Below are 72,089 nucleotides of genomic sequence, written 5' to 3'. Positions count from 1 at the left end.
GTCCATGGAGCTTTAACCCATGGATCCTAGGAAATGAAAGGTCATGGGTATTAGGGTTTAACCCTAATCCTCCACACTATATAAAGGGTCTTATGGTTCATGAAATTATGCTAGTGGCTAGTGTGGATACACTAAAGAGGGTAATAACCGATTTCATAGTGTGAGCCAAGTATCCATATTCTCTAAAGGTTTTCCAAGGTGTTTTGGTGATTTGTTATTCCACTTGAGGCTTCCACACTATTGGGGCTAAGCTCTTAAAGCTTGAAGACATCAAGCTACATCAAAAGGTATGTCATCTAACTAGAACTTTGTAGTATAGGTGCTTCATAATATGCTAGTTAGGATGAAACCTTGGAATATTTAATATTTGCATGTATAATAGAGAAAACATAGATCCAAGGTTTATAGGGTTGCATGTACACCATAGGAGTGTTAGAATGCTCAAAACCAAACAGGACCATCGTCTTAATATGTTCAAAACGGACATGTTAAGCTGTCTTAACACTATAAAGTCCTAACAATTATGTATGGGGTGCATTTTATGATAGCGTATTAGTATAGTTTGTTCATAAAATCCTACGGATTATAAGAAGAAGGGATTGATTTAGAAATCCTCTAGATTTCCAAATGATAAGGAGAAGGCGATTTGTTTAGAAATCCTCTAGATTTCCAAATGATAAGGAGAACGTGGTTGGTTTAGAAATCCTCTAGATTTCCAAATGATGGAAAGGGGACCTTAATTTCTAATTAAGTGTTTTAAAATGTATATATGGATTCTAAGGTACTAGGTTGCTGTAGCGAATCTGGAGAACATCCTTCAATCTCTAAAACTTTCAACCGTTGTAGTCTGTTAAACTCCTTGCTCAAGGTTGGTAGTGCACCGGCCCGACCATAAACAACATAGGTGCGCATTCCAGATTTATTTATGGTATGACTTATGTACGGTACTAACCTTAGTTGAGGCTTTTGACCTAAAGGGTTGAGTTGGTAGTTCTAGTTGAAGGGATGTTAAAATTTTATTAAGTGTTCTCATCGCGGGTCAGAGTATATATAAACTCTTATATATTATGGTTGGTGGGGTTTGTAGTATTATTAAAATTTGTTTTGTTCTTCCCGACTACCGAGCACAGATGACGGCCAGACATCGTAAGTAGTCGAGAAGTAGTGTCATTACTAATAATACTTTTATTAGATGCTAGTTGCTATAGTTGTATTCCTCTTTCGAGGATACGAGTTCTCTATAGCCAATTTAGCTCTGATACCATTCTGTTACACCCCCGGCCAAGGCGGAACATGCCGAGAGCAGGACTAAGTTCATGGATCACAGATAAACTGAATATATAGCACAAGTACAACGATAAACAAAATTGCATTTGTATTCCATCATTAAGTTTGAATACAGGGTTCTTACAGATAATAATAGTACAGTAGTTGCCTTAAACAGGTAAGCAGATAACAAAAACAAGCTAGTTGGGTCGTCTACAATCCACGGCTAACCTTCTGTCTGAACGCCTGTCTGATGATCCCCTAAGAATACATGTAAGTTTGAAAGTCAACACAAATGTTGGTGAGTGTCACAGGTTTTCTGCTAACGCAGTAATACTTTTAATAAGTCTAAAACGTATTATCTTTGTATGTATAATAACAGTTAAAACAGTGTTTGCAATGAGTCTTTAAAAGCCAAAATGTATAGTTTGTATAAGTAAACCCATACGTAAAACTGTGTTTGTAATGAATCTTTGAAAGCCAAAACGTTATGTTCCATAAGTAATTACATACTTAAAACTGTGTTTGAAAGCAACCAAATCCATGGTTGTACGGGTAACGAATAAAGTTTTCTGCCAAGGTTGTACTTAACAACCGCAGATACGGATAAACAAACATACGGATATACGGATACAGTTATCTGCCAAGGTTGAACTTAACAACCGCAGATACGGATAAACAACAAGTATATTTGATAAGCATACACGTAAAGTGTACGATACTTGTTTAAACAGTTGACAAAACTTAGTATAGTGTACACAAGCACATGTATGAGCCTAAGATACAAGTTCTATAACTTGTATAAATGTATAAACCTATATATTTATGTCATAAACAGATATACGGATATACGGATAAAGTTATCTGCCAAGGTTGAACTTAACAACCGCAGATACGGATAAACAGGTAATTGACAAGTATATTTGATAAGCGTACACATTGAAGAGTACGATACTTGTTTAAACAATTGATAAAACTTTGACTACAAGCACATAAATGAGCCTAAGATACGAGCTCTATAACATGTAAAAATATATAAACTTATATATTTTTATGTATGTATGAGATATAATGAAACTACCAAGTTGATAACTGGCTATACAGTCATAGCACAATTTTAGTTGGAACGTATATTTTATTTTTATTAGTTGTATTATCTTTAACAACATAACATATGTATCTATTGAGGTTTAAAACAATTTTGTTTACTTAACATGTAAGCGTTTAAACAATTATTTCTAAAACTGGTAAAGTATTTACACAAAACAATGATATTTTTTTGTGTATTTCATATGATAAATATTACTTAGTACACGTACTATCATGTACAGACGAGGGCCAGACATGAAACACCGAGGGCAGGACCATTTTGGCATTATAGCACTTCTGAAATCCAGCAACCCATTCGGCCCTTCAAACCAGATTCCCCGTACCGTAAATAGTAGCGTAATAAATACTATTTCTGTGTGATTTATATTGTATAGAAACGGTGGTGTTGTTTGTTTAAACAAAGTATTTATAAAATAGATATATAGTAGATATACAAGTACTACATGTATTCCCCCCCCCCCCTCGAAAATATGTAAAAGTGGGGCCGTAACACTCACCTTAATGTGTTGTCGATTGGTTTCGAAAATTGAAGCGAGAAACCGAAACGTATTGTCGTGAACACGAATCTTTGAGATTAAATTAATTGCCTATGAAATATTAACATAAATTAATATGTGGAGAGTTGTTTGGTAACTTAACCAACACATAAGGTCCATTTATAAATTTAAATAAATTAATTGGGACCAAGTTTGTTAACTATTTTCAAGTGAGGGGTTATTTTAAATAATTTAAAATAGGGATTTATATGTTTAGGACTTATTTTGTTAAGAAGTTCCATGGAAGGGTGTAAACTAAATAAAAGAAATGGTAGTTTAAGGATTAGGATTTTATTTGCAAAGAAATTTCAAAGGAGGGTGGGTTTTAATTAATTTGAAATGAAGTTTGGTAAATATTTTGATCACCTCCTGTGATCTTATGTGCTTACGAACAAAATGAAAAATAAAACAATTAAGGAAGGACCTAATTTGGACGATTTCGAAAAATAGGGACCATATTTATTTATTTTATATATAAGTTTGATCAATTTAAAGGAATCAGGAGGTTATCCTCCTGATGTCGATGCCTGAAGACGAGGGAAGAACAAGAAAAAAAAAAAAATATATATATATATATATATATATATATATATATATATATATATATATATATAACATCGATGGTTCCTGTGATTTTTGATGATGCATGATCGAAATAAGGGAGGTGGAGTGCACTTACGGTGGAGGGAGCAACAGCAGGAGGTGGTGACAACGGTGTCTTGAAGCTGTAACAGAGGTGGTGGGTGGTGGCTGTGAATCGGTGGTGACAGCAGATGGTTCCAGGGGTTGTTCTACCTCAGGTTCTTCCTCCTTTTGAGATGACTTTCGTCAGAGAGATGCCTCGGGTGATGTAGGTGTTTAATGGAGTTATAAGGGTGGCATAATGGTGGGCTTAGGTGGTCAAATGGTGTTGTGGGGTGAAGTTTGAAACCGGGAATGAAAGATAGAGAGAGTTTAGAGAGGAAGAGATCAAGAACTAGAGAGGGAAGAAGTGGCTGGAGTTGTGAGGAAAATAAACAACTAACCCCTTCTATTTATAGTATAACACATACACACATACATGTATTGCAACCATACCTCCACCCATGTACCTTTGGAAAAACTTGCACTCAAGAAGAAGAGAAGAAGGGAGAAGAAAACCCACGTGGGCTAGAAGGACTATTGGCTGGCTTCTAAGACATGTGGGTCCCACATATGGTCTCCCATTTATTAAATGTCTAAAAGTTGACTTATTTTTGGTGTATCGGGACTCGGGTATCGAGAAATTTTTCCGAATGTACCGTTAGATAGAGTTTAATTCAAGGATTCCAGAGCATTAAACGGATTAATTTTTGGAGTTACGGAACTCCGGGAAATCGCATTTAAAGTTTTGCGTTTAAACGGCTCGCGGTGTCCGTTTTCGCGACTTTTGTGAATATTTTTGTAAAAATTATTTCGAGTGTGAAATTAAATAATAGAATATAACATGAGTCCAAAAACGTTATCGGAAATCCCGTCAGCAAAGCGTAAGTGCCTCAACGGATCGATTCGGTTTTACGCGATTAAAGAAAAACAATATTTTACTCTCTATTTTCTTAAAACAGTCGTATCTTTTGCATACGAACTCCGTTTTGGATGTTCTTTATATTTTCGGAAACAGGTAAACACGTACTATGAGAATAGAATAATTGCTTCGCAAAAAATGACTTTTTATTGAATTTTCAGTTTTTCAGACGTATTCCTAAGGTTACAGTTTATGCGGTTTGATTCGTCTGAGACTTTATACATTTGGAAGTATGATATCATCAGGTATCATATAATAGTTAAAATGAACTTATTTATTTTAAGATACACTAAAACTCAGTAATTCGGATAAACAAGAGATTCACGGATAGATTAGCGGTTATAATAATAGCCCTAAATTCCGGGTTGTCACAGTATGTTTCAGAATGGTGATGACGAGACGCTTTGTGACTAGATCCGGTTCGGGATCAGGATCAGGGGACAAAGGCCAGGAGGGGCCAACAACACCTGAGTCGGTTGTGCAGATGGGTACAGAGGAGTTGGATGCCAGGATTCGAGAGATCCTACATGATGAGGTTGCTGCTGCGTTCCGGGCGCAGTTGCCGGAGATGTTCGGGTCGATTAAGACCGCCATGGTGGAGTACTTTGATGAGCGCTACGCAGCCCTTGCAGAGACAGCTGCCGCAGCAGCTGCATCAGCTGTATCCGCGGCAGGGGGAGGAGTTGGTATGGGCTTTCAGTACAGGGACTTCGATAACACGAAGCCCCCTACTTTTGATGGGACGCAGGATCCCATCAAGGCTATGAGGTGGATTTCAGATGTGGTGGGGTGTTTCTTCACCTGCTCGTGTCCTACTGACCAGAAGGTTAGGTGTGCTCTGAACCTGCTAAGGTCCGGGGCCAAGAACTGGTGGAGGCTTGCGACTGGGTCGTACAATGATGATCAGAGAGCTGTTGTTACTTGGGAGCAGTTCAGGGACATGTTCCGCGCCCGTTACATTCTGCGGGTTGAGCGGGAACGTTTGGCACAAGAGTTTCTGAGTTTGAGACAGGATGGAGAGTCGGTGACGGAGATCACCCGTATGTTCACTGAGAGGGCGATGTTTTGCCCAGAGTTTGCTTCCGAGCAGGCTCAGATGACCCGTTATCTGAGCATGCTCAAGACGGATATCCGTCAGTTTGCGTCTACCCAACGATGTGATACTCTTCTAGAGTTGCAGGAGGCCGCCAGACGGCGTGAGTTGGAGATTGAGCTGCAGTTGAGAGAGCAGCGGCAGGCCCCGGCACAGTCTTAGCCGGCGCCGAAGCGGTCTAAGACCGCTGATGCTAGGACCGGGGTTCAGCAGAGCCGCACTTGTGGGAAGTGTGGCAAGGGTCATTCTGGTGTGTGTCGAGCTGGTAGTGGGTGCCACATGTGTGGCAAGGAGGGGCATTACGCGAAGGACTGTCGCCAGGCAGTCCCAATTCAGGGTATGAGTTTATGTTATCACTCCGATCAGGTTGGCCACGTTAAGGCCAACTTTCCGTTGGTAGCCGCCAAGCCGTCGCAGGCTCCAGCGCCGACTACTTTGAGGATCACGGATGGGAGACCAGTCAGGGCAGAGCCTCTGAAGGCTCAGGGTCGTGCTTTCCAGCTTACATCGGAGGATGCCAGGGCAGCAACAGATGTGGTTGCTGGTACGTTTCTAGTGAACTCCTTACCTGCATTGGTTTTATTTAACTCGGGGCGAGTCGGTCATTCGTATCGCAGACGTTTATTAGGGAGTTCAGTATGCCAGTAGGCGAGCTAGAGTGTCCGTTACGAATCTCTATCGCCAACGAACACGGGGTTGCTGCTTCTTCGGTTTACCGAGGGTGTGAGTTAGAGATCTTCGGGGTGTCCTTCCCGGTAGACTTGATTCTGATTCCCATGAGGGATGTATGCGTAATTGTGGGGTTGGACTGGCTTAGTCGATTCGGTGCCCTGGTTGATTGCGAGGGTCAGCGGGTAGTAGTTCGAACCCCAAGTGGGGGAGAGCTGATTGTTTATGGCGAGGGCACCAGAGTGGGAGCGGGGTTTTGTTTAGCTGCCAGAGCTCGACGGTGTATTCAACACGGGTGTGTAGGTTATTTAGCGTATGTGGTGGATACGCGAGTCGGGGATCAGACTCCAGTTTCGGAAGTTCCAGTGGTTAGAGAGTTTGCTGATGTGTTCCTGGAGGAGTTGTCGGGGATACCTCCGGAGAGGCAGGTCGAGTTTCGGATCGACCTGGTGCCAAGTGCGGCCCCTATCGCCAAGGCGACGTACCGATTGGCGCCACCACAGATGCAGGAGCTGTCATCACAGTTGCAGGAGCTGCTGGGAAAACAGTTCATTCGACCTAGCAGTTCTCCATGGGGAGCACCGATCCTCTTCTTCCGGAAGAAGGACGGTTCGCACCGGATGTGCATTGATTATAGGTAGCTGAACAAGTTAACGGTGAAGAACCGTTATCCACTCCCCGGGATAGATGATCTCTTTGATCAGTTACATGGCGCATCTTGATTTTCCAAGATCGATTTGAGATTCGGGTATCATCAGGTCAGGGTCAGAGAGGAGGACGTGGAGAAGACCGCGTTTCAAACCCGTTATGGACATTACGAGTTCGTGGTGATGCCGTTTGGGCTCACCAACGCGCCAGCAGTATTCATGGACCTGATGAATCGGGTCTGCAGACCGATGCTCGATCACTCAGTTATAGTGTTTATCGACGATATCTTGGTGTATTCCAAGACCCAAGAGCAGCATGAGAAGCATCCGCGGGAGTTATTGGGAATTCTGAGGCGAGAACGGTTGTACGCCAAGTTCTCGAAGTGTGAGTTTTGGCTACGAGAGGTCCAGTTCCTCGGACATCTCGTTAACCAGGAGGGGATTTTGGTCGACCCGGCCAAAATCGAGGCAGTTATGCAGTGGGAGGTTCCGAAATCTCCCTCAGACGTCAGGAGCTTTTTGGGATTAGCAGGGTATTATCAGAGATTTATACAGGATTTCTCCAAGATTTCAGTACCCGTCACTCGTCTGACGAGGAAGGGGGTGGATTTCCAGTGGGGCCCTGAGCAGCAGGGGGCGTTTGAGACCCTCCGACAGCGGTTGTGCGAGGCCCCAGTCTTGACACTCCCGGAGGGAGTTGAGGATTTTGTGGTGTTCTGTGATGCATCCATCACAGGTTTAGGGGCGGTCCTCATGCAGAGAGGACGAGTGATAGCCTACGCATCGCGGCAGCTGAAGCCGCATGAGACGCGATACCCTACGCATGATTTGGAGCTCGGAGCGGTAGTGTTCGCCCTCAAGGTATGGAGACATTACCTTTATGGGGTCCGTTGTACCATTTACACGGATCACAAGAGCTTGAGACATATCATGGATCAGCCGAACCTAAACATGAGGCAGCGCAGGTGGCTGGATGTAGTCAAGGACTACGACTGCGAGATCCTTTACCATCCTGGTAAAGCGAATGTGGTTGCGGATGCTTTGAGCCGCAAGTCAGCTGGGTCTTCCACCCCCACGGTATGTATGAGGATAGTGGTGGATTCTCCGCTTGTGAGTTTGATCAAGGATGCCCAGGTTGAGGGCATGCGACCGGAGAATTGGAAGCTGGAGAGGATCAAGGGTGAGAATACCCGGTTTGTGCAGGATAGTCGGGGATTATTGACTCGATGCGGTCGGGTCTGGGTTCCGATGTCTGGTGGGGTCAGGCAGACGGTCATGGAGGAGGCTCATAAGTCTCATTTTTCTATTCACCCGGGGGCCACCAAGATGTATCGAGACCTGAGTTTGAGTTACTGGTGGCCATGTATGAAGCGAGAAATTGCTTGGTATGTCGAGAGGTGCTTGACCTACAGGATGGTCAAGGCCGAACACTAGAGGCCGCATGGTAAGCTGCAGCCTCTAGAGATTCCCATGTGGAAATGGGAACATATCACGATGGATTTCATTACCAAGTTGCCAAGGACGGCAAAGGGATTTGATGATATATGGGTCATCGTAGATCGATTGACCAAGAGTGCCCATTTCTTGGCGATTCGGGAAAGTTCGTCGGCCGAGAAGTTGGCCGACATGTACGTTCGTGAGATCGTGTCTCGTCATGGGGTTCTCGTTTCCATTGTCTCCAATCGGGATGTCAGGTTTACCTCCCATTTCTGGCAGAAGTTCCACGAGGAGCTGGGCACGCGGTTGCACTTCATCACAGCATTACATCCGCAGACTGACGGTCAGAGCGAGCGGACCATTCAGACCCTCGAGGACATGTTGAGGGCGTGTGTCATTGACTTCGGTGGGAGCTGGGATTCCCACCTACCGCTTGCATAGTTCGCCTACAACAACAGCTATCATTCCAGCATTGGTGCCCCGCCTTTCGAGCTGTTGTATGGACGGAGATGTCGCACCCCGGTCTGTTGGGGTGAGGTGGGACACAGGGTAATGGGACGGACGGAGGTAGTCTTGCAGACTACTGAGAAGATTCAGCAGATAAGGCAGCGATTGCAGACCGCTTAGAGTCGGCAGAAGAGTTACGCCGACAAGCGTCGATCTGAGTTAGAATTTCAGGTGGGTGATATGGTTCTCCTGAAGGTCTCACCCTGGAAGGGTGTGATCCGCTTCAGGAAGAGGGGGAAATTGGGTCCCCGTTACATTGGGCCGTTCAGGATCATTGTCAGGGTTGGCAAGGTGTCTTACAGGCTAGAGCTACCGGAGGAGCTTGGTCGGATCCACAGCACCTTCCACGTTTCGCAGTTGCGAAAGTGCATTATGTATCAGGAGGAAGTGGTGTCGCTGGACGATATTCAGGTCGATGAACGCCTGAATTATGTGGAGAGGCCCGTGGCCATCCTGGAGAGGAAGACGAAAGTTCTGAGGAACAAGTAGATATCTTTGGTAAGGGTACAGTGGGAGCATCGTAAGGGGTCCGAGTGGACGTGGGAGCCAGAGGCAGAGATGCGGGTCCACTATCCGGAACTATTCTCCGCAGCAGACTTCGAGGACGAAGTCTAGTTCAAGTGGGGGAGAATTGTAACGCCCCGATTCTCAGGTATCGATTTTATACAAGGATTTTCTTGATTTCAAGGTCTACTCGACGAGCTGGTTGCCCTACTCGTCGAGTAGCAGCGGGTTGGTCCGCGTGTTTTAGTGACCTACTCGCCGAGTCCAAGAAGGGACTCGACGAGTAGGATCTGGCAGATGAAACCCTAAATCCCGGGGTATTGTACCCTATTTAAAGGATCATTGGCCTTCCCCAGCCTCCCCTTACAGCTCCTTGGCACCCTTAAACCCTAAATCGTGTGTGTGTGTTTCTTTGGTGTGGTAGAGCTTGGAAGAGAAATCTTAGTGAGGAACACTTGGAGGGAACAAGTAAAATCGAAGCTAGGAACTCGTGGGAAGCAAAGATATACATCAGTTGACACTCTCTGGAAGGTATTAAGCTGTCTTTTTGGCTCATCTCATCTTTAACCTCTTTTGGGTGGGTTTTAGGAAAGGCTTTTGTGTTTGAGCCAAGATCTGAAGTTGCAACTTTAGATCTGGACTCCCTTTGGTCTTTAGATCCATAAAGGTAGCAGCTTTGGCAAGTATGAGCCTTCCCTCAAGTGTTGGACTTCATTTCAAGCTTAGTTTTGGCATTTTAGGGCCTAAAGCTTTGCATGCACGTAAAGTATGCAACTTTACGTGATAAGCAGGCCTTGGAAGGATGGATCTGTAATTTAGAGCCCTTGCATGGCTTAAAAAGCATCTGTATGGTTGAAGGATTGAAGGGACTCGGCGAGTCGCAAGGTCGACTCGGCGAGTCATATGAAGATAGTCATGTACTCGACGAGTTGGATGAACAACTCGGCGAGTCAGATTGTCTTGGACTCGGCGAGTCTGTCAAATGACTCGGCGAGTCGGCTAGGGTTTCTCCTGAACCTTTGGTCACGCATGAACTCGGCAAGTTATAAGGGAAATCGACGAGTCAACCAAGGATTTCACGACTTCTCGAGTTTAGGAAGGACTCGACGAGTCGGTGAACTGTACTAGACGAGTCGAGTCAACATGGACTGTTGAATTTGACTGAGGACCTTGACTTTGACCAAGAGTTGACCAGTTGACTTCTGAGGGTATTTTGGTAATTTGGAAATTTATGAAAAAGGGTTTATGGTAACTATAGGTGGTAGAGTTTGTGTTGGTGATCCGGGAGTTGAGCTTTCTAGTTTCAGACGACAGTTGCGAGATGAGTTATCCTCACTATACTAGGGGTCTAAGGCACCAAGGCCGGCCCATTGGATATGTTATCCTAGCAGTGTTAGATGTTGAGTATGAGTTAGTGTTGCATGCTAGTGGTTATGCCAGTTAGGTAGACCTGTAGGACTACATGTTATGTTATATGGTTATTGCATGCTCAGTGGTGATGTTGTATGTTATATGTTATGTGGGATGGGTTGAGGTTGTACCGCTCCGTGCGGTAGCCAACAAACCCTAGGAGCATTCCAGTTACGAGCTAAGGGAGACTCGTACTGTGAGCTCGGGAGCATTCTAGTTACGGGCTAAGGGAGACTCGTACGGTGGGCTCGATGGCAAGCCAGATGTGAGCTGTGGGCCCGTAAGGCAATCCAGACTCACACTGTGGGCCCAGGGGGTAATCCAGTCTGTAAAGCTGTGGACCCAGTACATGATGTTGTTTATTTATGTGTTATGTGCAGTGTATCGGTATTTTGGGGGAACTCACTAAGCTATCGGGCTTACAGTTTCAGCTTATTGTTTCAGGTACATCAGGGGATCGTGACAAGGTGAAGGCGTGATCGTACAGCTCCTCATGTTTTGTTTATGTTTCTGGGAAAACTCTGATATTATACATTTTGAAAACAAAGTTGTAATGATTTTATTGGTTTGAAATGTTTTTAAAAGTTTTAAATCGGCTTAAATTTTTGGGTGTTACAAATCCCTTCGAACTTCCTTATCAATTGATATTTATGTTGTATTTTTCAGTTCAGGACGGTGATGATTACGTGAGGAGGTTTGGGATCAGGTTCAGGCTCCGGCGAGGAGCCCATTGATGAGAGGCTGCATGATCTTATCGCGGCTAAGGTTACTCGTGGCATCTTTGATGCTACCCCGATGATCTTTGGTACCGTCAAGGAAGGGAGCATGGAGATTACGGAGGAGCAGCTCAGGTCTTTTCTGATGGGTTTTGCGCATTCTAACACTCCTAAGTGTACATGCAACCCTATATATCTTGGATCTATGTTTTCTCTATTATACATGCAATTATGAACTTTCCAAGGTATTACCCTATCTAGCATACAATACTTGATACTTGGGTAATCAAATGGATAGAATACATACCTTTGTTTGATGTAGCTTGTCTCCATGAAGCTTGAGTGCCTAGTGCCCCAAGTGTGACACCTCAAATGGTTCACACAACACCAAATGCACATGGAATGACTTGAGAGAAATGGAACACTCCTTGAAATCGTCTAGCCCTCATATTCACACATTAGTGCACGATTTCTTGAGCCATGGGATTCTTTTATATGGTGGCTATTAGGGTTACATCATGTAACTCATAACTTTACCCATTCCTTATGCTCCATGGATTTTAACCTCCATGGAGTATCCATGGGTCACCCCATGGACTTAGTCCAACATAAGAAATCTTGGATCACAAGCCCACATATATAAGAATGAATGATTTACACAATCAACCCATATATTTAATTAGTCTCCTTTTGATCACTTAATTAATTCTTGATCAATACTAATTACATAACCTTATTAATATATTAGAACTTATAATATATTAACCAACCTTAAGTGTTATTTCTCTCATTATATTAACCAACCTTAAGTGTTATTTCTCTCATTCTCTCATTATAGTCTATCCTTAGAAGACCAATTGTGATGTGGTTCTTTAATCATTAAGATGATCACAAAACATGATACTAAAGTACTCTCCCATCTTTTCAGATTTGAGAAACTTTTATCTGTCTGCCTAATTTGATTCTTCCCATTCGTTCTGCCATACATTGAGACTTTTCCAATGTTTCAGAATTATACTTAAACTTGTAAGTATAACCATATTTACTAAAATTTAGTAAATCATGACGAATAGTCTTAACGAGCTTTGTGGTGGACTTGACCAGTGCACAAGAATGTGTACTCGATCCCTTTAGTCCTTAACTTGACTCACACATCCATGTGAACAAGTCTTAATTTTCCAATGCTTGAAAGTTCTCATTCATCATACTATTCAACTTGCATGATTCCAAGTTTCTATCCAACTGAAGCCTTGGGAATGAGAATCTTTCCTTATTTGGTAAATTATGACACTACCACAAACGAAAGAATCAAGTCCATTTTTTTTCAAATATTGCTATCAATGGAATCATATAAACAACCATTTTTCACAAATGCCACTTGTAAGGATATTTAAAATAAATATAAAATTAAAAACTTTTATTTTATTTCAAAACTTTGCGGAAAAAACTTATCCTTATAGTGCAAATGCATACGGAAAAACTTGTTGTTATCTATTCCTAAGCAATATATCATAACTCCTAAGTAACAGCTTCAAAATTCTGATGCGATCGAAATCCACCTACGCGATCAGAATCAGCATATACTTCCTTTAAGCTTTCTCTCTATTCTTTTATTCTTAAAACATCAACATGTGACCCAGTCACATCATGTAATGAGGATCTTAGAATAGAAACTTAACAGAGTTAGATAATGGGCTCTACCTGAAGTAGAGTCAAACTTATTGACTTTAACATCCTTAGGTAAACTTGGCAGCTTTGCAATCAACGCCCCTTCCTTTGGCAAAATAAACATATGGACCCTTTGGTAATGGGACTATCTCAGACTTAGCCTTTCTCCTTACCATTTGGTCAACCGGGTTGACTATGGCCAATCCCTTTCCATTGGGAAGAGAATGCTTTTTCTGGATTTCCAGTGTCACCATTGTCACTGTCCATAAAGTTTTTGGGAAGTTGATCTTCTAATCAAATTTGTTTTACTATCGTTCCAAATCATTGCTGATTCAGCAGCACCAAGCAAATAGATATGATCATTAAGGTTCATGTCATAGTCTGTTTCATAGTAGTCCCAAAGGAACTCACTATGTGACTTAGAAAGTGATTGAACATCCAACTTTCTCAAGATTTTGACACCCAACTCTCCCAGCTTGTCAATATGTGACTTCATCTCTAAGATGTGATCACACATAGACCTTGCTTGCCATTAGGGCTTGAGTGACCTTGAACTTGTGGGTTAGGGAGAATAATTGGAGGAGGTGGAGGAAGTAAAGTTCCAAGAGATTTGGGAAGATCATAGATGTCTGAACTAGACATCTTTTGGGAGATATTCAAGATAGTTAATCTAAAGTCCTTAATATAACACCCAATATGAAATATTAAGGCTAGGATCCAACAACCTATTTATAACTGGAAGAGGGATGCCGTAATCCGAGTTATAAAATAGTTGAAGGTAGGTAAATGACGATTTACCAATTTCCACCATGAAAAACGAAATAATGTAATTAGGTTTTTAATTGGATTTGAAACTCCTAGATCTTTTGAGATTCATTGAACTTTTCAATGGCATGTTTCAATCTCGAGTGTGCCCTTCAGGTTTTGTGACTGGGATGCCGAGGATCACAAAACAAGGTGTGAAGTAACCATGCAAATATACTTGGTACCTTTAATATTTACCCCTCAATCGATGTGCCGGTTAACCACACGAGCTCCACCGATACTATGATAAATATTAAGTTACCCTTTGCCTACTTTGTTAAATCCAGGTTAGTGTGCCGGTTAACCACGCACGCTCCACTGACGGTTTAAACAAAGTGCAAAGTGTAATTTCATGGATTAGCACCTTATTCACATTTTCCTAAGTAACTAAGATTAGGAATTTATAAAAAGTTTAGTTACTTAGTATTTATCATTAATACTTTTAATGAAGGGAGAATTATAGTCCTTGTCCTACCCGTTCGGCTAACGACCCTCCACCAGTCAAGGAAGCGGTGGGTGAGAGTGGACACCCATTAAACTGCCATTTTATAGGCAGTAACCTTATACCCCCCTTATAGACCGGCTTCGTGAATGAGGCCTACTAACGGTAAGACTGACTTGCTCTTATACATATATTTATTATTAACTTATAATACTATAAAGTATAAGGGTTGAATTTTAACTTTTAAAATTCTAAGGGCTAACTTGGAATTAAAGTATTCATGGGGAAAACTTTACAAATTCCAAAACTTGAGGGCAAGTTTTGAAAATATTCAAAACTAATTAATTCCATAACTTATGTGTTTAAAGTAGTTTTAATTAAAAAAAAAACTCTTCAAGTTTCATAACTTGAGGACAAGTTATGGAAGACTTTAAACTAATAAAAGAATGTAACTTTTCTTTATTTTTGTAACTTATGAAACTAATTAAGGTTACACATTTTATCATTTAATGAAGTGACTCTTGAACCTCCATAACTTGAGGACAAGTTATGGAGTCATAAAACCATTTAATGAGGACAAGACTCTTCATTTTTGTAACCATTGCCAACTTTTTATGAGTTTTATGAAACTTAAATGTGACTTTTCAGATAACTTGAGGACAAGTTACAAAAACACATTTTAGAATCAACTCTTAGATTAAAATGGATTGAAAACACATAATCAATTAACTTTTCTATTAATCTAATAAACTCATATGAACAAAGATAATTCACATCAATTTTTTTTCCAAGTAATTAGCATAACTTTTAAACTAATACAATTCGATTTTTCAGCTAATTTTGCAAGTATAACAAGAAAACAAGTCTTGGCTCTGATACCACTGATGGGTTTTGCGCATTCTAACACTCCTAAGTGTACATGCAACCCTATATATCTTGGATCTATGTTTTCTCTATTATACATGCAATTATGAACTTTCCAAGGTATTACCCTATCTAGCATACAATACTTGATACTTGGGTAATCAAATGGATAGAATACATACCTTTGTTTGATGTAGCTTGTCTCCATGAAGCTTGAGTGCCTAGTGCCCCAAGTATGACACCTCAAATGGTTCACACAACACCAAATGCACATGGAATGACTTGAGAGAAACGGAACACTCCTTGAAATCGTCTAGCCCTCATATTCACACATTAGTGCACGATTTCTTGAGCCATGGGATTCTTTTATATGGTGGCTATTAGGGTTACACCATGTAACTCATAACTTTACCCATTCCTTATGCTCCATGGATTTTAACCTCCATGGAGTATCCATGGGTCACCCCATGGACTTAGTCCAACATAAGAAATCTTGGATCACAAGCCCACATATATAAGAATGAATGATTTACACAATCAACCCATATATTTAATTAGTCTCCTTTTGATCACTTAATTAATTCCAAATTAATTCTTGATCAATACTAATTAAATAACCTTATTAATATATTAGAACTTATAATATATTAACCAACCTTAAGTGTTATTTCTCTCATTATAGTCTATCCAAATGCATGATGTCATGCAACCCAAATGGACCATGTCGGGTCGGGTCAAGTCTTACCAATTATAGTTATGGACTTAGACATTAATCCAACATTTTCAAGCCGAGATTGTTGCGGGTCAGATTGGGACTCGAACTCCCTCATTTAGGGAGTTCAAGGAGTGTGGTGCGCCTGAGTTCTTTGGGGTTAGGGACCCCATCACTAGCCGCCGCTGGGTTGTAGACATGGAGAATGCCCAACGCACGATGTTTTTTCCCGAAGCGGAAAAGGTGGGATTCGCGTCCTGTATGCTGAGGGATCGGGCGCGATATCGGTGGGAGGAGGTTACCCGCAAGGCGGGATCAGTGGGTGTGGTTGAGATGCCTTGGGAGGAGTTTGTGCTGAGGTTTGATTTAGAGTTTGCACCGGCCGTTGAGGTGCAGCGTCTGGTGAGGGAGTTTTAGGATCTTCAGCAGATGACAGAGATTGTGGTGGAGATCACCGCCAAGTTTAGAGAGAGGGCACTATTGGTTCCACAGTACGCTGTGGATGAGGAGATGAAGAAGACGAGGTATCACTCCATGCTGAGGGATGATATATGTGAGTTTGTGAACTTTTCGGGGTGCAAAACCCTGAAGGACATGGTGGAGAAGACCCGGGAACGGGAAATTGAGTTGGAGCTCCGGACGAAGCGGAAGCCGGAACAGGTTCAGACAGTAGTGGGTCAAGCCAAGAAGCCTAAGACCTCCGATCCTCCCATTAGGGGCTACCAGGGACGAGGTTGTTATGCCAAGTGCGGCAAGCCGCACAGTGGAGCCTGTCGGGCAGCAGGCTCGGCATGTTATGCTTGTGGCCATCCGGGCCACATGAGCATGGATTTCCCCAAGAAGGGCTTGATTTGTTTCCACTGCAACCAGACCTGTCATAAAAAGGACGATTGTCCGAGGTTGATTGGAGGAGAAGTGGCGGCGCCTGCGCCCACCACAATGAGGATTACTGATGGCCACCCAATCAAGGAGGAGGCTCATGCGGTGAAGAGTCGCGCATTTCAACTAACTACGGAGGAGGCCCGAGTAGCACCGGACGTCGTGACTGGTATGTAATCTATTTCTGTCTCATTTATTTTATTGTTATGCTCATGTTGTTATGATCTTGTATAGGGACCTTTTTGGTCAATGGATTGCCGGCTCATGTTCTTTTTTATTCGGGGGCTACCTGATCATTTGTATCTCTTACACTCAACAAGAAGTTTTGAGATGCTCCGGGGACTTTGGATTCCCCACACAAGGTGGAGATTGCGGATGACCATACTGTGAGCGCTGCGAGGATATTTTGGAGGAATGTTCTGAATATGTTCAGCGAGAGGTTTCTTATTGATTTGGTAGCTTTCCTTTGAGAGGATTGAAAGTAATCATCGAAGTGGATTGGTTGGGGCCCAATAGGTCCATGATTGATTGCGAGCGATAGCTAGTGAGAGTTTGAACCCTAAGTGGGGGAGAATTGGTTATCCATGGAGAGAGAGCCTCGCATGGGCCAACCCTCTGTTCGGCTGCGAGGGCTAGGAGACTTCTTCAGCAGGGTTGTTCTGGGTTTCTGGCTTATGTCTCAGATTCAAAAAGCTCATCCCAAATATCTTGAGCAGACTCAGAATATGCATGACCAGAAAGTTGAATCAGATAAGGATCCAAGGATCCAAGAACAGACAACAACATTAGCACATTCCCACTTTAAGGATTTAAGTTCATCACTTGAGTCCTTTTTTACAATACCATCAACAAACCCTAATTTATTCCTAGCCTTAAGGCTTCTAGTCATAGAACTACGCCAAACATGGAAATTTTCAGTCCCAGAAATTCACAATTGTAGTAATAGTATTATCTGATGGATGTATGTATAAAGGATCATCATAATTCACAGGGTCAATCTTAGAACCACTACTAGATTCAATACCAGGAGTAGGTCCAGGAGTAGTGCACACACAAAACCAACCAAATAGCAAGTATAGAAATCAATGAAGATAATCAAAGTAAACACAAAAAGAAAACACAGACAACTGTGATCCTTTTGCGTCTAGATGGTCACTATGGTATGTTCGGGCCGAAGACAAGAATCACAGAGTCAAGAAAAAACAATCACATAAATCAAATAATAACAAAAGTAAGTGGTGTACTCAAGATAACCAGGATCTCCCACAACTACATCTAGAATAAGAGTAGAAAGGAACAAGAAACTCTCAAAGAGCAATAAGTCGAAGAAACAACACAGATCGACTCCTGTTACTTCGTTCCCTACAAGAGTTAACGGTGATGAAATCTGTTCTTAAGAGAGTTATTTCAGAGAACAGGATAAGTCGATCGAAGAATTAACCAGATGAGGTTCATCAATCAAGGATCTCCACTTGAAGACGAATCGTCAATCAATGATCTCCACTCGAAGACAAATCTGTAAGAATACATAAGAACTCGTTGTACCATGATCTTAAGAAATAACAAAGTAAACAATTAACGTTTTCGATTTAGAAGGAAATCCAAAGGAAAACCCTAGATCGGATATCGCAGAACCCTATATTTTCACAGACAGGTTCAACGGAAACCTCTAGGTTAACCAAACTATGAAGATCTATAAGGATCTAAACACAAAAAAAAAAGTTCGTGAAAGTACATTTCGAATCAGATGAGAGTCAGAACACAGATGATCGTCAGAAAACAAAATCGGAGCCCTAGATACCATGTGAAAAAACGTAGAAACAGATATTCCCAACATCATCATCTATTATATCATTTGAGGACAAATTGACAGATGGTTTTCAAGTACTTACAAAAGAAAACCTCACTACAATAGCCCTAATCTACTCTCAGTATATACACTCAACCCTATTCTAGAACGATTATCAAGAACATCGAAGAAACTGAAACTCTAACTCTATACAGGATCAAAGGAAGAAGAACGAAAGAGGGAGGGAGAGAGAGAGAGAGAGAGAGAGAGAGTGAGTGTGTGTGTGAGCTCTGAGATATTTTTGTGTGTGTTAGAATAAATCAAATGAGCTGCATGAGACATTAAGTACTCCGGGTAAACGGATCCTTCAACCCACATGTTAACCTGAACAATAGATAGAAATGTGAGCCGCAACCCACAACAATCTGATAATGACACAAACTACCCACAACACAAAATAATTAACAATTATGATCAATAAATATTTTACCTTTATACCCTACAAAACTAAGAATGTTAAGTTTGTGACTAAACCTCATATTTTTAACAAAAATTATAATCTAAAACCAATTATAGAGTTACCAAGTTTACCAAATGAACAACTTTATTTAAAACTTAGTTTTAATGTTTTTATTTTGTTTTTAAAAACAATATTAAAACAACCATACAATCACATCACATATATTTAATCATAAAAATATAGTGCATTGCATGGGGCTGAATCCTAAAATCAAGTTTGAGCAATCAAAACTTGATTGATAAAAAAATCTAGACATGAGGAAAATATCGATCACATCCCGAAAGTCACTACCATTGTTAAATGACTGATTGCCATTGGTGGTGGTGTTGCCTTCCACTTGTGGTCATTGCTGGCATTGTTGTGGGTTGTATCTTGATGGTCTAGGTGATTTTAGGTCGATGTAATAACTAGGCCAAGACCTAATAGGTGGGTTGATGATCCAGTTGGGCTGCCAGCCAACAGGTCGAGACCCAAGTGGGCTTGCTATATTATTTGGGCTTATTTAGTTAAGGTTGTTATTTGCATTTTTTTTCTTCTAATCTTCATTTTACATTTATGATTAACCGAAAATACATAAGTAAAAGATTAATCTATTACCATAAACAACCCCAACAACAAACAATCCAAACCCGGCAAGACAATACACAATAAAAATATAGTTAATTTCATAAAAGACCTTATATTTTGTGTTTTTTCCGGATTAAAACTTAATTTTGTTTTTGCCGGAAAAAACCTCAAGTTGTTTTCATTTTTTTAGAAAAAACTCTCAACTTTATCTGACTGCTTCCAAATAAACTCTCAAATATTTTTATTTTTTCTCAAAAAAAAACTTACATTTTACAATTGGAAACTAATAAATATTGCAGCCGAGTCTTGAGGCATAGTTTTCATTACGTAATTTTTATATTAAACACAAATCATGATTATTATGGGACCATTTTTGTAACTTCACCTTGTGACTGTTAATTTTACTGTTATTTTGTCGATCATTTTTATAACTTTTCCAAACATATAACAAAAACCAAACGGTGCAAAGACCAACAAACAGCTATTGCAGCCCGAGTCTTAAGACATGGTTTTCAAGAAACTCGAAAAATGACTTTGGCATTTCAGCTCGTCGACTTTGACAATCCATTAACCCAAACAAAACACACTAAAATCTCAACAATAGAATGGATTCTTGCATCATCTAGTCTCCAAAGTGAACCCTTAAAACATTTTTTTTTTCACAAATACAACACACCTTTAATCTGTTTAAGCATTAAAATCGGCTTCATGCACATCAGTTAAACTTCTCACATTTCCCCTTTATTGACTAAATTTGCTCTTCTACTTCGAATATTCTTCGATCTTGCATAGCATAGTTTTGGATAATAATGGCTACCTATTAACCTAGTTCAAAAAAATTTAAGAAAACTTTTGAATTTTGATAAATTTACTTTTATCGACAGACAAAATAATCTAAAACAATAACCACAATAATTTTGACCAATTTGTTATTTTTTATTAAATGTGATTTCAAAGAAGCAAAGAGCCTAAAAGGCTAAACACAACCCATAAACCACAAAGAACTGTTCATACATCAACCAACAGCATCAATCCATAAACATAAAAAGAAAACCAACATCATCATCATCACAAGACTGCCATACCCAACAAAAGAACCCTAAAAAACCCCACCACGAAGTCGGAGAACCAAATGCAAAGTCGACTCCTTCTGAATATTATAATCAGCAAGCGTACGACCATCCTCCAACTGCTTCCCTGCAAAGATCAACCGCTGCTGATCCGGTGGGATTCCTTCCTTATCCTGAATCTTCGCTTTCACATTATCAATCGTGTCAGAGCTCTCAACCTCCAATGTAATCGTCTTTCCAGTCAACGTCTTCACAAATATCTGCATCCCACCACGGAGCCGGAGAACCAGATGAAGTGTCGACTCCTTCTGGATGTTGTAGTCCGCCAACGTCCGCCCGTCCTCCAACTGTTTTCCGGCGAAGATAAGCCTCTGCTGGTCTGGTGGGATCCCTTCCTTATCTTGAATTTTCGCTTTCACGTTATCAATGGTGTCGGAGCTTTCAACTTCCAGGGTAATTGTTTTTCCGGTCAAGGTCTTCACAAAGATCTGCATACCACCACGGAGACGGAGGACAAGATGGAGGGTAGACTCCTTCTGGATGTTATAGTCCGCCAATGTCCGGCCGTCCTCGAGCTGTTTTCCGGCGAAGATAAGACGTTGCTGGTCTGGGGGAATACCTTCCTTGTCTTGAATTTTAGCTTTGACGTTGTCAATGGTGTCAGAGCTTTCCACTTCCAAGGTGATGGTTTTTCCGGTCAAGGTCTTCACGAAGATCTGCATACCTCCACGGAGACGGAGGACGAGATGGAGGGTGGATTCCTTTTGGATGTTGTAGTCAGCCAAGGTCCGGCCATCTTCAAGCTGTTTTCCGGCAAAGATAAGTCGTTGCTGATCTGGGGGAATACCTTCTTTGTCTTGGATTTTAGCTTTGACATTATCGATGGTGTCAGAGCTTTCCACTTCCAAGGTGATTGTTTTACCGGTGAGAGTCTTGACGAAAATCTGCATGCCACCACGGAGGCGGAGGACAAGATGGAGGGTGGACTCTTTCTGGATGTTGTAGTCGGCGAGGGTGCGGCCGTCTTCAAGCTGTTTACCGGCGAAGATCAACCTCTGTTGATCTGGTGGGATCCCTTCCTTGTCTTGGATTTTAGCTTTGACGTTGTCGATGGTGTCAGAGCTTTCGACTTCCAAGGTGATAGTTTTTCCGGTGAGAGTTTTGACGAAGATTTGCATCCCTCCTCTTAATCTAAGAACAAGGTGAAGAGTTGATTCCTTTTGGATGTTGTAATCGGCCAAGGTGCGGCCGTCTTCTAGCTGCTTTCCGGCGAAGATAAGCCTTTGTTGGTCTGGGGGAATCCCTTCCTTGTCTTGGATTTTCGCCTTTACGTTGTCAATGGTATCTGAGCTCTCGACTTCGAGAGTGATTGTCTTTCCGGTGAGAGTCTTTACGAAGATCTGCATCTGTATATATAAACAACATCATAAGAACAAAATCACAAAAAATCCCATCTGCAAGTATTATTCATGTATATACTTATCAATTCTATAACCAGTTTACACAAATCCTATGTTTGCGATCATGAATTAGTTAATATAACTAAGGAACTGATGATGCGATCGTCGAAGCAGACTTAAATTGGAATGAAGTAAGAAAATTTGAAAAATCGATAAACCAAAATTGAATTTGAATATGATCGCTTCTAAAAAGTGTTTTGTAGATCTAGTAGATCTGCTGATTTACCAATTGAAACATAAGAAGCTTTTCTATAAATCATAAACACCCTGGTTCCGAAAAAATCATATGAACATCAAGATCTGGTGATTCTAAAAGCAACAAGAGATGAGCACCGATCGACCACAAGAACAAAACAGATTACAATTGATTGTAAACAAACTGGTACTATAACTCCATATGGATATAACAGATCTAAGCGATTTGTTGATTATAGAATCAAAAGGAGATATAAAACAAAACCTATGATCGGAATTAAAGGTGAAATCAATATCACAAACCAATTCGAACACATAAAGCAACAAAGGGGAGATAAAAACATCAAAATCTCGAATCAATTAGAACAATTAAACCAACAAAAGAAGAATCAAAGAACTAACCTTGAGAGAATTGAAGAAGTCTGTCGAGAAAAGATTGATTCGAATTGCAATTGTGAGGAATAGGGGATGGATTTGGGGGTTGATTTATAGGGCAATGAAGGAGAGTATTCAACGAGAATAAAACGGAAGGCGGTGGGAGAGATCCAATGAGAATGTGACACGTGTATCGATGTAGACGCTATCTGTTGCCGCACGCCAAGGCCAAGGTTCGGAAGCTTGCGGAAAGAGTGGACCGCCTTTATGATATTTTATATGAGGTGCCGTTGGGTTCTTGGTTTGGGAAGATTCTAGATATAGGAAGGCGAATTCGAATTTTATTTCATAAAATGATGATAACGAGTTAATTATGTTAAAGATTTAAATTTAATATTATGAGATATTTTAGGTTATTTAAGAGATTCATTAAAATTAAGAGAATGTCTTTTGGGTTAGTCTATCTTCAAAGGAAAACTACCATACGTATATCATGAAAGATGAAATTAAAATATGGAGACGTTATGAAATATATATCCCTTTTAAAATTATTTCATCGAAATCATATTAAAATCCATAAACAAGAATTACATTTTTACATGTCCTTTAATTTACTTTCAACCACCCATCTGTATTTGTTCTTCAATTAACTTTCAACTACCTATTTGTATAATTCTCTTTTATACTTTGCATTTCCTTTATCAAGGTACTATATATGTATTTATTTTAATCTTCTATGATCTATTCTTTCCAAATTCTCACTTGCTCCTTATGATTCCAATTTTAAGCTTATTTTGTTTTCATTTTAGAAGTTACCTTTCATTCTTTATAGATATTTGAGTTTTCACATAACTTTTTTTATTTTTCTTTTCCATATTCTTTGATGTTTATATGTTGATCATTCAACCTCAATTATCATTACACTTTATCTTATCTCTAATATAATTTTGACTTTCTTATGACTTAAATTTTTAAAACTTTCTATGTGTGAAACGGTTTTTAGTTAATGCTCAACATATCATACTAGTCTAAAATCATAGATCTATATGTTTTACTCTTGTACTTCATATCTTGTTGATTGTCATTCCCATTTGAAATTTCCATATATCAAACACACCTTGTTTTCTTATCGATATTTAATAAAATGATAATTTCCTTAATTTATTATGATAAGTATTCTCTTCTCGCATCCAAACTTACATTGTCTTGCTCTTGACAGTATCTTTCTTATGAATTTGGCTTAATGCTTTAATAAAATAACAATAATAAATAATAATAAAAAAATCTATAGGGAAATAAAATATTCTACAACTCTTTTGAAAACGTCTATGTCATCTGTATCGTTCCACATTTTATTCCTTATTGGTTATAATAATTTATTCTTCTTTTATCTTGTAAACATCCTTAAGAAGAGTTCTTTGATTATATTATATATCTCTTTGTTGTTCTTCCTTTACGCATCACTAAGAATCTTTTGGATAGCTTTAAAATGGCCAATTTAGAACTTTCATTAGTCCTCGAGTTGTCTTCAAGATCAATACAGGGTGAGCGTCTTCCTTGATAAGATTTTCTATTCAAAATTTGTTCATCTCATTACGACATGAAGTCATTTCTTATTGTAATAACATTCCATAATATTTCCAAATTTAGTACATTTTATATCCAAATTATCAAATAAAAGTGTGTACCCAAATTATATAGCATGATAATTCCTAACAATGCAAATCTATAAATTTTAATAAGCATATAGGAGATAATGTTGTCATTAATAGTTGTAGTAAGTTACTCTACTTTCTTACTCCTCAGAGTTTATGTCTATTGTGGAAAGTTTAAACTTACTTTTGCTTAAATTATGACTTTAATACCGACTTGTAACACCACAAATTTTATATTATTTTTCAAAATAATATTTGTTTATGTTTGTTTTTTCAAAACGTTTCATATTGCGAAATTTAGTCCTAATTATAAATTTTTTCCAAAACATGATAACACGTTTCACAAGGGTTACAAACTAATATACGAAACCATCGATAGCATTCAAAAGTAAATTACATACATTTACGATACAAAATAACTACTATGATGCTCTACCTCTAAGTCCTAAAATATACATCTTCAAGTATTTACAAAATACATGTTAGTAGTCTATGTCAGTACTAATTACGGGTACGTGCCATTTAAAATAAAAGAGAATTTGTAAGATTTTTGTTTTGTAAGATACATGGGTTTTAGAAAAAAAAAAGTATTTAATCATAATCAATTGCATACCAAAGTCCTTTGTTATCTTTTAGTATAAAAACATAATTAGATAAGCATACTCTCATGTTACAACACTCAATGATATGTAATGCAATGCATGATTTCTAAGTAAGTAAATTTTAAGCTGTCCACGTCCTTGGTGATGTAATCACCAACTCCTTGCCACTTACGATGAACATATCAATCCTAATGAGCTTATTTCCATAATTCTTATTGGTGCCACCAATCCACCATCCCTTATTGAGATGAGTTTAGAGACATACTACCAAACCAATGTAATTACATTTGTATGTATGATGAACATACTACAAACACACTTTGAAAATGCAAACATTCCTCACATACAAAGTGATGTGTCATGAATCATGGTATTCTTATTATACAAAACACAAAGTAACATAGCAATACATAACAATTATTCATAGAATTCCTCAATCATAAACATTTTATTTCATAATAAAAGCATATGTTCATAATTAAGCACTTGTGAGATTTATCCAAGTAACTATTCATATGTACTCAACTTTGGTAGTTAGTATTAACCAACTAGAACACTTTGATTTTGTCCTTGTCCTTGTTCTTGCTCCAAACTCTTCTCCAATCATATTCATTTGTTATAACAACCTTGTTTAGCAATTCATATGCTTGTTATAATATTAAGCATGGTAATTTATCGATAAATCAATGCTTTTCAACCCTCTTCCCTTCTATTTTCATCATAACATACATATAGAGATGTCATTACATCTTTTCTAATTTACAATACTTGATATCATTGAGTTTCCACGCATTATAAAGATCTTGTTAGTGACATGGTCTTAATCTAATTTTAATAATCCAATTTGACTTTATTTATCAAAATGAAACACAGTTTCAAAGAGTTTCAAGCCCCGTTATTTGAACTATCACTCCAATGGTAATGTCTATTATAATATAGTTCCACCAATAATCTTGTTATTGTTCCATATGTATTATTTCATAATGTCATTTATATAAGCTTTGATGGTTTTCAACCTAATTTATAAAACACATATGGCTGATAGCTCCAACTTGTTAATAATGGTAGATAAAATGTTAAGATAGCTCATATCATTGTTATCCTTAGTTCTCACATGTAGACATTTTCCAAATTAGGGTTCTTGATCTCATTTATATGAAAACTTTTGCAAAACATGTTAATTCAGCACAATAACATGTTATCCTTAGTCGAACTTCCATTATCTAAGCTTAACTACAACATGTAAACCCAAAATCAAAAGTCATATTTCATAATCATACTTCAAATCTCTATTGTAAGTAATTGGATTGAAAGATGAAGAGTGAATACCTTGAATTCAATGTATATGATGCTAAATATTGTTAATCCTCTTTGATTTCATTTTGATTTGAGCACTCATGCATCAAAAACACCCATTAAGTTTGAGAGTTTTGAGAGCTAAATGAGCTTAATTGGGTCTTAAACCCAAAGTCAAACCTTGGTCAACTGTTTTTGTGTGGACCGAATAGCCTTAAGGAATGTTTATGCACAAACCGCACATTATATACTCAAGTCAAATAACCGATTTAAACAATTTATACAGTTTTTAACCGGTTTTTTTAATTAATTTTTTTACTATTATTATTCTACCCTATTATCAGTAGAAAACAAAAATATAACTATATTAACCAAATCAAATCTACTTTAAAACGGTAGAAATCAACATTTTTTCAAGTTTCAAAAAAAAAAAAAAAAAAAAAAAAAAAAAACCCAATATTTTCATGTTCTCAAATGAAGAAAATAAACGTTGACATACTTACAAATTTCAAATTAAAATTCAACAAAGCTTTTCAAGGCCAAACTTGACCAAAAACATCCCTCTTCTTATATTGTCGATCCCAAGACCAAGGAACATCTGCACATAGTATACAACAAACACAAATTGTACAACTTGACAAAAACTACATAATGAATTAAGATGACCTCCTACTTTACTTTTTAACCAAAATACACAATGTACTTTATAAGTTTACCCATAATAACAATGTACTTACATTTTATTTATCAATGATAACAATATGCAACAAATAAAGTACATTACTATATTTGTGTAGAAATGTAAAAAATAAAGTACATTGCTATTATGGGTAAAGAAATGTAAAGAGTATAAGTAGGTTGCTATTAATATTATGGGTAGTGAAAAAAGAATAAAGATGACCTTCTGAAGAGTAAAGTTGAGGAGGGAGTTCATAAGGCACCGGTAAGGTGATGACATCCGACATTTTCTTGGTATGTAATGAAGACAATGTCACTAGCTTTGTTCTTTTTTCTTCATGTGTTTTTGAAGATGATGTGTGAATATTCTGTGGAAAAAGACACAAATGCCCTCATCTTAGAATATATTATTACCCTAGAAAGTGGGGGAAAGAGGTGAATGCCCTTTAGCCCTACAAAGTATGTAAATGCCCTCCTCATCCAAACAATCGAAAAAAAATAGACCTAGAAAGTGTGCAAAAAGACGTGAATGCCCTCAATAGACCTAGAAAATGTGAAAAGGACACAAATGCCCTCATCTTGGAAAATAAGCCCAGAAAGTATGTAAATGCGCTCCTCATCCTCACAATCAAAAAAATAGACCTAGAAAGTGTGCAAAAAGACATGAATACCCTCAATAGACCTAGAAAATGTGAAATAGACACAAATGCCCATATCTTGGAAAATAAGCCTAGAAGGTACGTAAACGTCCTCCTCATTCACACAGTCAGATAAATAAACCTAGAGTCTGAAAATGACATGAATGGCCTCAATAGCCCTAGAATGTGCAAAAGACGTGAATGCCCTCATCATCAAGAATAGTCCTAAAAAGTATGTAAATGCCCTACTCATCCTCAGTCCTCACAATCGAAAAAGTAGAACTAGAAAGTGTGCAAAAGACGTGAATGCCCTCGATAGCCCTAGAAAATATGAAAAGACATAAATGCCCTCCTAATCCTCAGCCCTTGAAAGTTTGTCCAGGTCAGTCCGGTGGAAAACAAGCATTTTTACCTCTGATGGGGTCCGGTTTTCTGTACAAGAAAACGCATGAGCATGTATGGTTGAAGATGGTAAAAACAGCACACCAAGCTGCAAAAGGGTAAAGTCAACTCAAGATATATGGTAGTGAAATTGTGAAATTACCAATCTACCCATTTCCGGTAGAAGAAAATTTGCAATCATTTTATGAGGACTTTACATCAAAATTACCCACATCTACACGTTGTCATTGTCACAGACAAGGTTATTGCTTATTCATCATGTAGGAAAAAATAGGAACAAAATGAATATACTTTTCACACACAAAAGTTATACTACACTATTAAAGCTTCAAAGGAAAATTTCAGAAAAACACACTTTCTCTGTTTTATAGATTAGCCACTTAATTATTTCTAAACCATCATACTCTTTTGACTATTTAAAAATACAATTTTCCCAGTTGAGGACAAAATACAGAAAAACACGAGGTACTTTCACCATTTTATCAAACTATTCACTATTGTGTTTTTATGATTGGCAAATTCCATAAAAAAGAAAAAGAAAATAGACCAACGGCTAATTCAATAAGTTGATGGAAAGAAAGTACTTTGTGCTTTTCTGTGGCTTGACTGATATATATATATATATATATATATATATATATATATATATATATATATATATATGATAATTATTCAAAACTTGAAGCTAAAAAATAACTTAACCTCATATGAACGAATCATGAGCTGTGTATTGTTTTTCTGAAGAGCCCCCCAGGCAGCTTTACTGAGGTTTGCTGAAGTCAGCAAAAACCATCTGTAATTAAGTGGATTCAAAAATATATATATATATATATATATATATATATATATATGGTCAAATAGTCAACAAGCAAAGTATAGAAAGACAAGACAAGAGAAGAATTTACATACGCAAGGTTTTGACCATTATAACGAGTAAATGTCTTTATATGAGGTATTGCACGACTGGAAAAAAGAATGTAAATATATCAGTATATCTAAAACAAGTAATATTTAAGAAAAAATATATATATATTTAATACCAGCGACCAGTGTGGGTGGCTTTCCATTTTGCCCAATATTTCTTCAAAAATGGTTTCTCTACATTCTTTTGAGGGCTTGGAACACAGCTCCCTGCAGCATAACCCTGTTAAGTACAAATGTTAAATAAAAGAAACTCAACATTCTTCCTTTATAATAATAAAAAAATAATAAAATTTATATATTTACCTCTAGAGAGCATCTGATATCTTCAACAGTGGGCCATACAATTAAAGGCTCCCCAAGGCCAAGAGGCTTCTTATCATCTGAAACTCCTGATGACATTGAGAATGCAAATTCAGACATCCACTTCTCATCTAAAGAACCCAAGGATGAGAACTGTTACAAAGCAAACATATCCGTGTATTATTTATATTTATAACAAACCATAAAATAAAATTCATACTTTCATTGTAAAATTATCTACCTGATAAATAAGGGGAGAGTTTTGGAATTCTTTATCAAAAACACAATCCTGTAGAATGGATCTTAGCTTCATGTGTCCCCATTTCTTAATGTTTGAACCTGTATGATATCCAGGCACAGAACCTATTAATCTCACCTGAAATTTCAGAAAAACAATTTTAAGTAGAAAAATGGAGACTGCATATTCTACAATTGAAAGGGGTTTTTTTTTATTAGCCAAAAGACGTTAATGCCCTCCCCATGAAAATTGCCCTAGAAAGCTTATCCATTCTTGTCCCGTGTAACAAACACTGACTTAAGGCTCTGTTTGTTACATTCTAGGGGTATTTTGGATAATGAGGGTGAGAAGGGCATTCACGTCTTTTGCACAGATAAGAGAGTTACCGTTGCACTGCTGTAATCAAATCTTTTAAAGAAAGATGAGTTGAAGCTGATGCTGCCCAGTTCTGGAAGCTTCACAGAAAACTCAGGCCACTGCAATTATTCAAATAGATAACCACTAATTAAAGGAACTGATATCACATAATGTTAATTAACACAATTTTAATACCCTAATATTGCTTATTAATTTGTGGTCATCTTCAATCAAATTTCTGGATATCGTATCGGTTTTAGGTCAAATGCAAAAGCAAAAATATTTTCACCATTTTATAAATTTGGTCACTTGACTATTTTCTATAGTGACTAAACAATTATACTTTTTTGGCTGTTAAAAAAAACAATTTTCTTGGTTACTCCGTTTTGATATCAAGGCAAAATACAGAAAAGCATAAACTTTTTCACCACTTCATCAATTTAGCCACCAAACTGTTATTATAATAGGAGTAAATTACACGAATGGGCCCTATGGTTTGGGTTAATTTGCATACTTGGTCCCTAACTTAATTTTTTAACTCGAAAGGTCTCTACTGTTTGTTTATGTTACGCGCTTGGTCCCTGCTGTTTGTTTTTGTTATACTTTTGGTCCCTGTCTTACCTAAAAAGACTATTATTTAAATAGAAAAAAATGGTGGGATAGGTAAGGTAAGGTGAGGAGGGTGAGGTTGGGGATGTGTTTATTTAAATAAATTAAAAAATCAAGGGTAAAATAGTCTTTTTAGTGAAGACAGGGATCAAGCTCATAACAAAAACAAACAGTAGGGACCTTCCGAGTTAAAAAAATAAATTAGGGACCAAACGCGCAAATTATCCTAAACCATAGGGACCATTCGTGTAATTTACTCTTATAATAGTCATAAGAAAATAATAGTTTAGTAGCTAAATTGATAAAAATGGTGGTATAGCAGTTTAATCACTACAAAGAATAGTGAAGTGATTAAATGGATATAATGATGAAAGTACAAGTGTGTATCGGTATTTTGCCCTTGTTTTTTTCCATCTACAAGTACACATGAACATACAATATGGTGAAAAGAAAGCTGATACTCCAGTGGGTTCTTTTTAACTTTATTTTTAGAGGTCATATATATGCAAAAATTGAGAAAATATGAAGAAGCAATGATAGAAGATTAAAATTTCTTTGGAAGAAAACCAACACAATCTGGAAAATCAGATGAAATTTAACATTAATACAACGGTTGAATGCACATTTTTCCCAGTTTATATAACCAAGTGTTTTTTCAAACAAAATATCAATTAATATGAAGCATTGTAACCAAGAACAAGTCACCACATGACATGACATGGCACCAGTTAAATGCTTATTATTATGCAACAACATTTCAACCAGATAGATACACACACACCAGTAAAATATTGCATCTTCTGATCCTAAAATAAAAAACAAGTTTGTTGCATAAATAATGCACATATAATCCTTGATACAGATGAACTCCATATGCAGTAGTAGTATAGAGTATAGACATAGTACCTTCAATGAACTAAGGTAGTCAATGAGATCAGTTTCAAAACCACTTCCTTTATTCAAACAATCTTGATTCTTCCATGGGAAATCTTGCATCCACAGACCCTGGCTTTTGTTATTCCAATCAACATAGATTAAGTTTGCTGTATGAACAATAATTCTTACTCCTTCAGGATACACCAGAAACATGGCTTTCGAATGGTGTGTCCCCCATGCTATTGGTAAAGAAGGTTTATGGAAAATCCAATTTCCAAGTTTCTGTTTCTGCCAAAAAAAAAAAAAGTAAAAATTTTTATGCCAACAAGAAGCTTTGAATGCATGTGTGACAAATTAAACCAATTGCACACCTTCATATTCGCCTGCCTACCATCACTTTCTCCATGAACCACCAAAACATGAGGAATATTCTTTAAATTTGGACATGCTATAAACCAAAAAAAAAAAAAATGTTAGAAATCATAAATCATCTAAAAATAGAGAAATGCTAAAAAAGTACAGAAGAAAGAACAAAACATTTGGATCCTGTTTGGTGTGCATTGGACTGGGATAGTGACTGATGTTAATGAGAAAAAATTTGCAACTTTTTGTCCCATCCAGAAAGGTGGGATAATTCTTGTGTGTGAAAAAGACGGAAATGCCCTCATCCTCATCATCGAAAGCTCAACATGAACAAAATGGTCCTAAAGATGATAATATGTAGCAATGCCACCAAAGGCCACACTTGGGTGGATGTTTTCTTACCTGACATCAACCAATCAATGTCAACCATGTAGTTTGAAAGAACAGCAATGAGCACATTCCCCTAACAAAAATACAAAAGTGACTCATCTTAAGCTGACAATTTTCAATATATATTTTTTTGGGAATGAACAAATTTTGATATATTTGAAAAAGAATACCTGAATTACATCTGCAATTGATACAGAACTGGTATTAGCCCATGGTTGCAGACCTTTGACTTTCATAAGTCGAAAAGTTTGTGGTATTTTATCTTCTGAGGGCTTGAAATTGCGGATTGCCTCAGCAGAGTTCTTGGTATTTTGGGTATCTTCATTCAGCTCAGTCTGTATGTAAAAGAGTAATACATAAACATAATTCATATAGATTCAATCAACCATAAAAATAAAAAGGAATTTCCCTATTAGAAATACCATTGTATGAGCCATAACAAATCAAAAAGAAACACCACTGTTTATTTGTCCAGATTAAGTTTTGTCCCCATTAAGTCGAAAAGAAAAAAACAACTTAAACAAGTGAAGCTGCAGTACTATAAGAAAAGTACCTGTAATCTTCTAGCAAGAGCCTCATCTTCAGAAACTTGTCTCGATCTCTTTTGTGTAAGTGGCTCATCTTGAACTCCTTCAGTTAAAGGTCTTTTCTGTTTGTTTGGGGAAGACTTTTTTCTTACATCATCAAGAGCTTTATATTTGAATAGGTAGTGCCCAGGGATTAGTTCTATTATATCACCATCTCTGATTGTTAGCTTTTGTCCAGATAAGAGCTTCTTCCTCCTTTGATCCTGTGATCTAATGACAACTGGGTTTGTTCCTTCCTACAAGCACATACCTTATGTCAAACAGACGTTGCATTTTTGACAAGGTTAAAGTGTTAAAGGGATCAAACAGAGGGGTATTTTGGTCATTTAACATTGCTATATCCGAATTCTATGGTCTGAAAGATAAAAATAGTCTTGTTTCAGTTTATATATGTCAAATACAAAACCTTTCATAGCTGAAAGTGCATATTGTATCATCCTGTGAAAACTTTGTTCTATTTCCATCAAACTCAGTTTCTAACAAGTTTCATACTTTCTCTTTGAATGGAAGAAGGTATATGATATATTCCTGTTGATCGTCATCACTGGAAGTCGCATTATGAAAAAATTATTTACTAGGATCGATCCCATTATCTGTTTGGGTAAATTTGCACATATTGAGAAGATTTTTTTCCGAAATCCAAACACATTCTTAAATGGAGGTGAACATAAGTGTGTGAGAAAGACAAAAAAAGCTTATACCACAAGAACTTCCGCAGAGTCATCAGCAGAGACGATAACGGATACATGTTTACGGCTTAGTCTCTTGTCAGTGATAGGTATAACATCGCGACCTAATAAGTTAATGCCTTTACTAATCTCAACTCTAGGGATTGAATTCGAAGTGTCTTCCTCTAGATTAGCATTCAGAGGCACCAAAACCCCAACCTTCTGCACATAATTAAAAAGAAAAAACATATATTTTTCGTAAACCGATTCATGTGTAATAGTTCGTGTGACAGTATGTTGAGATTACATACCTTAGAAGAAGTTTCCATTGACAAATGTGTAACTAGCAAAGCATGATCTTGAACCCTAATAACGGATATGGATTTGGTGTTTGGTACTTTGGTTTTTGGTGTGTAAAATGAGGGGGAAATATCAGTCAGCACCTCGAGGGGGAGCTACGTGTAACCTTTTTCTTTTTAATTCCGGGAAGAATGGCGGTGTTCGGTTACATGATTTTGTTAAGGGTGCTGCTGTTAATACGCATAGATAACTATTTTAATCAGCTTATTAAAAAAACAACGTAATTTTAACCAACAAAAATACCTTAAAAATTATATAGGGTGTCTAAATGGTAAAATAGGGTGTCCATTTAGCCCACCCCTTTTGTTAAAGAAAAATGTAGGAGTATAAAACAAAAACAAAAGTTTGTTTAGGGTCTTTAGGCTATTAATAACTTATTGATTTATTATTATATATAATATTAAAAGTGAGTGACGAACAGTTTATTTTGTGCATTTCTGACGTTAGCCATAATAGTTTGTAGGAATTGACAACATTAGTTCCTGATCTGTGGCCGGCCTCCACTGCTTCCAATCAACACACGATCCACCGCTAGCTCCATAGCTTTAAAAAAAAAAAAAAAAAACCCTCAAATTTTCTTTCTATTTGGAGTCAGTGACACACCATCTACCTTAAATTGTAAGAAACATAGAGAGGGCACACAAAGAAATCTTGCAACCCGCCAACTACAGCGCCGATTTTCACAATTGACCTGTTGATTTCCCGTTTTTTTTTAAGGTTTTCAACTTTTTTGTTCATCTTCTACATCCACCGAAAAAGTTTCTTGCTTTGCTTTATTTGAATTTCTTTTTGCTCATTTGGGTTCTCGATTTTTGGGCAACGAGAAGGTCCTTAAGGTAGCGTTTGGTAGTGGAACTGAATGTGATGGAACCGGACTCAACTGGACTGGATTGGACAGGACAGAACAGAACATAACTAAATTGATTGATTCTATAGCGTTTGGTAAGACTACAACACAAGTTATGAAAATATTAAAAATTACAACATTGTCCTTGAAAATTATGAAGTCTTTTAGTTAATAATACTTCTTTATCAATATGATATAATAAAAAAAGTGTCTAGCCGATGAAAACCTGGTCGTACCACTCGATGAAATTCAGGTCAACACAAAGCTTCACTTCATGGAGGAACCAGTGGAGATTATGGATCGGGAAATTAGAAGACTCAAACAAAACCGCATACCTATAGTAAAAGTCAGATGGAGCTCTCATAGAGGGCCAGAGTTTACTTGGGAACGCGAGGACCAAATGAAACAAAAGTATCCACACTTATTCAACGATGCCCCCTCCACTAGTGAAACAACTAACTAGTAGTATAAAGTAGCCACGAATGTAATAATTTCGGGACGAAATTTCCTTAACGGGGAGGTAATGTGACATCCCAGAATTTAGGGCATAGATTTCAAAAGACTAAATTACGACAAATATATTTTATATTTAACTCGGTCAGTTTGAGTGCATCAAATGAAATATAAATGAGTTCAGTACAATTATTATATAATATCTGAGGATATTTTTATGCCCAAATGTGTAAACTGGTAACCAAATCAAACCGCTCAACTGCAGCGCTGATTAATGTGTCTGAAAACTGAAATTTAGCATTAATCATTTTTTAGCAAAACAAACATTAAAATATGATGGTACATGTTCCCCTGTTTCCGAAAATATAAAGATCGTCAAAAACGGAGTTCGTATGCAAAAGATACGACCGTTTTAAGAAAATAGACATTAAAACACTATTTTTCTTTAATCGCGTAAAACCGAATCTAACCGTTGACGCACTTATGCTTTGCCGACGGGGTTTCCGAGAGCGTTTTTGGACTCAGGAAATACTATATTATTTAATTTCACACTCGAAATAATTTTTACAAAAATATTTACAAAAGTCACGAAAACTAACACCGCGAGCCGTTAAGACGCGAAACTTCAAACGCTATTTTACGGAGATCCGTAACTCCAAAAATTAATCCGTTTGAGGTTCTGGAATCCTTGAATTATACTCTATCTAACGGTGCCTTCGAAAAAAAATCTTCGATGCACGAATCCCGAGGCACCCGGTTTTTGCATGTTTTGGACATGAAATGGAGGTATAACCCCATGTGGGGCCCACATGGGGTGATGGACTCCAAAAATTTGATCTCCTTCCAGCTGGTGATATCCCACGTGCTTCTCCTCTCCCTCACTCTTCATCTTGGTGTGCAAGTATCACCAAAGGTACATAAATGGGTTGGAGGTATGGCCATTAGTAAGCATGTGTGTGTGGACTTATTCTATAAATAGAGGCCATTACTTCACTGAATCCTCACAAACTCATCAGTTTCTTCTTCTCTCTATCACTCCCTCTCTTCCTCTTTCCTTACACCACCACCCACTGTCACTACTATCAAACACCTCCTTCAAGCATGGTTTGCTCTTAATTTCAACCCCCAAGAGTCTCTCCACCCTCCCCTCTTTCTTTCTCCGGCAGAAGACGCAACAGAAGGCAGCAGGAGGCTGTCGGGGACCCTCCTGCCACCACCGACGAGCAACCCACCTTCTCTTTTTGCCACTGCTGTGTTGCTGCCACTGTAAGTCCCTACCGTCACCACCTTGTATATTTATTTCCTTCCCATCGTCGATCATAATAAACAGCCGAATAACCATAAGATCATGCGTAATTCTTTTTATTTGTTTTGTTTATGCATGGATATCGAATGAACACAGGAGGTTAACACCTCCTGTGTAAATGATCGGCACTGTACAAACATGCATTCCATTTAAATAGATATGATCCCTCAACTTTGCAATTGTCCATTATTAGTCCCTCCCTATCTAGAATTATTTCAAATCAAGTTCTAAATCATGAAAGTTTTATTAAAATGTTTAAAACCTACCCTAAACTGGACAAATCTTTTCAAAACAAATCCAACTTTAAATACAAAATTAAATTAATAATGTTTATACGTATATTTTAGAAATTTTAAATTTGATTTCAAGTTTAAATTAATTTTGGGTTATTTAAATACTTGCGGAAAAATAATAAATTAAATTTTAAAATTTATTTAAAATAATTATTTCAATAAATTTTAAATTGGCAAAACTTAGGAAATTATTCAAGAAATTGTTATAATACCTAATCACGTCCAAATATTAATATATATATATATATATATATATATATATATATATATATCGAAATTTCTAGGAAATCGAACTAATCCCGGAGATCACGACCTCTCGGCAATACATTATGGTCTTCAGAACTACTCGTTAACCACTCGATAAGGTGAGAGTTACGGCCCCTCTTTTATATTTATTCATTTTTGGAGGAGAATACATGTGCTAAATAGTATTTATTATACAAATACATAAGTTTTATATGATATGTATGCTACACGTTTATAGTTATAAAGACTTCCATATGTGAATACTTTCATGCATAAGGCTTTACATATATATACAAATATAAAAGTATTTCATAGTTTCAAAGACTACGCCCATGAATACTTTTATACAAAAGGCTTTACACACTTATACAAGATCGTTATGTTGAAATACATATCTCTATAAAAGCGAGTAATTTATACTTTTATAAATATGTCAATCATACTCGGCTTTTACAAATGTTATACTACGAAATTCATTATGCCCAGTACTTAACTATAATTAAGTTAGGGCTGAGAGTTATTCACAAACTTTTCGTTAATGATTTTTGAGTGAGACGCTACTATTCATCAGCTGAGTTTAATCACTTAGCCTGCCCCACACTGCTATAATCGTTAATCTTCGGAGCGAGGTACATATGTATAGATCTATATGGGGTCGACAACCCCACCTGCGGTTGCTAGCTACAACCATCGACTAATCAATCGTAGCAGGTGATATGTGTCTACGATCGTTACTACGACGTCCAATGAAGCGTCGTAGGGAGGGGTACTTTTCGTCCATAGCTCGATTATAGAACTCACTAAAAACATTAACACGAATCTCTCTCACTTTTTCACTACAACCATAGGTTTGGTTGCTTTCAGAACTATTTTTAAGTATAGTGGTTACTTATACAATGGATGTATTTAAACTTTCATGAAGTTATTACAAACACGTTTTCTTTAAAAGCATGGATTTATTTATAAAAATATTTTTTTGGCTTTTAAAGACTCATGACAAGCATTGTTTCAACTATTGTTATACAAGAAAAATACTTTTGGACTTTTGAAAGTATTATTACTGCGGCTAGCAAAAAACCTGTGACTCTCACAAACCTCGTGTTGACTTTCAAAATACATGTATTCTCAGGAAATCAGTGAAATTTCGGGCACACTCAGACGATGGAAAACATGGCTCGCAAGTACTTTAATTTTCTACTTTTGAACTGTTATGTCTAACTGTTAAGGCAAACTCGTATTATTATTTTATTACTATCTGTAAGAACCTTGTATGAAAACATAAATATGTAATGAAATGTTGTTTTGTTTATTATTGTACTTGTGCTGTATATTCAATTTATCTGTGATCCATGAACTTAGTCGCACAGCCCGGCATGTTCCGCCGCCTCGGCCGGGGGGTGTGACAGATTGGTATCAGAGCTAAATTGGCTATATAGAACTCGTATCCTCGAAAGAGGAATATAACTATAGCAACTAGCTTCTAATAAAAGTATTATTAATAATAAAACTACTTCTCGACTACTTACGGTACGATAGTTGGGAAGAACAAAACAATGATTAATAATACTACAAACCCCACCAACCTTAATATATAAGAGTTTATATATATATATATATATATATATATATATATATATATATATATATACTCTGACCCGCGATGAGAACACTTAATAAAAATTCTAAACATCCCTTCAACTAAAACTACCAACTCAACCCTTTAGGTCAAACGCCTCAATTAAAGGTTAGTACCGTACATAAGCCATACCACAAATAAACCTGGAACGCGCGCCTATGTTATTTATGTTCGGGCCGGTGCACAACCAACCTTGAGCAAGGAGTTTGACAGACTATAACGGTTGAGCGTTTTAGAGATTGAATAATGTTCTCCAGATTCGCTGCAGCAACCTAGTACCTTAGAATCTTAATATACATTTTAAAACACTAATAAATTTCAAAATCATTAGCAATTAAGATCCCCTTCTATCATTTGGAAATCTAGAGGATTTCTAAACCAATCACCTTTCACCCTGTCATTGGAAAATCGGTAGGATTTCAGGATTCAGTCTCACTCTAAGACTTGGAAATCTATGGGATTATAGGAATAAATGCAATAAAAATTTTACATGCTTGTTATAATTAAGTAGTACGAACAACTTAAGTGTGTCTTTTCTAAACGTTTAGGACAATGCCTCGACGAAAAGAACCACGAGTTCGTCCGCCACCGACTCCTCGAACTAACAGGAGAAGTGCTCCTGAGATAACTCAAACAACAGAAGGAACTCCAGACCCTGAAGAAGCCCCATGTGCTACAAATAACCACCAAAATTTCCAGATGGATCCCACTATGATGCAAAACATGCTTGCAAAAGGGATTGCTACGGCCTTGGCAACTTATGAGGCTGCTCGAAACGGGAATACTGGAAATAGTGGAAGTGGTACTCCTGTAGCTACCCAAAACAATCTGAGGCACTGCTCTTACAAAGAATTCATGGGTTGTAAACCCCGACCCTTCTATGGAACTGAAGGAGCTGTTGGTCTGTCCCGATGGATAGAAAAGATTGAAGCTGTCTTTCACATCAGTTCTTGCCCCGATGACTGCAGGGTTAAGTACACTACCTGCACACTGATGGATGCTGCCTTAACTTGGTGGAACAACCATGCCAAGACCGTGGGAATTGCGGAAGCCTATGCCATGGGATGGGAACAACTGAAACTAATGATGACTAAGGTGTATTGCCCACGGCAGGAGATTTAAGCACTAGAACAAGAACTCTGGAATCTAACCATGCAAGGATCAGAGGTAGCTGCTTATACCTCCCGATTCGAAGATATTGCAACCCTTTGTCCTGGAATGGTGCCTTCAGAAGACAAAAAGACGGAGATATACATTTGGGGATTAGCATCGCCAGTCCAAGGTCTGGTTACTGCATCCAGACCCTCCACTTTTGACAGCGCCAAGCAACTGGCTTATGAGTTGACTGAACAATGTATCCGACGAGGCACCATGGCCCCCACAAAAGAAAAGAACCAAACTGGGAATTCTAAGAGAAAGTTCCAGGGGAAGCCGAAAGGGAACTTCAAGCACCGTAAGCCAAACCCAAATCCTATAACAGTGTATGTTGCAGTCACAACCACTCCCACTTTAGCAAAGCCCTACGATGGAGCTCTACCTCGCTGCCCTAAGTGCAACTATCATCATGTTGGAGACTGCATGATCTGTAGCAACTGCAAATTAAGGGGTCATACCGCTAGATTTTGCAAAAAGAACCCAAACAACACAGCCTCAAATACTACCGCAAAAGAAAGTCGAACCTGCTTCGAGTGCAACCAACCGGGACATTTCAGGAAAGATTGTCTAAAGCTGAAGAGACAGGGTGGTCAAGGAAGGGCGTTTGTGATAGGTGCGGGAGACGCACGCCAGGAACCAACTGTGGTTACTGGTACGTTTCCTATCGACAATATTTATGCTTCTGTATTATTTGACACTGGTGCCGATAAGAGCTTTATTTCCCACCAGTTTAGAAAAATGATAAATCATGAATCATGCTTACACGGTAGAAGTAGCCAATGGTCAAATAGAAAGCACCTTAGAAATACTCACAAACTGCCTTCTCACCCTGAATAATCACGTGTTCCCTGTCGACTTAATGCCCATAACCATTAGAAGTTTCGATGTAATCATCGGAATGGATTGGTTATCAGCCCATCGAGCAGAGATTCTATGTTACAAAAAGGCTATTCGATTACCCTTACCAGACGATGAAGCCCTTGTGATTTACGGGGACAAGGCAGGGAAGAACCTAAGAGTCATCACTTGCATGAAGGCAAGGAAGTATTTGCAGAAGAGATGTTACGCTTTCTTAGCCCACATGGTGGATACGCAAGGCAATGGTAAGGAAATCAAAGACATACCACAAGTGTGCGACTACTTGGACGTATTTCCAGAAGACCTACCTGGAGTACCTCCTATCAGGGAGGTTGAATTTCGAATCGACCTTATCCCGGGTGCAACCCCCCCATGAACGATCTCCTTATCGCCTGGCTCCATCGGAAATGCAAGAACTATCCAGTCAACTTCAAGAACTTCTCGACAAAGGCTTTATCCGGCCAAGCTTCTCTCCATGGGGAGCCCCGGTATTGTTTGTCAAAAAGAAGGATGGTTCGTTCAGGATGTGCATCGACTATCGAGAGTTGAACAAGCTCACTATTAAAAACTGGTATCCACTCCCGAGGATCGATGACCTGTTCGACCAATTACAAGGATCCTGCTACTACTCGAAGATCGACCTACGATCCGGCTATCATCAACTTAGATTTCAAGAAGCAGATATTCCAAAGACAGCATTTCGAACCAGATACGGTCACTACGAGTTTCTAGTTATGCCATTTGGATTGACCAATGCGCCAGCCGTATTCATTGACCTTATGAATCGGGTGTGCAAACCTTACTTGGACAAATTCGTGATTGTCTTCATCAACGACATCTTGATATACTCACGAACCAAGGAAGAACATGGCCAGCACTTGCGTTTAATCTTGGAAATGTTAAGAAAAGAGAAACTATATGCAAAGTTTTCTAAGTGTGAGTTCTGGATTAACGAAGTTCATTTCCTCGGTCATGTGGTCAGTAGTAAAGGGACTCACGTCGATCACGCGAAGATTGAAGCGGTCAAGAATTGGAAAGCACCAAAAACACCAACCGAAGTACGCCAATTCTTAGGGCTTGCAGGCTATTATCGGAGATTTATCGAGAACTTCTCCAAAATAACCAAGCCTCTCACCACACTAACCCAGAAGGATAAAAAGTTCGATTGGGGTGACAGTCAAGAGTCTGCCTTTCGAAAATTGAAGCAATTGTTATGCAGTGCACCGATTTTGTCTCTTCCCGAGGGAACATAAGACTTTGTAGTGTACTGTGATGCCTCACATCAGGGGTTAGGATGCGTACTAATGCAGAGGAATAAGGTTATTGCATATGCGTCCCGACAACTGAAGCCAAACGAGACGAACTACACTACCCATGATCTAGAGTTGGGAGCTGTAGTGTTTGCCTTGAAGATATGGGCACTACCTTTATGGAACCAAGTGTGTCGTTTTCACCGATCACAAGAGCCTCCAACACATCTTTGATCAAAAAGAGCTCAATATGAGACAACGAAGATGGGTCGAATTACTAAATGATTATGAATGCGAAATTCGTTATCATCCCGGTAAAGCAAATGTCGTGGTAGATGCTTTAAGCAGGAAATAAAGAGTGAAACCTCTTCCTGTAAAGTCTCTAACTCTAACCATACATTCAAACCTCACTACCCAAATTCGTGATACTCAAGTAGAAGCATTCAAACCTGAGAATGTCGCGGAAGAAAACCTACGGGGTATGGGCAAACAGTTCAACCTCAGGGAAGACGGAACGCGATACTTCATGAACCGAATCTGGGCTCCAAGGTTTGGAGAAGTCAGGAGTTTGGTTCTAGACGAAGCCCACAAATCAAGATACTTAATCCATCCAGGATCAGATAAGATGTATCTCGATCTCAAGAAGCATTATTGGTGGCCCAATATGAAGGCAGAAATTGCCACCTATGTCGGTAAGTGTTTGACCTGCTCCAAGGTCAAGGCGGAGTACCAGAAGCCGTCTAGCCTGCTACAACAACCATCAATTCCAGAATGGAAGTGGGAACAAATAACAATGGACTTTATAACAAAGTTGCCCAAGACATCAAACGGTTACGATACCATATGGGTAGTGGTTGACCGTTTGACCAAGTCCGCTCACTTCTTAGCCATCAAGGAAACTGATAAGATGGAAAAACTCACCAGAACTTATCTCAAGTATATAGTCAGACTACACGGTGTGCCAATATCTATCATCTCGGACCGAGAGAGTAGATTCACTTCCAGATTTTGGCAATCACTGCAAAGGTACCTAGGCACAAAACTCGACATGAGTACAGCATATCATCCTCAAACGGATGGCCAGAGTGAAAGGACAATACAAACTCTGGAAGATATGCTCCGCGCTTGTGTGATAGACTTTGGTAATGCATGGGATACTCACTTGCCATTAGTTGAGTTCTCTTACAACAACAACTATCACACTAGTATAAAGGCCTCTCCATTTGAGGCCTTGTATGGGCGCAAATGTCGTTCACCATTATGTTGGGCAGAAGTTGGAGATACCCAACTAGCAGGAAAACATATTGGGGATACACTATTCACTGGACCTGAAATCATTCAGGAGACAACAGAAAAGATTGTTCAGATAAAAGAACGACTAAAAGCCGCACGTAGTCGGCAGAAGAGCTATGCCGACAACAGACGCAAACCATTGGAATTCAAATTAGGAGACCGAGTCATACTAAAAGTTTCCCCATGGAAGGGTGTCATTAGATTCGGAAAAAGAGGAAAGCTAAACCCACGTTACATCGGACCCTTCGAGATCCTAACAAGCATTGGTCCGGTAGCTTATAAGCTCAAGGTACCTCAAGAGCTCAACAAGGTTCACGATACCTTCCACGTGTGTAATCTCAAAAAGTATCTAGCCGATGAAAACCTGGTCGTACCACTCGATGAAATTCAGGTCAACAAAAAGCTTCACTTCATGGAAGAACCAGTGGAGATTATGGATCGGGAAATTAGAAGACTCAAACAAAACCGCATACCTATAGTAAAAGTCAGATGGAACTCTCATAGAGGGCCAGAGTTTACTTGGGAACGCGAGGACCAAATGAAACAAAAGTATCCACACTTATTCAACGATGCCCCCTCCACTAGTGAAACAACTAACTAGTAGTATAAAGTAGCCACGAATGTAATAATTTCGGGACGAAATTCCCTTAACGGGGAGGTAATGTGACATCCCAGAATTTAGGGCATAGATTTCAAAAGACTAAATTACGACAAATATATTTTATATTTAACTCGGTCAGTTTGAGTGCATCAAATGAAATATAAATGAGTTCAGTACAATTATTATATAATATCTGAGAATATTTTTATGCCCAAATGTGGAAACTGGTAACCAAATCAAACCGCTCAACTGCAGCGCTGATTAATGTGTCTGAAAACTGAAATTTAGCATTAATCAGTTTTGAGCAAAACAAACATAAAAATATGATGGTACATGTTCCCCTGTTTCCGAAAATATAAAGATCGTCAAAAACGGAATTCGTATGCAAAAGATACGACCGTTTTAAGAAAATAGACATTAAAACACTATTTTTCTTTAATCGCGTAAAACCGAATCTAACCGTTGACGCACTTATGCTTTGCCGACGGGGTTTCCGAGAGCGTTTTTGGACTCAGGAAATACTATATTATTTAATTTCACACTCGAAATAATTTTTACAAAAATATTTACAAAAGTCACGAAAACGGACACCGCGAGCCGTTAAGACGCGAAACTTCAAAACGCAATTTTACGGAGATCCGTAACTCCAAAAATTAATCTGTTTGAGGTTTTGGAATCCTTGAATTATACTCTATCTAACGGTGCCTTCGAAAAAAAATCTTCGATGCACGAATCCCGAGGCACCCGGATTTTGCATGTTTTGGACATGAAATGGAGGTATAACCCCATGTGGGGCCCACATGGGGTGATGGAGTCCAAAAATCTGATCTCCTTCCAGCTGGTGATATCCCACGTGCTTCTCCTCTCCCTCACTCTTCATCTTGGTGTGCAAGTATCACCAAAGGTACATAAATGGGTTGGAGGTATGGCCATTAGTAAGCATGTGTGTGTGGACTTATTCTATAAATAGAGGCCATTACTTCACTGAATCCTCACAAACTCATCAGTTTCTTCTTCTCTCTATCACTCCCTCTCTTAATCTCTCCCTCTCTTCCTCTTTCCTTACACCACCACCCACTGCCACTACTATCAAACACCTCCTTCAAGCATGGTTTGCTCCTGATTTTAACCCCCAAGAGTCTCTCCACCCTCCCCTCTCTCTTTCTCCGGCAGAAGACGCAACAGAAGGCAGCAGGAGGCTATGGGGGACCCTCCTGCCACCACCGACGAGCAACCCACCTTCTCTTTTTGCCACTGCTGTGTTGCTGCCACTGTAAGTCCCTACCGTCACCACCTTGTATATTTATTTCCTTCCCATCGTCGATCATAATAAACAACCGAAGAACCATAAGATCATGCGTAATTCTTTTTCTTTGTTTTGTTTATGCATGGATATCGAATGAACATAGGAGGTTAACACCTCCTGTGTAAATGATCGACACTGTACAAACATGCATTCCATTTAAATAGATATGATCCCTCAACTTTGCAGTTGTCCATTATTAGTCCCTCCCTGTCTAGAATTATTTCAAATCAAGTTCTAAATCATGAAAGTTTTATTAAAATGTTTAAAACCTACCCTAAACTGGACAAATCTTTTCAAAACAAATCCAACTTTAAATACAAAATTAAATGAATAATGTTTATACGTATATTTTAGAAATTTTAAATTTGATTTCAAGTTTAAATTAATTTTGGGTTATTTAAATATTTGCGGAAAAATAATAAATTAAATTTTAAAATTTATTTAAAATAATTATTTCAATAAATTTTAAATTGGCAAAATTTAGGAAATTATTCAAGAAATTGTTATAATACCTAATCACATCCAAATATTAATATATATATATATATATATATATCGAAATTTCTAGGAAATCGAACTAATCCCGGAGATCACGACCTCTCGGCAATACATTATGGTCTTCAGAACTACTCGTTAACCACTCGATAAGGTGAGAGTTACGGCCCCTCTTTTATATTTATTCATTTTTGGAGGAGAATACATGTGCTAAATAGTATTTATTATACAAATACATAAGTTTTATATGATATGTATGCTACACGTTTATAGTTATAAAGACTTCCATATGTGAATACTTTCATGCATAAGGCTTTACATATATATACAAATATAAAAGTATTTCATAGTTTCAAAGACTACGCCCATGAATACTTTTATACAAAAGGCTTTACACACTTATACAAGATCGTTATGTTGAAATACATATCTCTATAAAAGCGAGTAATTTATACTTTTATAAATATGTCAATCATACTCGGCTTTTACAAATGTTATACTACGAAATTCATTATGCCCAGTACTTAACTATAATTAAGTTAGGGCTGAGAGTTATTCACAAACTTTTCGTTAATGATTTTTGAGTGAGACGCTACTATTCATCAGCTGAGTTTAATCACTTAGCCTGCCCCACACTGCTATAATCGTTAATCTTCGGAGCGAGGTACATATGTATAGATCTATATGGGGTCGACAACCCCACCTGCGGTTGCTAGCTACAACCATCGACTAATCAATCGTAGCAGGTGATATGTGTCTACGATCGTTACTACGACGTCCAATGAAGCGTCGTAGGGAGGGGTACTTTTCGTCCATAACTCGATTATAGAACTCACTAAAAACATTAACATGAATCTCTCTCACTTTTTCACTACAACCATAGGTTTGGTTGCTTTCAGAACTATTTTTAAGTATAGTGGTTACTTATACAATGGATGTATTCAAACTTTCATGAAGTTATTACAAACATGTTTTCTTTAAAAGCATGGATTTATTTATAAAAATATTTTTTTGGCTTTTAAAGACTCATGACAAGCATTGTTTCAACTATTGTTATACAAGAAAAATACTTTTGGACTTTTGAAAGTATTATTACTGCGGCTAGCAGAAAACCTATGACTCTCACAAACCTCGTGTTGACTTTCAAAATACATGTATTCTCAGGAAATCAGTGAAATTTCGGGCACACTCAGACGATGGAAAACATGGCTCGCAAGTACTTTAATTTTCTACTTTTGAACTGTTATGCCTAACTGTTAAGGCAAACTCGTATTATTATTTTATTACTATCTGTAGGAAACTTGTATGAAAACATAAATATGTAATGAAATGTTGTTTTGTTTATTATTGTACTTTTTCTGTATATTCAATTTATCTGTGATCCATGAACTTAGTCGCACAGCCCGAGATGTTCCGCCGCCTCGGACGGGGGTGTGACAACTACCAGTAACACACATAGCATGTCATGTAGGCATATCTCATGGTCGTATCACATAAACATACCAAGGTAATTATCACAAAGACAATTATCTACTAAATACCCCTGTTGGTGGGCCGGCATTGTGGCCTTAGTGATGGGTTTTGAGCATTCTAACACTTCCTAACTGTACATGCAACCCTAATAACCTTGGATCTATGTTTGTCTAATAATCATGCAAAGTTGAATTCCAAGGTTATATTCCTATCTAGCATACATGGGGAACATTTTTAACTTGAATGAAAGATAGAATAACTTACCTTGTTGTTGATTATGATCCTTGAAACCTTGTGAGCCTAGCACCCCAAGTGTGATGCCTCAAATGCTTCACACAACACCAAATGCAAAGGAGTAAACTTTGAGAGAATCTTACACTTGCAAAATCGGCTCTAGCCCTCTTGTTTCTTAGTGTCGCCAATTTTGGTGGAGAACATGTTGCTTATATAGTGTGTCACATCTAGGGTTACACCATGTAAACCCTAATGTGGCATGACTCTTCATTTCCATGACCCATGGGTTTGTAACTCCCATGGAGCCTCCATGGAGCATTCAATGGGTTTAACCCAACTTGATTATCCATGGAGCCTTTTAGCCCACTATACAAGTTATGGATGATTTACATGATCAACCCATATATTTAATTAGTCATCTTTTGATCACTTAATTAATCCTAGATTAATTCTTGATCAATACTAATTAAATAATACTATTAATATATTAGAACTTATAATATATTAATAAACCACAAGTGTTATTTCTCTCATTTAGTCTATCCAAATGCATGATGTCATGCAACCCAAATGGGCCATGCCGGGTCGGGTCAAGTACATACCAGAAATAGTTATGGACTTAGACACCTTATCCAACAGTCTCCCACTTGGATAAGTCTAATAACTATAACTGCAAGTATGACTTCAGGAACCGATCAGCAATCGTAACTCTTTTCAAGGTTTCTCGGAACTGAGAAGATGATGATACGCCATTTCAGATAAGTGATCATATAATCCTCTGTTCTAGATATCAGCCGGACAAATACATGGAACAGTGTCTTACTTTGTGTCCAACAGTTTGTTTCCCGATTTCCGATTTGTTTGACATAGAACTCAATTGAACACATCAACTTAGTTCTGACCGGGCCCGATACATAGGTCAAAACAAAATCATCGAGGGGCCCAGATATCAGCTTCTAATCCAAGAAGGAACAGATAAACTTCGACTCATATGTTTGTTCTACTACTCATTGAATTATACACAAGAGCACGTTTTATAACATCGAGTTACCAATGCGTTTTCGTACAATCAATGCATAACCAACTCATAAGTAACAAATCATATATCTAGGTTTGAAGACTTATATGATATTACCGTCTCACGATCACTCGAGATAAATTCCATGAAATGATTCCAGTGAGCGTGGGTTGAGTCCAATGCTCAGAACTTATGAGCACTCATGAGTGTTGTAGCCATGTCCAACAACTTAGACCTCTGCAACCAATCATGACAGTCTTGATTCATACCTACTTCCGACATATGACCGACTGTGGAGGTTCGAATAATATGATATACCAAACATAATTATTCTGGAAGTCAAAACATGCAAAAGAAATATAGTAAACGATCGACAAGAGATAGCAACACTTTACTCATAAATAAAACACCTTTTATTCATCATCTAATGTCAATTACACTTTACAAATTTCAAGGTTATCTAACTGCTAAATCTAATATCATCCTTCAGCCCTATGCTCCGAGCATGCTGGAGATGCTTAACCCGAGTCAGTCCTTTCGTGAGGGGATCTGCTGGATTCTCATCCGATGATACCCTCTTTGCCACAAGGAGTCCTTCTTCTATTCGATGTCTGATGAAATTGTATTTTCTGTCGATGTGTCTGGATCTCCCGTGATCCCTTGGTTCCTTGGCTAAGGCAACTGCACTTTCACTATCACAGAAAATTTCCATTGGCTCTTTAATAGCTGGTACAACTCCAAGGTCTCCAATGATGTTCTTCAGCCATATCGCCTCCTTTGCTGCCTCGCTAGCTGCTATATACTCTGATTCGCAAGTTGAATCAGCCACTGTCTCTTGCTTGGAACTCTTCCAAGAAATTGCTCCTCCGTTTAACGTAAAGACCCAGCCTGACTGAGAGTGGAAATTATCCCTATCAGTCTGAAAGCTAGCATCACTATACCCTACAACTCTCAAGTCTTCACTCCCGCCGAGGGTAAGGACCCAGTCCTTAGTCCTCCGTAGGTACTTGAGGATATTCTTTACCGCAGTCCAGTGTGCCTTGCCAGGGTTCCCCTGATACCTGCTAACCATGCTCAAAGAAAAGGCTACATGAGGTCGAGTACACGTTATAGCATACATGATCGATCCTACAGCCGAAGCATAAGGTATTCGACTCATTTCTGCTATCTCAGCCTCAGTACTAGGGCTTTGTGTCTTACTCAATCTGGCGTTACTCTGGATGGGTAACTCTCCTTTCTTGGAGTCCTGCATGCCGAATCTCTTCAGCACCTTATCCAAGTAGGTACTCTGACTAAGTCTAATTAGTCTTTTACTCCGGTCTCTCAAGATCCTTATCCCTATAATATAGGCAGCTTCTCCTAAGTCCTTCATAGAGAAACACTTCCCAAGCCAGGACTTAACTTCCTGCAGAGTTGGGATGTCATTTCCTATGAGTAGTATGTCATCCACATACAATACCAAAAAGCTAACTATACTCCCACTAGCCTTGACATATACACAAGATTCATCTTCACTCCCAGAAAAGCCAAATTCTTTGACTTTCTCATCAAAGCAAAGATTCCATCTGCGAGGTGCTTGCTTTAACCCATAAACGGATTTCTCAAGCTTACATACTTCATTAGGGTACTCTGTATTGACAAAACCCTCTGGCTGACTCATGTAACATCCTCAACCAACTTTCCATTAAGGAAAGCGGTTTTGACATCCATTTTCCATATTTCATAGTCATGAAATGCAGCTATGGCTAACAGAACACTAATAGACTTAATCTTGGCCACTGGAGAAAAGGTCTCATCATAATCAACTCCCGGAGTTTGTGAGAAACCCTTTGCAACCAGTCGTGCCTTATAAGTGTGTACATTACCATCCATGTCGGTCTTCTTCTTGAAGATCCATTTGCACCCTATAGTCTTACGACCTGGTATATTCTCAACCAAGATCCAAACTTGATTGTCATACATGGACTGTATCTCGTTGTCCATTGCCTCTTTCCACTTGGCTGACTCAGGGCCTGCCATGGCTTCCGCGTAACTGTTAGGTTCATCCAGACCTATCAGTGTCTCATCACTGATAAGTGTATCACCTTTCGCAGTAATATGGAATCCATAGTAATGCTCAGGTGCATTCCTAACTGTGACAACCTGAAATTTCTATTCTGTACAACCCTTCAATTCAATAGAAGTCAGAAAAGTTGCTGCTAAGTTTCAAACTTTTTGGAATAAGTTTGAGTATTATAGGATTTACACTTTAGGAGATATCAGGAGAGAGGATGCCTTAGGGTTATAGTGCATCACTGTTATTCCTAAACTCCAAGAAATTGGGGTTTACTGCCTGAATAAAATATGTACAGCCAAAAACCCTAAATTTGGGAGTATATATATGACACTTAGTCATTATTTACACTTTTTCCAAATCTCAAGATCCAAATCCATTTCTCTCTCAAGTATCATCCAAAAACTTTTCAAGATCTTCAATCTAGTAAGTGTTTCTTGCTTTCTTAAGTTGTTATATGACTTAATCTAGTGTTTTAACACACTTCTATCCGTGAAATCATTCCAAAAGGGTCAATCTTCAAGTTTCACCAAGAACACCAAGAACACATACTAGTGTTCTTGGACTTTTGGACCTTTTCGAGCTTCTAACTTGCAAGTACTTCTATCCTAGAGTATTTTAAGGCTTGTTACACTTCTATACCACAAGAAATCATCCAAGAACACCAAGATCAAAGGTGTTTACGGTCCAAGAACACCTTGGACCGTAAACCCTATTTAGGGTGCCAATGTGTGGTCTAGCTTATCCTAAGCCTTGGTAACTAGCCTAGATTCATTCCTTGATGTGTTTAGGACTAGAAAACATCAAAAGACCATAGATAATATGTGTTTATGGCCGTAAACACATGGAGAAATGGTCCATGGGCCGTAAACTACATATAGGGGTGATTTGATGCCACAAACACTTCCATAGGCATATACTTCAATGTAGAAATGCTTAAAAGGACTTATAAGACCTTAAAACAACTCATGGTCAAGAAGACATGAGTTTACGGCCGTAAACCCATGAGTTTACGACCGTAAACTCAATGAGTTATGGTCAAGAAAGTGTAAACGCATTTTAGGGGTTCCCTTGAACCCTAAGCTCAATAGCTTTGTCCTACAACACTTAGATGCAGTCCTTAGCACTTATAACACTTATATAAAGTGTTTAACATGTCTTAGGATGTCTTAACTTTATTATATAGTTGTTTAAAGGCTAATTGGTTACATACATGTGATATTATATGTTAACTAGGATCATAGAGTGTGTACAAGTCTTCACTTGACACCTAGCATCCTATATAGTCCGTTCAATCCCAACCACTTGCTACAGGTGAGTTCATACCCCTTAATCTATCTTTTAAATGTTTTTAAATGCTTTTATGGGGGGGGATACAAGTTGAATCATGCTAGTTATTATATCAATCACATGTGATTAATAACTAGCATACAAATGGATTTACTACACTTTTACCTGTTTTACTAAACAGATTACTTTAAATGGTTTTCCAAAACATTTTTTACTAATTTAAAACTCTTTATTAAACTGTATTACATACTGAATGTTTCTTTTCAAAACCCTGTTACAATTGTGTTTCAAGCAAAGGTTTTCCTTATACTTAAAACTGTTCTTATATACTGCTTTCAAACCGTTTTACAAACTGACATCAAGTCATCTTTCTTAGTAGTTTAAACTCTTCAAAGATTTACAAAACTTCTTTTATTCTTTTATATTGTAAATTGCATGCCTATATATGTATAGTTATGTAAGTAATGTTTAAAGGACTTAGGAAGGCTAGCTCGCTTTATCTCCTTTTCCTCGTTGGGATGTGGCTTTAGGGCATCGGTTATTCGTTCGAACGTCGTTTAAATATTAGTTATATATTATGTATACATGTATAGACATAAAAGTTCTTCCAGTCAGTTCAATACCCTTGGGTAGCAAGGGTATACTTCCATGTTCATACGTACAAGTCATATTGCTAGTAAACTACGATAGGCGTAGTTTAGGAAGTTGCTAATACTATTACTAGAACAATGAATCGTACAAAGAGTCAGTTCATTCATGAGTCAATACTTGCTAGATAGAGAGAGAGCACAAAACAGCTAGTACATACAGAACATACAATACTATACAGAGAGAACATACAGGCTAGACAGAAGGAGAACATACAATACAACTAGCATACAATACATTACATATACACTTATGTGAGCCATTAAACGGGTCATGACACTACCTACCATGACCGTTTTTGTATCCAGAATCTCCTTAATTGGGGAGCGTATGAGTTTGCGTACAGATCTATACTGGATTGACTATTCTACACCTTGCTGCTCGCTACAGTGGGACTTGCAAGTCTACGGGTGCCAAACGTCATTTTTACGACATCTTACATTGTCGTTTTACTAATTGAGTCGGTAGCAGGATACAGGCCGATCACATGTTGCCTTAAAATATACAATTGGTTTAAGGTAGTTAGTACAGCAGTAGTTACTTATTATAATGCTACAGTACTAGATTATTTTCCCATTACATTCACTTCGTGAACATTCACACGATGCACGGTAATGTAGAAGCTATATTTTTGGTTAATGATAGTCAGATTTGAGAAAATACACACTCTTACATGAGACACAGATAGATAATAGATGCCTTGGTAGAAGGCTATGTTTAGTAGGAAACATAGGGTTTTCTAGGAGGTTCAAAACTTTTACATACTTATACTTCACATACTTACAAATACATACTTACAAATTCATACTTACAAATACTTTTTCACAAATACAGACACTAAAATACTTATGATCTCACCAGCTTTAAAGCTGATACTCTCTTTCAAAATAACTTGTATCCTCAGGTCATCAGTAGACAGGTACAGATGCAAGGTTTAGAGAAGATGGAGCTTATTCAAGACTCATCTTTCATTTTGATTTATATTTTGGTGTCTATATAATTTGATAGAACACACTTGTATTAAAATTATATTATTAATGCAATGGATGATGTTGTTGCTTGTTTACTACTATTCATTGTTGTGATACTGTACATGACGTCCTCCGCCCCAGAACGTTTCCACCGTTCTTAGGTTTTGGGGTGTGACAGATTGGTATCAGAGCATTGTTTATAGTGAATTAAGTATATCAACCCATAAAAGATATACTAACTATAAATACAATGGGATTAAAACACTCTGACCAAGAGTTAATACTTTTGAATAATAAAATATTTAATAAAGTATACGTGCCTGCATTCATACTAAAACCAGTGTCACAAAGACAAGAACAAAAGTATTACGATTGTTGAACATCACAAGTAAGCCTGGGGATGTATGGTCAGTCCTGGGAGTGGCATAGCATGATCAACTATGTTGGTACGAGGAGTGATTAGCATATGCCCAAGAATGGTTGTGATGTGACAACAAGTCTAAAAACTTACCAACACGACCACAATGAAATATCATAGGGGTATTTAGTGTTACTGTAATTACTTATCTGAGAACTAAATAGATTTTTATTAGTATGTCAATAGTTGTTTAGTGGATACACTAAGGTTATATGTACTAGGATGTCATAGACTTAGAATATGTGAATCTTTGCTTTATGTCCTGTCCTCGTTGGGTTGGGGGCTTAGGGTTAGGGTCACTTATTCGAAGGTCTATCCTATCCTAAATACATATAGATGGTATGCACTAAACAAGTATTGAAGCAATTGATAAAGATCATATTATAATTATCTTAGTTAGTTCGTCTATTTAGTTAGTTCTCATTATCTCTTTTCTCGCGTAGATAACATGGCTGGATTCCATCCCTACGACTACTTGTGCTTCCATAACCAGGGTAATGAAGGCGGGTTTGAAGCTGATCCAGGAAATGACCACCCAATCCCTGTGGATGGTCACCAGGCTGAAGGCTTTGGAGATGGTTCTGACTCCGAGCCTGAAGTAGAGAACCTACCCCCGATGGCTCTTGTTCCGAATCCTAACCCTCGTCCGGCTTTTCAAGGCCCGACGCCTCCATGGGTGGAAAGCTTGGAAACATGGAGCCAAGGGCAGGACCAGCCCATGCCATTTAATGGAGACCAAAGCTTTTATGACCTAAGCGAAGGGGGCTCAGCAGACAGAGTCTTGCCAATCCTGGTCCGCAGAGTGGCCCGGAATGAGATTCAAGGCAGGACAGCCCTACATCAAATCACAGAAGTTGTCGCCAATGCGAGAATGCATACCATCCGCACCATTCGTTTAGAAGATGCTCGTGAGAGATCTGATAGAGACCATGAAACCCTGCTGCAAGCCCTGGCTGAATCACGAGCCGAAGTCATAGAACTCCGAGTACGCCAGAGGGTGTACGAAAGACACCTGCTTGATGTGGAACGTCAACTGGCTGATCTAAGGGTTCACCAGAGGGATGACCGTCACCAGTAGTAGATGCCTTACTTTCTTTCCCTGTTATAAGGAATCGTTTTTCCTATTTATGTCCTAAGTGGCATTTGTCTATAAAACTATCTTGTAGTTTAGGTACCTTTAGTTAGGCCTTTATGCAGCCAAAACCTTTCTACTCTGGATATGATGTAAGACCTTCTACAAGGTCAATTTTCCCGAACTTAGTACGTCATGGATATCAAAGATATTGACAGTCGGCTAACTTCTGTGTCATTCTTTATTCAAGTACTTTCATCATGCCATCATGAGAGTCTATCTGAAACCCACTCTAGTCAAGTTATTGAACTAGGGAAATTTAGCTCAGGGATAATTTCCAATTCTTCTTCAAGGGTTGGATCACGTTAGCTACCAACCGAAGGTACCCTGTTTTAGACATCAAGCGTCATAAGACCATTCTACGAACTCACTTCTACTCTGTGCTAGGACTGCATCATAGGGATGTAGGTCAAACCTTCGAGATCATACTTCTACTCTTTAGGTGAACGATCGAAAATACGTCTAGGTTCATTGATAGCCTTTTCTAGAAATCCTAGTTCATTAAGAAGGATTAGTAAGAAGGTTATTATTATGAATTCCTCGCTTATACATTCCCAAGTTATATATAACGAAGACCTGGTAGACAATAGAATGTGAGATTTCTAACTTAGATTCTTTTCCTCGTTGGGATGTGAAACTAAAGTAGAATCACACATTTTACTATCCGCCCAGTCTTTATTATATCATAATGTGTATAAGCTAAGTTTTCGTGTATAATAACTCATCTCTTAGTCAGAATCAAGATAATCTAGGTTCAATCTTAGTCCCTCACGAACTCCTTGTCTTTCGTGTTACAGAATCATGTCGTCACCCGGAAACAGTCAGACGAACAACGAAACCCTTGCCTTTCCTATGGACGCCGCTACTTTCCAAGCCGCACTTACAGTTGCCGTGACAGCTGTCCTCGCAAACCGCAGCGCTATTAACTCAAGCAATGTTGACGAAGGGGTTGGCAATCCCGATCATAGTATCAATACAGGAATGCATCAAATGATAACAGTCGCAGACTCGCAAAGCCGAAAAACAGAGGATAGGAAACGAAAGCGCCAAGCCCAGAAGGAACGCGAGCGATCCCAAAGACTCGCCATGCAACAACAACAAGCGGTAACCCCTGCCATCCCAGTGCCAAGCAGGCCATACGAGGGAAAACTTCTGAAGTGTGATAAGTGTAGTTTCCATCATCATGGGGCTTGCCATGAAATGCAATGTTGCAATTGCCTAAAAATAGGGCACCATGCTCATAGTTGTGGAGCACCGACCTGACCCATCACTCAAGCCCCTGGCATCGAGGTCAAACGGGCTTCCAAGAGTAGTGGTAAAACAGGACACTTTAAAAGGAAATTTTCAAAGTGGACGAACGAGGAGGGCACTCGTGTCCACATAACTCTGACTCGACACATCACTTCCACCACCAATATTGGTGCTAGCCGGTTATGTCACCAATGTGGTGAGATAGGACATCTCGAGAAGGATTGCCCGATAACGAAGAACTCCGGCGCAGACAGAAGAATACTGAGGATCACAGCTGCAGGAGAGACTACGTCGGACCCTCGTTAAAGTATCTAAGGCGTTCGTTGTAACAGACACTTAAAACTGTTTAAAACTAGTGCAACTTGAGTCGTATCTTTTGCGAGATCCCGTCAGTAAAGGGATGCTCGTGCTGCGTATACTTGTCTTTGGTAGTATACCTAGTTCGCAGCAATAGTCTAGTAGTGAATCTATAGTACTGTAACTCTGTTAAAAGTTGCACTGTCGAATTTTTGTCTGTAACGCCTTTATGATCAAGTCTAAATGTCTTTATTCCCAAGTGAGTCCGATATTATCATACAGCTAGATTCAATTCGATCCACACAATACCAGTTTCGTGCGTACATCTCTTTCTCCGTACACGTCTTTGTAGCGAAGCCGTCATTCCAGAATTCCGACGTACTCATGCCGAGAGTACCTTATGTCTCGTACCTTTCCCGAAGACACTTCAGCAAAACTCCCCAGAATACTACTCGTACGGTATGTCAAGTTCAACCCAAAGATCCATACGATTGATCTATCAATGGAGAAGGTATATACAAGGGTGGTATATAATCAAGGTTCTATAGGTTTAGAATTGATGATTCCACTTTAACTTCTTTTCCTCGTTGGGATGTGAGCTTAAGGAAGAATCATTTATTCGACTACCTTTTCAATCTTAATTATATACGACTCGTATACACGAGACAGTGATCGATGAATCATGTATGACTTCTACAATGAACTTCAGGACGGAGACTTCCCAAGACTACGAGTAATCACATTGTCATGTGAACAAACTTAGAACCCAGTACGACTCCTGGAACCAGATCGCCCTACAGTCTAAACACCTACAGAGATGCAAGAACAGTCCGGACAACTTGACGAACTACTCGGCAAGAGAATAGGAAGATCAAGCTCCTCGCCCTGGAGAGCTCTATTTTTATTCTTCATAAAGGTGGACGAATAGTTTCATAAGTACATCGACTATAGGAGACCTCGTCAAGATTTCTACTGGAAATCATTATCTCTCCTCGCATGGATGAGTTGGTGAGATCCGAATATCACCAGTTTCGAGTTTTAGCGAAGGATGTCCCGAAGACGACCTTCCGAACTCGATGCGGGCACTAAGAGTCCGTAGTGATACCCCTCGGATAGGACCAATACGCCCGTAGTACTCATGAGCTTAATGAATAGGGTACGCCATTCTTACTAGGATCAGTTCGTCGTTTACATAGTAAATAACTTACTTATCTACTTCTGTAGTAAGAAGGAAATCACGAAGAACATCTACAACAAACCATGGAACCAATATGATCAGAGAAGCGTTGCACGAAGTTCTTTAAATACGAGTTTTGGAATTAAAGAGTCAAATTCCTAAGACACACTATTAGTGGTGTGGGAATTCATGAGGACTCTTTCAAATTATCAGAATCGTTGAGAATTTGTCAGCACCGAAGACGCCGTCGGGAATTCGCCAAATCTTAAGTCTCACAGACCTACTGTCATAGTTCATCTAGAACTCCTCGCAAATTACGAAACCTCTTACGACTTTGACTCAGAAGGGAGCAACCCTGGACTGGGAAGAGAAGCAAGAGGGAGAAACCCTTGGAACTCCAGGTGAGAGACCAAATCCTTTGGAAGTCTCACTCTGGAAAGGATTTATACGCTTCGCAAAGCGTGGAAAACTAAATTCGAGATAGTCAGGACCTCCGAGATTCTTGCCAGAATCGGCCCTATAACTCACAAACTCAATCTACCCCACGAGCTTAGTAACGTACATTCTATTCTTCACGTTTCAAACTTGTAAAAGTATCTATCCAAAGAGACTCTTGAAATCCCACTCGTAGAGATCGAGTTCCACAAGAGCCTCACTTGCGTAGAAGAACCGTAGTGACCATGGACCGGGAGGCCATGCGAACGATTCATAGCCGTTTCCCATTAGTGAAGGTTCGCTGGAATGCGAACCCAGGACCTGCATTCACTTAGGAACGCGAAAATAAATCGATTAGGAAGTATTCCTACTTCTTGGCTAGATTATTCATGCCTACTTCCTTACCTAAATTCTAATTTCGGGACGAAATTCCTTCTAAGGGGGGGATGATGTGACAACCCGAAATTTCTATTCTGTACAACCCTTCAATTCAATAGAAGTCAGAAAAGTTGCTGCTAAGTTTCAAACTTTTTGGAATAAGTTTGAGTATTATAGGATTTACACTTTAGGAGATATCAGGAGAGAGGATGCCTTAGGGTTATAGTGCATCACTGTTATTCCTAAACTCCAAGAAATTGGGGTTTACTGCCTGAATAAAATATGTACAGCCAAAAACCCTAAATTTGGGAGTATATATATGACACTTAGTCATTATTTACACTTTTTCCAAATCTCAAGATCCAAATCCATTTCTCTCTCAAGTATCATCCAAAAACTTTTCAAGATCTTCAATCTAGTAAGTGTTTCTTGCTTTCTTAAGTTGTTATATGACTTAATCTAGTGTTTTAACACACTTCTATCCGTGAAATCATTCCAAAAGGGTCAATCTTCAAGTTTCACCAAGAACACCAAGAACACATACTAGTGTTATTGGACTTTTGGACCTTTTCGAGCTTCTAACTTGTAAGTACTTCTATCCTAGAGTATTTTAAGGCTTGTTACACTTCTATACCACAAGAAATCATCCAAGAACACCAAGATCAAAGGTGTTTACGGTCCAAGAACACCTTGGACCGTAAACCCTATTTAGGGTGCCAATGTGTGGTCTAGCTTATCCTAAGCCTTGGTAACTAGCCTAGATTCATTCCTTGATGTGTTTAGGACTAGAAAACATCAAAAGACCATAGATAATATGTGTTTATGGCCGTAAACACATGGAGAAATGGTCCATGGGCCGTAAACTACATATAGGGGTGATTTGATGCCACAAACACTTCCATAGGCTTATACTTCAATGTAGAAATGCTTAAAAGGACTTATAAGACCTCAAAACAACTCATGGTCAAGAAGACATGAGTTTACGGCCGTAAACCCATGAGTTTACGACCGTAAACTCAATGAGTTATGGTCAAGAAAGTGTAAACGCATTTTAGGGGTTCCCTTGAACCCTAAGCTCAATAGCTTTGTCCTACAACACTTAGATGCAGTCCTTAGCACTTATAACACTTATATAAAGTGTTTAACATGTCTTAGGATGTCTTAACTTTATTATATAGTTGTTTAAAGGCTAATTGGTTACATATATGTGATATTATATGTTAACTAGGATCATAGAGTGTGTACAAGTCTTCACTTGACACCTAGCATCCTATATAGTCCGTTCAATCCCAACCACTTGCTACAGGTGAGTTCATACCCCTTAATCTATCTTTTAAATGTTTTAAATGCTTTTATGGGGGGGGGATACAAGTTGAATCATGCTAGTTATTATATCAATCACATGTGATTAATAACTAGCATACAAATGGATTTACTACACTTTTACCTGTTTTACTAAACAGATTACTTTAAATGGCTTTCAAAAACATTTTTTACTAATTTAAAACTCTTTATTAAACTGTATTACATACTGAATGTTTCTTTTCAAAACCCTGTTACAATTGTGTTTCAAGCAAAGGTTTTCCTTATACTTAAAACTGTTCTTATATACTGCTTTCAAACCGTTTTACAAACTGACATCAAGTCATCTTTCTTAGTAGTTTAAACTCTTCAAAGATTTACAAAACTTCTTTTATTCTTTTATATTGTAAATTGCATGCCTATATATGTATAGTTATGTAAGTAATGTTTAAAGGACTTAGGAAGGCTAGCTCGCTTTATCTCCTTTTCCTCGTTGGGATGTGGCTTTAGGGCATCGGTTATTCGTCCAAAGGTCGTTTAAATATTAGTTATATATTATGTATACATGTATAGACATAAAAGTTCTTCCAGTCAGTTCAATACCCTTGGGTAGCAAGGGTATACTTCCATGTTCATACGTACAAGTCATATTGCTAGTAAACTACGATAGGCGTAGTTTAGGAAGTTGCTAATACTATTACTAGAACAATGAATCGTACAAAGAGTCAGTTCATTCATGAGTCAATACTTGCTAGATAGAGAGAGAGCACAAAACAGCTAGTACATACAGAACATACAATACTATACAGAGAGAACATACAGGCTAGACAGAAGGAGAACATACAATACAGCTAGCATACAATACATTACATATACACTTATGTGAGCCATTAAACGGGGCATGGCACTACCTGCCATGACCGTTTTTGTATCCAGAATCTCCTTAATTGGGGAGCGTATGAGTTTGCGTATAGATCTATACTAGATTGACTATCCTACACCTTGCTGCTCGCTACAGTGGGACTTGCAAGTCTACGGGTGCCAAACGTCATTTTTACGACATCTTACATTGTCGTTTTACTAATTGAGTCGGTAGCAGGATACAGGCCGATCACATGTTGCCTTAAAATATACAATTGGTTTAAGGTAGTTAGTACAGCAGTAGTTACTTATTATAATGCTACAGTACTAGATTATTTTCCCATTACATTCACTTCGTGAACATTCACACGATGCACGGTAATGTAGAAGCTATATTTTTGGTTAATGATAGTAAGATTTGAGAAAATACACACTCTTACATGAGACACAGATAGATAATAGATGCCTTGGTAGAAGGCTACGTTTAGTAGGAAACATAGGGTTTTCTAGGAGGTTCAAAACTTTTACATACTTATACTTCACATACTTACAAATACATACTTACAAATTCATACTTACAAATACTTTTTCACAAATACAGACACTAAAATACTTATGATCTCACCAGCTTTAAAGCTGATACTCTCTTTCAAAATAACTTGTATCCTCAGGTCATCAGTAGACAGGTACAGATGCAAGGTTTAGAGAAGATGGAGCTTATTCAAGACTCATCTTTCATTTTGATTTATATTTTGGTGTCTATATAATTTGATAGAACACACTTGTATTAAAATTATATTATTAATGCAATGGATGATGTTGTTGCTTGTTTACTACTATTCATTGTTGTGATACTGTACATGACGTCCTCCGCCCCAAAACGTTTCCGCCGTTCTTAGGTTTTGGGGTGTGACACTAACCCTTGTGGAACGCCTCAGAGGTACAGACTTGTCAATTGGCTCAACAGGAGTTTCCTCCTCAAGTTGAGTGCTAGGGTTTGAAGTTCCTTCACCACTTGACTCTTGAATTTCTTCAAGGTCAACTTGCCTCCCACTGTCTCCTTGGCTTATGAACTCTCTCTCTCGAAAGAAAGCCCTCCTAGCTACAAAGACCACATTCTCACCAGGTCTGTAGAAGAGGTAACCAAAGGATTTCTGTAGGTAGCCGATGAAAATACACCTCTCACTTTGAGGTTCGAGCTTATCATGAGTCTCGCGTCTCACGAAAGCCTTGCAACCCCAAATCTTAATGTGGTCTAGTTTGGGTACTTTACCAGTCCACATCTCATGAGGAGTTTTGGCAACTTTCTTTGTGGGAACTAGATTAAGGATATGGGCGGCAGTCTCTTAGGCATACCCCCAAAATGAGATTGGTAGCGAAGCTCGACTCATCATGGAACGAACCATATCCAACAAGGTTCGATTACGCCTCTCAGCTACACCATTCAACTGCGGTGTCCTAGGAGGTGTCAATTGTGAGACAATCCCACATTCCCTAAGATAGTCGAGGAACTCTGAACTAAGATACTCACCACCTCGATCGGATCGAAGCATCTTAATGTTCTTGCCCAACTGATTCTCCACTTCTTGCTTAAACTCTTTGAATTTCTCAAAGGTTTCTGACTTATGCTTGATTAGGTAGACATATCCATATCTACTAAAATCATCAGTAAAAGTCACATAGAACCGATTAGCATCTCTTGTGGCGGTTCTGAAGGGTCCACACACATCCGTGTGTATGAGGTCCAACAAACCTTCACCCCAAGCACAAGTGCCAGTAAAAGGTGACTTTGTCATTTTACCAAGCAAACAAGATTCACAACTATCATCTGACTTTAGGTCAAATGACTCCAAGACTCCATCCTTTTGGAGTTGGCCTATGCGTTTCTTGCTTACATGTCCAAGACGACAATGCCATAAGGATGCTTTATCTAAGCTAGTGGAAGAGTTAATACACAATACATTATTTCCTAGATTATCTACAACAGATACAGTTTCATACACGCCATCACAAGGTAATGCTTTAAAATAAAGAACATTATTAAAGAAAGCATTAATCGAACCAAATTCATTATCAAATGAAAAGGTGAAACCTTGTTTATACAATGCATGAAAGGAAATAATATTTCTTGCCATTTCTGGCGAATAACAACATTTATTCAAATCTAAACTAAACCCACTACTTAGCGATAAAGTATAAACTCCAATCTTGGTGACAGGTAAAGCTTTCCTATTCCCCATGATTAAGTTTATTCTTCCATGCTCCACATTCTCACTTCTTCTTAGTCCCTGCAAATCAGAACAGATATGAATACCACAACCGGTATCAAGGACCCAAGAGTTAGAATGGGGTGAGTTATTAGATAAGATAGTGTAAATATCTGCATGGTTGGGTTTAACTTTCCCATCCTTCACATCTTGCTGGTACTTTGGGCAGTTCCTCTTCCAATGTGATTTTTCATGGCAATAGAAGCATTCAGCCTCTTTAGGGTCAGAAGAAGGAGTGACAAAACCTTTCTTGGTTCCACTTGAAGAAGAGCCATCAAGGGTCCTAGCCTTGGTACCCTTCGAAGAGCTCTTCCTCTTCTTCCCTCTACCTTTCCCGATTGCCAAAACCGGGGCGGAGTTTGGAGTAGGAGTGTTAACAACCGACTTACCCTTAAGACCTGTTTCTGCGGTCTTGAGGAGTCCCTGATGTTTGCTGAGTGTGACCTCTTCCTTATTCATGTGATATGTCATGCGGAATTGATCATAACACGATGGCAAGGAGTGCAAAATGATGTCTATTGCTAACTCCTCAGGGAAGTTCACATTCAGCTTCAGTAAACGGTCCACATACCTTTGCATTTTCTGCATGTGGCCCGTGATGGGTTCACCGTCCTTCATTCGGGTTGTTATCATGGAGGAGATTATTTCATATCGCTCTTGACGAGCACTTTGATGGTAGCGGTCCATCAAGTCCTGGTGCATCTCAAAAGGATAATAGTCCTCATAGGACTTTTGGAGCTCGGCTGTCATGGTGGCCATCAAGATGTATGCCACTTTTGTAGCATCTCTTTCATGTACCTCATATTCAGCAAGCTCTTTAGGAGTAGTAGTTGGCTCGGGTACCTTCAGCTCCTTGTCGAGAACATATTCTTTGTCCTCGTAGCGGGTAATCATCCTGATGTTTCTGATCCATTCATTGAAGTTGGATCCATCAAAAGTGACTTTCCCACACAAGTTCATAAGGGTAAAGGAGCCATTAGGATTAGAGCCAGAAGCAGCATTGTTTGAAGACATCTGAAAGAAGAGAACAATATTAGTTTAGATATTAAGAGAGTCCTTAATAAAACACCCAAATGTAATATTAAGGCTAGAATCCAATCACAATATATTATAACTTAGAAGAGGTATGCCGTAATCCAAGCTATAACATATTTGAAAGGTAGGTGAATGACGATTCACCAATTTCCACAATGAAAAACGAAATATAGATATTAGGTTTTTAATTGGTTCTTAGAAATTCCTAGATTCTTTTGAGATTCAATGAACTTTTCAAAGGCATGTTTCAATCTCGAGTGTGCCCTCCAAGTTTTGTGACTGGGATACCGAGGATCACAAAACGAGGTGTGAAGTAACCATGCAAATCACTTGGTACACTCAATGTTTATTACTCAATCGATGTGCCGGTTAACCACACGAGCTCCACCGACCTATAATAAACTTTAAGTCACCCTTTACCTACCTTGTTAAGTCCAAGTTAGTGTGTCGGTTAACCACACGAGCTCCACTAACGACTTAAACAAAGTGTAAAGTGTAATTTCATGGATTAGCACCTTATTCACATTTTCCTAAAGTAACTAAGATTGGGAATTTAATAAAAGCATTTAGTTACTTTATAATATTCATCATACTTTTAATGAGAATTTATAAGTCCTTGTCCTACCCGTTCGGCTAACGACCCTCCACCGATCAAGGAAGCGGTGGGTGAGAGTGGACACCCATTAAGTTGCCATTTTATAGGCAACAACCTTATACCCCCCTTATAGACCGGCTTCGTGAATGAGGCGTACTAGCGGTAAGACGACTTGACGTTATACATATATATATATATTAGTAACTTATAATATTATAAAGTATAAGGGTTGAATTTTAACTTTTAAAATTCTAAGGGTTGGAACTAAAGTTTTAATCAAGACTTTACATGTTCCAAAACTTGAGGGCAAGTTTTGTAAACTTCCAAAACTTTTCATTTCTTATAACTTATGAATTAATTGAGTAATAAAAATGAAGACTCTTCATTTTTATAACTCTTGTGTTCTTTTAATGGCTTTAATAAAAGTGAGACTTTTGGTTTTCCATAACTTGAGGACAAGTTATGGACTCCATTAAAACACATTATGATCATGAATTAAACTACCATGAAGGTTACAAACAATTCCTATGATCATCTAATCTTCATAAGTTCAAGAACATGAATATGAACACTTTCAAGAATAAGAAATTACACTTAAAAAAACTTGTAATTTTAATAATTGCCATTGTAAATGGATTAGCATAAACATTACACCATCTAAAACAAGCTTTAAAACATCAAAACAGTTTAGGGTAATGTTTCTAGTCCATTTCCATCAACAAATGTGCAAACTTTCATACGAGCAGAAAACAGAAAAACGATTTTTTTTTCAAGCTGTTTGCACACAAAAAAAAAACAACAAACAAATCTAGGCTCTGATACCACTGATGGGTTTTGAGCATTCTAACACTTCCTAAGTGTACATGCAACCCTAATAACCTTGGATCTATGTTTGTCTAATAATCATGCAAAGTTGAATTCCAAGGTTATATTCCTATCTAGCATACATGGGGAACATTTTTAACTTGAATCAAAGATAGAATAACTTACCTTGTTGTTGATTATGATCCTTGAAACCTTGTGAGCCTAGCACCCCAAGTGTGATGCCTCAAATGCTTCACACAACACCAAATGCAAAGGAGTAAACTTTGAGAGAATCTTACACTTGCAAAATCGGCTCTAGCCCTCTTGTTTCTTAGTGTCGCCAATTTTGGTGGAGAACATGTTGCTTATATAGTGTGTCACATCTAGGGTTACACCATGTAAACCCTAATGTGGCATGACTCTTCACTTCCATGACCCATGGGTTTGTAACTCCCATGGAGCCTCCATGGAGCATTCAATGGGTTTAACCCAACTTGATTATCCATGGAGCCTTTTAGCCCACTATACAAGTTATGGATGATTTACATGAACAACCCATATATTTAATTAGTCATCTTTTGATCACTTAATTAATCCTAGATTAATTCTTGATCAATACTAATTAAATAATACTATTAATATATTAGAACTTATAATATATTAATAAACCACAAGTGTTATTTCTCTCATTTAGTCTATCCAAATGCATGATGCCATGCAACCCAAATGGACCATGCCGGGTCGGGTCAAGTACATACCAGAAATAGTTATGGACTTAGACACCTTATCCAACACTTAGACCCATCCCTACTGGAAGGTAACTCACCTCGATGTCGTGTAGTGTCTGAAACGTCCTCGGCGTGAAGGTCGACTCCCTTCGACTCCCCAATCCCTACACGGAAATCCTTCTAAGTTATCAATATGAACATGCAACTCAACCCAGGGTCAACTCAAATAAATCAAGGTCAACATTGCTCAAAGTCAACACCCAGTTGACCTGACTCGCCGAGTTGGTCTACCAACTTGTCGAGTCCATACTCCACTAACTCGATCCAACCCCGACTCTACTCGTCGAGTCTAGCAAGAACTCGACGGGTTCTCCTTCATTCAACCCATCGGGACCATCTTCATCCGACTCGCCGAGTTCATCCTTGAACTCGTCAAGTTCATCTCCCTCATAAGAATGTGTCCAGTCTATGACTCGCAAAGTTGTATGAACAACTCGTCGAGTCCATCTTCAAAGATTAGGAGATTGCCTTGGACTCGCCGAGCCTTCTCTAAGCACTCGTCGAGTCCCATGACTCCCAGGCCCCTAATGGGTCTAAACAACTGAGGGGCCTTCCACTCTCGCATCTGGTCCAATCAACAGAAAGGATTTGGCGACAATGCACCCCGACTCGCCGAGTCCCAAGAACGACTCGCCGAATCCATCCTTGTCCATTACTGTTGGATTAGGTGTCTAAGCCCATAACTATAATTGGTATGTACTTGAATTGATAGCAGCACAGTCCTTTTGGGTTGCCCTCAAACCTAGCAACTGGACAAGGAAATTATGAAAGGAGAGATATTAATTTATAAGATTAATAAATTAATATAAATGATTTATTAATATGTTAAAAGATTAATATATTAATTAGAAATTATTATGTTTAATTAATAGTTAGCCAGAAATTAATCAGAATTAATTTTGGGGTTAAAAGTATTAATTATAAAGTGCAGGGACTAGTTTGCAATTATCAGATAGTTGAGTGGAAGGCTCCAGAACCTCCTTGGAAGGAGGTGGACGAAATCTATAGGGGAAACCCTAAGGATTTCGTCCAAGGGGCTTTGGATAAGGCCTTTGGATTAGCTTAGGCCCCAAGCAAATGAGTATTAGGGTTTTCCCTAAACCCTAGATCCCTCAGCTATATAAGGAGCCTCCCAGCTCCTGAATTCGCCCACTCCTTCATTGGTGAAACCCTAGGGCCGAAAATTGCATACTCCCTCTCTCTCTCTCCTTCTAATTTCCTTCTTGCTAGCTCTTGGGTGTGATTCCATTAGAGGCATTACATTTGTGGTGCTAAGCTTCCAAGAAGATCAAGATCAAGATCAAGAGGATTGTCAATTGTTTGCTATAACAATTGAAAGGTATGTAACTCTTAAACTCTAGTTTGTTAATTTCAAAATTAGCCTCTCTCCTCTAGGGTTCTTGTTTTGCAATTCAAAGTTATATGTTCAATAGTTAAAACATAGATCCAAAGTAGGTTGCATGTAAACTTAGGAATTGTTTTCTAGTTTATTTGTTTCACCTAAAACCCATCAGTGGTATCAAAGCCATTGTTTGTTTTAAATTGAATTGCTATAATAGTTGAATTGCAAATTAGGGTTTATAGCCATTAAACCCTAAAGGCCAAAATTTTCGTTTTTAGGGTTTTTGGTTCAAAGGGTTTTTCGAGAAACCCTAGCCTACATGAACCCTAATCGAAATTAGGGTTAGGGTTTTGGAAAACCCTAGCCTCCTCCCTTGAATTTCGAAATTTGCTTGTCATTTTAGGGTTTTATCTTATTTTGGATAATTATTACTTGATTGGATAATTATTGCCTAATTGGATAATTGAGAAAAATAAGGAAATTATCCTTTACCCTAATTTTCGAAATCTAGAGGGATAAGGATTAGGATTAAATTAATTGTTTAATTTGATGAGATAATCCTTACAAGATTTAATAGATTAATTAAAAGTTAATTAATAGATAATTATTGAATCTAGTTATTTGGTTTATTTTAAATTTAAATTAATAGTTTAATTTTTCGAAATTTATATATAAACCTTAAAGTTTTAAAAAGTTTAAAACACACCTTATATATGTATTATAATTAAAAGGTTAATATTATATATGTATAAGAATATGGTCAGTCAAATCGCTAGTATGCCTCATTCACGAAGCTAGTCTATAAGGGGGTATAAGGAAACTGCCTATAAAATGGTAGTTGAATGGGTGTCCACTCTCACCCACCGCTTCCTTGATTAGTGGAGGGTCGTTAGCAGAACGGATTTGATAGGACAACTACATCTCATTAAAAGTATAATGTTATTAAAGAAAGTACTAGAACATTATTTTACAAAATCCCAACTCTAGTTACTTTAGGAAAAATGTGAAAAGTATGCTAATCCATGAAATTGCACATTATGCTTTATTGGTCGTTAGTGGAGCGTGTGTGGTTAACCAGCACACTAAAAGGCACTAATAAAGGGTAGTAATGGGTATCTCATAATTGTCATTTTGATGGAGCGTGTGTGGTTTACCAGCACATCAATAGTTAATGATAAAGACAATGAGGTTACCAAGCACATTTGCATGGTTATTCACATCTTGTTTGTGATCCTCGGCATCCCAGTCACAAATAGAAGAGCATAATCCGAGATTAAAACATGCCATTGAATAGTTTCAATGTATCTCAAAAGAATTAGGAATTTCACTTTGTTTATTTCGTTTAATGGTGGAATTGGTGAATCGTCATTCACCCACCTTTATGAAATTTACACTTGGATCTCGGCATCCCATTTCTAAGTTGTGAATCTTCATAGTTGGATCCTAGCCTTAATATCTCTTTTGGGTGTTTTATTAAGGATTCAATCGACTAACTTGATTTCTCCCGTTTTGAAGATGTCAAAGTATGACAACTATGGTCTTCCCAAATCCCATGGAACAAGCCTTCCGCATGAAGATGATATTCCATGATTCGATCGAGGAACACGAGATCATGCTTCACTTCCTCCACCTCCTCCTATTGTTCTCCCTAACCCACAAGTTCAAAGGCTTGAAAAGTTCAAACTCACTTAAGCCCTTTTGGCAAGTAAACATGAAGAAGGAAAGTCAGTGTGTGCACACGTCTTAGAGATGAAGTCACACATTGAGAGGTTAAGAATGTTGGGAGTCGTTGTCTGTGAGGAGCTGGCTGTTGACTGGGTTCTTCAGTCGCTTCCTGACTCATATAGTGAGTTCGTAAGAGAGCACTATATGTTAGACCACGACGTGACCCTCATCGATCTCACCTATTTGCTTATTGCTGCTGAATCAACGATGATTTGGCACACTAGAAAAGCAAAGTTGATTGGTAGATCTGCCTTCCAGACCTCTATGGATATAGGAAATGGCAACGAAAGGCATGTCATGGTCGAAAAGTTTGATCATAAGAAAAAGGCAAAGTTTGAAGTAGTTCCGTGTACTGTTCCAAAAGAGTCAATTTGTTTTTATTGCCAAGAGAAGGGGCATTGGAGACGAAGCTGCTCAGTCTGCCTGAGAGATCTAAGAGATGGGAGAGTCAAGAAGTATGGCTCTACTTCAGGTAAAATCCACTATCTAACTCCATTAAGTTCCTATTCATTGATTCTTAATACATAATGTGATAAGATTACATTTGAATATTTTGCAGGATCAGAGAAAAGAGAGGAAGCTTGATGGAAAAGCAAGATGAATCTGATCACGAAGAAATGGATCACGATCGCATGGATTCGAAGATCAGATTTTGAGCTTAGAAAGTTATGATAAATTTGTTAGGAATATTTGATTACATAGTTTTTCAGTTGATTTTGCATTGTAAGGACATGTTTTCCGCTGCTTTTATGAATAAAATAAATTTTGGTTTGAATAATTTTATATATCCTTGCAATGAAATCGTTATGAAAAATTGATGTTTGTGTATTACTACAATGAATGGATTTGATTCTTAATTATGTTATTTGTGGAAATGTCGATAATTTGCCAAATAAGGGAAGATTCTCATCGCCCAAGTTTCAATTGGACAGAAACTTGGAATCATACAACTAGGTTGCGTGATGAATGAGAAACTTCATATTTGGAAATTAGACTAATTCTTTGGCAAAGTGTCAAGAGAAGGACTAGGAGATCGAGTACACTAGGTTGTGCGTTGATCAAGTCCACCACAAGAGTGATAAAGATATTCATCATGATTTACTAAAGTTTAGTAAATATGGTTATACTTATAAGATTAAGTATAATTCTGAGTTGATCGAAAGAGTTTCAATCAATAGCAGAACGAATAAGAAGAATCAAGTAGGCAGAAAGATAAAAGTTTCTCTATTCTAAGAAGAAGGGAGAGTACCTTTTATTATGTTTTATGATAGGTCTTAATGATTAAGAACTATTTCTCAATTGGTCCTCTAAGTGAGTCTTAGTGCATTTGCATGTCTAAGAAGAGGAATCAAGAATTATGGACATAGTTAAATCAATAAGTCAATCGTACTTCGTTCCAATATCAAGTCTTAAGAGTCATACTCCAAGATTGTGACTTGAGTGACACATCTTTAGTAGGTTTATAACACTCAACAAATGTGGAATTGGAAAAAGTCTTCTTATTCCTGCACATTTGAGATTGGTAAGTTGTGATGTCTTGGATAAGACAAAGATCAACTAGAACCAATTATGTGAAGTGATAGTCTTGATAAAAACTACACTAACTCTTGAATATTTGTTTTGTCAAGGAATGTTTCTTGACAAGAGAATCTTATATGTCAAGGAGTCAGTGGGAGTCTTAATGGTCTTGAAAGGTTTCAGGAACAAATCAAGAGTTAAACCTAGTTGATCATCACTAGCACACGACTTGAGGTTTAAAGCCTATCGTGAATGACATACTCCTTTTCTGTGCCATTCCAATTGAGTTAATTATGCATGTGAGTTCTATGAGTTCTCATGTGAATGCATAAAGACAAAGCACCTTGATCAATGGAAAGTACATTGATAAGTAAGGATGAGTTGCTAAACCACTTGGAAGACATGGTGGGCACTCGTGTTACCATGAGGCAAGAAATCGAGATTGAGCACGTTCGGTCCATATGAGTTTGGATTTGTCGCAAACTTTGGTTTTGGCAAATTCACATGGATAGGAACACATACACCATAAAATCTAAGTGGCATAAGGTTTCCCTCCTTCATGAAAATGATTGTGAGGAAATGCTTTCACTAAGAGAGATTTTAAGAAGACAACAATTGTGAAAATTATATTCTCAAATTCGATTATGATTACGGCATCCCTCTTCATAGTTCGAATTGTGAGATTTGGCAATTAGTCTGAACATTGGCACTTAGTAACATAAGTTCTGAATTTGTCTAGACACACATATGAGCTTTCTAAGGCAAAGGTGTATGAGTTTAAGAAGCTTAGATAAAGGCTTATCAAAGCATTAGGTATTAGAAATATGAACTTAAGGAATTCAATAAGCATTGTTTTCTGGAAGTTAAATTGTTTTCTGAATACATGTCAAAGCTAGTGGGAGCATAAGTGTTATGCTGGTAAGAAAATAATCATCATGTTAGTGGGAGCATGATTATTATGGTAAGTATTGCAAGTTAGCAATATTAATTATAGAAAACAAAGACTCACTTTGCAAAGTTGCAATGGTTGAAAAGTTGTTTTGCTATAAATAAGGGAGAGAATATTATACTTCGTTTCAAAATTCTAAAGCTTAGATCGAGAAACGTTAATAAATTTAGTCAAGGATACATAGTGCATTCTCAAAATTCGATTATGATTACGGCATCCCTTTTCATAGATCGAATTGTGGGAACAAGGCACATAAAATATTATGGCAGAAGGATGATAAAGTATCACGTCTTTATGTGAGACATTATGCATCGTGTCCAATACGCTTCGGGTATAGGATCGATTGCATATGCTGTAATATTTGACCATTCTAAAATTTTCCAAATGCCTAGGGCATTAAGAGGGAAAAAAGGACTAGAATCGATTTTGACTAAAATAATTAAACAACTATCAAAGGACGATCTGAGGTTCACTGAGGATTTGTCGCTTGTGAGTAGTTGGAAGTATAGTACTGAATGGACTATATTGACATTATTATGAATAGATAAGATTCTATTAAGAATGAGTTGTCATATGGCAAATATGGAAATGTTTCCATTAATGGGAGTTGGATATTAAGAAATATGTCTAGATTAGAAACTTTTATGCGAGAAGGATGTTCAA

At 38.2% G+C, this 72,089-nt stretch overlaps 2 protein-coding genes and 1 long non-coding RNA gene across 4 annotated transcripts; all 3 read right to left on the bottom strand.

The window, feature by feature from the left end:
* Positions 1–1,471: 1,471 nt before the first annotated feature.
* LOC145109961 (uncharacterized) lies at positions 1,472–3,927 on the bottom strand. Its single transcript, XR_013709360.1, has 3 exons — positions 3,592–3,927; positions 2,874–2,963; positions 1,472–1,527 (listed from the first exon to the last, which is right to left on the bottom strand). It is a non-coding gene; the product is annotated as an uncharacterized LOC145109961 (long non-coding RNA).
* A 16,671-nt stretch (positions 3,928–20,598) lies between these two features.
* LOC145167767 (polyubiquitin) lies at positions 20,599–22,949 on the bottom strand. Its single transcript, XM_079087017.1, has 2 exons — positions 22,811–22,949; positions 20,599–22,159 (listed from the first exon to the last, which is right to left on the bottom strand). The coding sequence occupies exon 2, from the start codon at positions 22,157–22,159 to the stop codon at positions 20,783–20,785; it is 1,377 nt and encodes a 458-aa protein (XP_078943143.1). The 5' UTR covers positions 22,811–22,949; the 3' UTR covers positions 20,599–20,782.
* Positions 22,950–26,703: 3,754 nt separating this feature from the next.
* Positions 26,704–33,878, bottom strand: TDP1 (tyrosyl-DNA phosphodiesterase-like protein). 2 transcript variants are annotated; one of them, XM_079087001.1, is made up of 16 exons: positions 33,678–33,878; positions 33,400–33,588; positions 32,665–32,934; positions 32,282–32,446; positions 32,124–32,184; positions 31,730–31,806; positions 31,389–31,646; positions 29,903–29,992; positions 29,520–29,654; positions 29,282–29,431; positions 29,095–29,198; positions 28,964–29,017; positions 28,757–28,847; positions 28,065–28,142; positions 27,238–27,382; positions 26,704–26,934 (listed from the first exon to the last, which is right to left on the bottom strand). In XM_079087001.1, exons 1-16 carry the CDS (start codon positions 33,693–33,695, stop codon positions 26,870–26,872), a joined length of 1,950 nt encoding a protein of 649 aa, XP_078943127.1. In that variant the 5' UTR covers positions 33,696–33,878; the 3' UTR covers positions 26,704–26,869. The 2 variants fall into 2 exon arrangements, with proteins under 2 accessions (XP_078943127.1, XP_078943135.1); XM_079087009.1 differs by having other exon boundaries at positions 31,389–31,640.
* Positions 33,879–72,089: the final 38,211 nt, after the last annotated feature.

This window comes from Lactuca virosa, chromosome 1 (genome assembly GCF_052849685.1).
Source record: "Lactuca virosa cultivar CGN04683 chromosome 1, Lactuca_virosa_CGN04683_v6, whole genome shotgun sequence".
Classification (NCBI taxonomy): domain Eukaryota; kingdom Viridiplantae; phylum Streptophyta; class Magnoliopsida; order Asterales; family Asteraceae; genus Lactuca; species Lactuca virosa.
Note: the sequence above shows the minus strand (reverse complement) of the source record. Positions and strands in the feature narration are given on the sequence as shown.

Excerpts from the sequence above, each read along its gene's own strand:
- LOC145167767 (XM_079087017.1), bottom strand. The coding sequence starts at position 22,159 with ATGCAGATCTTCGTAAAGACTCTCACCGGAAAGACAATCACTCTCGAA.
- TDP1 (XM_079087001.1), bottom strand. Across the intron at positions 32,935-33,399 it reads ACTCTGCGGAAGTTCTTGTG|GAAGGAACAAACCCAGTTGT; the intron begins GTATAAGCTTTT and ends ATGTGCTTGTAG. Across the intron at positions 26,935-27,237 it reads TCAACTTTACTCTTCAGAAG|ATGTTCCTTGGTCTTGGGAT; the intron begins GTCATCTTTATT and ends TACTATGTGCAG.